The 62,185-nt window shown below is 45.7% G+C and overlaps 1 protein-coding gene across 8 annotated transcripts; it reads left to right on the forward strand.

The window, feature by feature from the left end:
* The first annotated feature begins 29,218 nt into the window (after window positions 1–29,218).
* SNX16 (sorting nexin 16) lies at window positions 29,219–53,075 on the forward strand. Of its 8 annotated transcripts, none has more exons than XM_084865052.1 (8): window positions 29,708–29,858; window positions 31,143–31,614; window positions 36,341–36,427; window positions 39,419–39,567; window positions 44,871–44,940; window positions 49,597–49,733; window positions 50,240–50,353; window positions 51,228–53,075. In XM_084865052.1, exons 2-8 carry the CDS (start codon window positions 31,243–31,245, stop codon window positions 51,322–51,324), a joined length of 1,026 nt encoding a protein of 341 aa, XP_084721178.1. In that variant the 5' UTR covers window positions 29,708–29,858; window positions 31,143–31,242; the 3' UTR covers window positions 51,325–53,075. The 8 variants fall into 8 exon arrangements, with proteins under 8 accessions (XP_084721174.1, XP_084721178.1, XP_084721172.1 ...); XM_084865046.1 differs by having other exon boundaries at window positions 29,747–29,858; window positions 51,186–53,075; XM_084865045.1 differs by having other exon boundaries at window positions 29,747–29,858; window positions 49,597–49,690; window positions 51,186–53,075.
* Window positions 53,076–62,185: the final 9,110 nt, after the last annotated feature.

The following is a 62,185-nucleotide window of genomic DNA, read 5'->3' on the forward strand; positions in this document are numbered from 1 at the left end:
ACCCACTACCGGGGATGTGCCCACAACCAACGTACATGCCCCTGACCGGAATTGAACCTGAGACCTTTCAGTCCACAGACCGACGCTCTACCACTGAGCCAAACTGGTTTCGGCCCACATGAGGATTCTTTAATCTGCTGAGCTACAGATTCCCTAGCTCAATCGATATTGGTAGGCATATATCCACACAGCCACTTTAGAGAGTAATTTACTAGTATCTATCAAAATTTTAAACAACCACCACCAAAACAGCATAACCTTTTCCCCAGTATCTCTCAAGAATCCACCCTATAAAAATTCTTGCTATGCACAGTTAAACTTATAGTTCATGGTGGCCACATGACGGTAGTGAGCTACTAGTTACAAGCGAGCAGAGGAGAGCTACAGGAGGGAGCAGAGCAGCAAACTATGAGGCGGACGGGGGTGGGGGAGAGATCGAGATGGGGAGAGCTACAGGAGGGTGGGGCAGCAGGTGGAGAGCTACTGGAGGATGGCAGCGAGCTATAATACTGGCGAGCTACTGGAGCACAGATTTGTGTACAGAGCTACTAGTATAATATATATTGTGTTAAGTAGAAAGTTTCTAATTTTAATCTATTTACTTGTATGTCATTGCAGCATTATCTATAATTTCAGTAACAAGGAAAGAATATGACCAATCTAATGCCCATGTATAGGGAATTACTTCAATATAATTCAGTGAACCCACACGAATTTTATTTAGTGATATGTGATAAATCCACATGTACTTACATGAAAATATCTCTAAGAGTAAAAGCAAAATAGAATATTACAAATAGCATGATGTTAGAAGTTAAAATTAAAATAGACATATTTGGATGGAAGATAGAAGATAGATAGATGATAGATAGATAGATAGATAGACAGATAGATGATGTGACATATGGAGAAAGACACCTTCAACCATCCAATGCTGTGTTTATTTTTACCTTATGACCCGATTTATCTTATTCCGACAAAACCAGCCAGTACCACAGGTCAGGACCAAGAAGGAAATGTCCCCACATCCTCCACACAATCTGTCAGAGACCAGGACTGCACCCTCCACCCCCATACTCATCATGGCTCCTCTAGCATTGACCATTTAGAGCACTTTCACTTGATTGAATGCCTAACCTGGTCCTCACACACCTGTAAACCGAGTACCCCAGAGCCGTTCAATGATAACAAAGTTATACAATTCTGTTACTCCCTGCTAGTGTGAACCATATTTATTCATGTGACGGAACTGATTGAAGACTTACTGTAAGTTAGCTTCTCATAACAGGTATTATCCGGGTAGAAAGACTAATTGAAATAGACAAAATTCTGCCCTAATAAAGCAAGCAACCATAGTGTATGCTCTGGGAGGGGTGGTGAGTTATTTGTGCATAAATAACATAGTTTCAGGTAAAAAGTGAATAGGAGACAGTAGAAAGGTGAAAACAGGTGCAAACCATTGTCTCAATGATCTGCCATCTTGAAACCTGGGGTTTTCTGTAAGATTCAAAACTCTTTGCTTAGTTACTCACAATAGTTCTTTCAAGACCTTACTGATCCTAAACATCCTACTGTGCAAGGGGATCCCCGGCCAAGCCTCAAAATGCTGGAGACAGGCCACTCTGACCATCTGTGGAGATGCTCCACTCCCTAGCTGTTTAACCTCCCTGAGCCTCTGTGTGGTAAACTGTTTTTCCAAAGGCATCAAAGTAGCTTCTCTCTCCACTCTCCTTCGAAATCCATCCGCCAAGCCCTTAGGAAGTGCAGGCAGCGTCAGCACCATGACGGCAACCACTGTGCTTGTGAGAGGGGAGCCTCCGAGGAGGCAGGCCCAGCCTTCCGGCCTTCCAGCCCAGGCCGGGAGCCGAGGCCGTCGTCGGGGAGAGACGAAACAGCCCTTCTGAATCTCTGGCCCTTAAGAAAATAAATGGTTGTTTTGATGTAAAACTATAGGAACTGGAACACTCAACTGCCTCATCTGGAGGAAAAAATAAGAACAGTATTTGGAAGGTTGTTTTGGAAGTGTCCGCACCCTGCAGATACTAACTAGAAATTACTGCTACCACGTTAGCCCCCCTCAGACTCTCCTCTGCTCCATCCCACACCATCCTGCCCCCTGTCCTCTTCTCTCCTCTCTTTTCCTCTCCTCCTCTCCCTCTCACCGTCCCCTGGTAGAAAAGCCAAGCCCCATTCTGAAACTTCCCCACAGCAGATATTCCAGAACTAATGAAGCCTTTGGTGTGGGAGCGAGGTACCTTTTGGCAAGCACTTTGTACATCCCTAGTCCTTTCTGTGAACTTCATTCTGAAGGAGGAATTGACAGAAAAGAAGGGACTGAATGGACTAGCCAAGCAAGAGTGGATAAGGCAGACAAACCTCCTCTGTGATGAACCTGCTTTCTAGTTCTTCTGTTGTCTCTGAGGGCAATATGTACTTGTATCATACCCCCCAACACACACACACACACACACACACACACACACACACACGCAAAAATTCACTATTCTCTATACTTCCAGGACTTGTAAGCCTATTTTTCCACAGGTAGGGAGAAGTATTCTGGCATTATTTCTGGTATCCAGTAATTTGCTTGCTTCCATTCTTTCATTTGTAACATGTTTCTTTGTTTTCCCATTTTGGCTGCTTCCCTGTGTTTATTTCTATGTATTAGGTAGAGCTGCTCAGATATCTGCTACTTGGTATTCAGAGCATCAACTTAAACATTTCATTTTTTCTGGTCACTCATTCATTCGTTTGTGTATAGACCTGTACATGCCACGTGCTAGGTAGATACTATCAATAATAACTCAATGATACATTCTACACAATCTCTACATTTAAATAATTACGCTTTAAAGATAGAAGAACACATGAAAGTTCTTCTGTTTTCTTTGATTTATTTCTTCTTCTAAAACATCCTTACTATTTTGCTTACATAAAACTGTTTTAGTTTAAGTAGTCAAATTTTAAAACAAAAAATTACATTGTACCTTAATTCATCTTTCATTTATATTCTTCTCTAGTAACTTACATTATCTTGTCTTATCATCAATTTCAGCAACAGTAAATATGGCACCCAGCACAACAGTTCAAGTCTATCTATTTTGCCTTCTCCTCAGTCAATGAATAAAATTAAATAATCATGGTATTGACATATGGGTATGGGTATTACAGTGCACAGATTGCTGTTCACATAAGCTTAATAAATACTCGCTAAACAGGCAATAAAACAACAGCAATCAAGGCTCAACTACAACAAGACTGTGCACACAGCCCACACAGGGGTGCACCTAGAGTTCCCAGCTCAGGTGACTGGGGAGGCTGATCCCCTGGGTCCTACAGGACACCTACTACACAAGGCCACTCTACCACTTCCAGGAGACATAGCAGCTCTACCTAATACATAGGAACAAACACAGGGAAGCAGCCAAAATGGGAAAACAAAGAAACATGTTACAAATGAAAGAAATGGAAGCAAGCAAATTACTGGATACCACGGTAATGAGGTTACTCCAGGATCTTTATGAGAGCTTCAAGGGACTTAGTGAGACTTTCAAGGATCTTAGTGAGAATGTCAAGGACATGAAAAAGACCAGCCAAAAATTAAGCATACACTGGCTGAAATAAAGAATAATTTACAGGGACTCAACAGCAGAGTAGAGGATTCTGAGACTCAAATCAATTATTTGGAATATAAGGAAGCAAAAACCACCCAATCAGAAAAGCAAAAGAAAAAAGAATTCAAAAATATGAAGACAGTATAAGGAATCTCTGAGACAACTTCAAGCATACCAACATTCACAATATGGAGTTGCCAGAAAAAGGAGAGAGAGAATAGGATATTGAAAACCTATTTGAAGAAATAATGACAGAAAACTTCCCCTACCTGGTGAAAGAAATAGACTTACAAGTTCAGGAAGTACAGAGAGTCCCAAACAGGAGGAACTTAAAGAGGCCCACACCAAGACACATCATAATTAAAATGCCAAGGGTTAAAGACAAAAAGAGAATTTTACAAGCTGCAAGAGAAAAGCAGTTAGTTACCTACAAAGGAGCATCATGTGACTATTAGCTGATTTCTCAACAGAAACTCTGCCGGCCAGAAGGGAGTGGCAAAAAAGATTTAGAGTGATGAATAGCAAGGACCTACAACCAAGATTACTCTACCCAGCCAAGTTCTCATTTAGAATTGAGGGTCAGATAAAGAGCTTCAAAGACAAGAAAAAGCTAAAGGAGTTTATCACCATCAAACCAGTATTACATGAAATGTTGAATAGTATTCTTTAAGAGGAAGGAGAAGAAGAGGGGAAATTTTTTTTAAATATGAACAATAAAATGGCAATATACATAGCTATCAGCAATTGAATCTAAAAATCAAAACAAATGAGCAAGAAACCTAATGAACAAAATAAACTGAATAAAACAAAATCAGAGGCATGGAAGCATGGAACGGGCTGAGGAATCTCAGAGGGAAAGATGGGTGAGAAGAGATTAACCAAAGATCTTATATGCATATATGCATTACACATGGACACAGACAACAGGGTGGGGAACTGGGTGGATGGGGGTAAAGGGTGGAGGGGGGTAAAAGAGGGACACCTGAGTAGTCTCAACAGTTTGTATTTTAATGTGATTCGGGTAAAAACAGACTTAGTGCAAATGAAAAGTATCAGATGAGCTTTCCACAAGTTCCAGGCCTGCTCCCTGGGGAGTCAAGTGGCTCCTCAGGTTCAAATCCCCATTGATCTTGAATGAGCGACACCCCTTCCTACCAGGCTCCCGCTGCCCAAGACAGCACTGAAAACTCACTGCTGCTTAGGAAGGTGCTCCCAATTCCCAGCCCAGGAGCTAAGTGTACACCACCCGCCAAGGGCCTAGCAGACCGACCCCGTTTGTCCTAGTCCCTACTTACTCAGGTCCTCACTGAAGTCTAGCCCCCTGTCACCACCTCATAATCAAACTGCTTTTTACATCCTCTAATCTAAAGTCTAATGTGACCCAAACCCATCATTTCTCCTGCTATGGAAGCCCCAGGTCTGCACATGCCCAGCTCCCTCTCCCTCTTCCGGCCTCACCGCAATGGTCATTTTCTCGAAGGTCCTCTCAGACAGGCTGGGCAGTAGGGCTGACAGCACTCCATTCGCAGCACTGCCTCAGGTGGCAGCTGTAATTCGCTCTTTGTTTACTTGTTTATTATATATCTTCCCCAATTAGACAGTACGTTCCGTAAGAGCCAGGGAAAATACTAATGTCGCTCACCATCTGGCTGCACACCTGGCACTGCTCGGTTAATATGCTGGATGGAATAGAAACAAATAAATATGTAAGCAGGTGCGCGCTGTGTGAGCAGAGAGTGCTGCTGCACACCTATCACCACCTCCTCCTGCAGGTCAGCGCCACCCCGTCACTGGCTGATGGAAACTGCTTTTCCCCGGTCCCGCAGCTTCTCCTGAGTCTGCTTTGTACAGGCTAGTGAAAGCCATTTATAACATGGGATTTGAAAAAAATAATTTAAAACTCCTGTGCCCGAGAAGAAAAAGGCAGACCTACTTTCCCGTTTCTCCCATTAAAACCCGAGCCTGTCCGTGAAACAGACGGAGAGGCTCTGAAAGTGGGAAGAAGGCCAGCCAGGGACACAGAGACCCCCGGGGCCCTGAGGGGCCCACAGTCTTTTTCTTTTCGGCTCACGTGCCCCAGTTTTGCAGCTGAAGAACCGGCAACCCGGTGGTGCCAAGAGATGCAAAAGGAGCCAAATCAAAAGCCATACACCCGTGGAGGTGTCAGGGGGAGACACACGTGGAAATGGGAACGGAAGCAGGAGACGGGGAGAGGGGTTCACGGGGAAGACCGAGCATGCCCTCCTTCCCAACACACCCCTCTTCTCCATGAGAACTAGATCCCAGATCTGCCGGCCATCCCACACCAGCCCCAACCCATCACCACCTGTCTGGACCACGCCCCCACGGGAATGAAGGTTATAGGAAGCGGCAGGAGCCAGGAGAGTTAGATGCTGAGTTCGCTTCTAGGCTCCCAGTAAGCACTCAAAGCGCCCGGGGAGAAGGGGAGAGAAATGGGGCTCTCCCTGGATGGGAGGTTAAGATCTCAGCAGACTTTACGAGGGCTCATTGAGACTTAAAAACGTACCACCACCTTCAGCGAGACGGAGAGGCGTTATGAAAACATAGGGGTCAACTGGGAGGAGGAGAATTCAGCTACTTGCTAATCTGCAAGGAAGAAAAGCAAGAGAAACAACCTCAAAGCTGTCAGCGTGATGAAAAATCTCCACCTTTGCTCTACCACTGTTTGTCTGTGGATTCATTCTTCCATTACCTGTGAACAAAGAATCCGGGTTCCAGCCAAAAATCCTGTTTCACTGTGAGGATTGTTATCAAAAGAAAAAATGAAGACAGAGATTTGAGGGACAGATGAAGACTGACAGTCTTGCGGATCCCTGTGTGTGACAAACCATTACAGGGTTGTGCTGGTTTTAAATAAGAAGTGATGAGGGGAGAACTTGGCTCTCGGCGGAGCTTGAAGATGGCGACCGAACAGTCGGACTTGTTCTGACTCTGGTCCCAGAACAGATAAAAGTAACATCTGAGTCGCTCAGGGAGGGTTGATTGGCAGCTGAGGGGCAGCAGAGGTTTCAAGGAAGCTAGGCAGCGATCCGCTGGACAGGATTTCCAGCCGGTGGCCAGCACTGCCACAGCGGCGGCCGCGGCGGCCGCGGCAGCGGAGGCAGAGGCAGCGGCGGCGGCGCTGTGAGAAAGGAGTGGCTTCTCTGAGGCCTGGAAAGCCCACAGCGGAGAGGTCCATCCAGTAGCTGAGACGCCCGAGTTGGCGCTGGCGCGTGGATTCAAAGGAGTTCTTCAGTCACCCACGGAAAGGTCAGAATTTGCGGGGAAAGCCTGAGAGATCGCGGTCCCGCGGTGCTGGCAGCCACAGTAGCCGGGGAGTTCCGGCCCTGCCTCCATGCAGCGCCCGCAAAGCTGAGCCCTAAGAAGGCTGCAGCGACATCTAGTGCTGGGTTTGGCATAAGCTTCCCCAGAAGCGGGAATTTTTTTTTTTTTTTTTTTTAAAAAGCCAGGGGACACGGGACAGAGTGTTAAGAATCGCGGCTGTCCCGCCAAGGGCGGAACATCTGGACACCTCGGCGCCTGATCCCCTTCACCCCTTAGCTTCAGAATACTAGGGAAGATCAGCCTAGTTGGGCATATCCGGGGAATTTGCAGGGAGAAAGTGCCTCCCTGGAAACAAGGGATCGGAGCCAGAAGAGATAGTCTGGGAGCCAGCTGGCACCCTGCCAGCTAGAGCCATAGAGAAAGAAGGCCGGAGCAACCAAAAAGACTGGGAGGTCAAACCGGAAACACTGACACCTAAGAGCTGAATTACAAACTGCCCTTCTTTTTTTTTTTCTTTTTTTTTTCTCTTTTTTTTTTTCCTTTCTTTTCTTTTGTCTTTTAATTAATCAAAAATAAATGGACACAAATATCTAAGATATAGTCTACTAAAAATTAAGGATTACCTTACAAAACTGAGGTGCAGTGGAAAGCTGGGAACTGCAAGACTGTCTGGTCCGAGAATCAGAAGTGCCAAATACATTAACTGAGGAAGTGAGTGACCAGTACTGGTCATTTTTATGCTAATTTTGCTATACTTTATTTTATTTTCATTTTTTACATCTTTTATTTAATTTTCATTTTTCATATCTTTTACTTAAGAAACAATTTTTTTTCTTTTTTCCTTACTTGATTTTACCTTTTCAATTACTACATTTTTCAATCTCTATCACTATTACTACTGCTATTTTGCAATTTTTTTAAAAAAAAAATTTATTTATTTTTTTTTTCTTTCTTTCTCTTCTTTTTTTTCTCTCTCTAGTACCATTTTATTTTTTCTTTATTTTACCTTGGGAGTAACCTTCATTCTATTTTAATCTCTACTATAGCATCATTCAACCCTATCTCAACTCAACCTTTACACTATCACTCTCTTACTAAACTTTACCCTTTAGTCTACAGTTTATCCTATCCCTTTCCGGCTTTAGTTTTTCCTCTATTCTCTCTCTATACCCCCTGCTAAAGCTCTCACTATACTTATAGACCTAAGTTCCAACCCCTGATCCAAGTGTATAAATACCAATCTCTGCACTATATTAACTAGTTAAAAAAAAAAAAAAAATCCATTCTCCCCTCTATCCTTTTCGCATTGTATGTGTGAAGGTTGATTATTGTGAATTTTTATGCCTTTTAGTGAAATTGTTATGCTTATTCCTGTATTGTTATTGTTGCTTTGTATTTTTTTTTTAAATCCTCTGTTTTTGTTTGTTTATTTTACTTCTGTATATCATAGCCTTACTTAATAATAGTGGATATTGTAGTTTGTATTAATCTCCAAGTATTGTTACTGGCATTGGCTGGGTCCAGAGGTTTTTCTATGGCAATTTTCTCCACATATATATAGTTTGTTTCCCATTTCTCTTTTAGTTTGCTTCTTCTCTCTCTTTCTCTCTCTCTCTCTCTCCCTCTTCTTTTTTTCCCTGTTTTCCAACTTCATTTTGTCATTACTTTTTTCTTCTTCTTCTTTTTCTATCTCTTTATCCCTCTTTTTTTTTAATTTACTTAATTTTTTTTTAATTTTAATTTTATTTTTTTTTAATTTTTCTTTATTTTATTTTTACCTTTATTCCTTCTCTCCTATCCCCTAAGTTGCCTTTCTCTAGTGGTCACCTTTATTAGAGGTTATTAATATTGTAAATACATTCCTGTTAAGTGCCGCTTGTGTTGTACCTGGTAGTGTTGTATTTTGTACCTCAAAATCAACGCAGGAGAAGGAATACCACATAACCAGACATCCTGAAAAGAGAGGCCATGGGGAGACAAAAACATAGTCCGCACTTGAAAGAAAAGCAGGCATCACCAGAAAAGGAAGTAAACGAGCCAGAGGTAAGCAGCCTGCCAGAGCAAGAATTCAGAGTAATGATCATAGCATGGCTAAAAAGAATGGAAGAGAAATTTGACAAAAGCCAAGAAGAAATGAGAAAGAACCATGAGGAAATGAAGGAGAGCCATGAGGAACTGAAGAAGAACCAAGAAGAAATGAAAAGTGACATCGCTACCATGAAGAACTCAATAGAAAGCATCAAGAGTAGACTAGATGAAGCAGAGGACCGCATCAGTGAGCTAGAAGATAAGATGGAAAAAAATACCCAAGTAGAGCAACTTCTAGAAAAAAAGATTAAAAAGCAGGAGGAGAGCCTACGGGAGCTTTGGGACAAAACAAAACAAAATAATATTCGAATAATAGGGGTTCCAGAAGGAAAGGAAACTGAGGTAGACATGGAAAAAGTATTTCAAGAAATAATGACAGAAAACTTTCCTGAAATAGAAAAGAAAAAACCCACACAAATCCAAGATGCCCGCAGAGTCCCAAGCAAAATGAATCCCAGAAGACAGACTCCAAGGCACATTATAATTAAATTGGCAAACAACAACGACAAAGTAAGAATCTTAAAAGCAGCCAGAGAGAGACAGAAAGTTACATACAAAGGAACCCCCATCAGACTAGCAACTGATTTCTCAACAGAAACTTATCAGGCCAGAAGGGAATGGGATGAAATATACAAAGTCATGCAAAGGAAGGGTCTGAATCCAAGAATACTGTACCCAGCAAGGCTATCAATCAAAATTGAAGGGGAAATCAGGAGCTTCACAGACAAAAAAAGACTGAAGGAATTTATCTCCACCAAACCAGCAATGCAAGAAATGCTAAAGGGTCTACTGTAAAAATAAAGAAATAAGAAGTGAAGAAGGAACACGGGTATAGAATAAAAATGGCGTCAAATGAGTACCTATCAATAATAACCTTAAATGTAAATGGATTAAATGCTCCAATCAAAAGACATAGGGTAACAGATTGGATAAGAAAACAAGACCCATACATCTGTTGTCTACAAGAAACCCACCTCAGAAAAAGAGATGCACACAGACTGAGGGTGAAGGGATGGAAAAAAGTTTTCCAGGCAAATGGAAATGAAAAAAAAGCTGGGGTAGCAATACTTATATCTGACAAATTAGATCTCAGAGTGAAGGACATAACAAGAGATAATGAAGGCCACTTCATAATACTAAAGGGAACAATCCAACAAGAAGAAATAACCCTGGTAAATATATATGCACCCAATACAGGAGCAACCAAATACATTAAAAAACTGCTAGAGGACATTAAGGGAGAGATTAATAGCAATACAATCATAGTAGGAGATTTTAATACCCCACTGTCACCCTTCGACAAATCATCTAAACAAAAAATCAGCAAAGAAATATCAATCCTAAATGACTCACTAGACCAGATGGAATTAATTGACATCTTCAGGACACTCCACCCCAAAGCCACAGAATATACATTCTTCTCAAGTGCACATGGGACATTCTCAAAGATAGACCACATTTTGGAACATAGGCAAAGTCTCTTCAAATTCAAGAAGATAGAAATCATATCAAGTATCTTCTCAGACCATAATGGCATAAAACTGGAAATTAACTACAATAAAAATAATCCAAAGAAATCAAACACATGGAGACTAAACAGCTTGCTATTAAACAAGGACTGGGTTACCAGAGAAATCAAGGAAGAAATTAAAAACATCCTGGAAACAAATGACAATGAAAGCACAACAATCCAAAATCTTTGGGACACAGCAAAAGCAGTTTTGAGAGGGAAGTTCATATCCTTACAAGCCTATTGCAAAAAACTAGAAAAAATAGTAACAGATGATCTAACTCTACAACTCAAAGAGTTAGAAAAGGAGCAACAAGAAAAACCCAGTGTAAGCAGAAGGAAGGAAATAACAAAAATCAGAGCAGAGATAAACGACATAGAGACCAAAAAAACAATACATAAGATCAACAAAACCAAGAGCTGGTTCTTTGAAAGAATAAACAAGATAGATGGACCTCTAGCCAGGCTAACCAAGAAACAAAGAGAGAGGACCCAAATAAACAAAATCAGAAATGAAAGAGGTGAAATAACAACAGACCCCACCGAAATACAACGGATTGTTACAAAATACTACGAACAACTCTATTCCAACAAACTGAACAACCTGGAGGAAATGGACATATTCCTAGAAAAATACAAACTTCCAAAACTCAATCAGGAAGAATCTAAAAATCTCAATAGACCAGTGACTTGGGAAGAAATTGAAACAGTCATCAAAAAGCTTCCAGCAAACAAAAGCCCAGGGCCAGATGGCTTCACAGGAGAGTTTTACCAAACATTCAAGGAAGAACTAAAACCTATCCTCCTCAGACTATTCCAAAAAATTCAAGAGGAAGGAACACTTCCAAACTCCTTCTATGAAGCCAGCATCACCCTAATACCAAAACCCGATAAAGACAACTCAATGAAAGAGAATTACAGGCCAATATCCCTCATGAACATAGATGCCAAAATCCTCAACAAAATTCTAGCAAATCGGCTCCAGCAGAGCATCACAAAGATCATACACCATGACCAAGTAGGATTTATACCAGGAATGCAAGGTTGGTACAATATCCGCAAATCAATAAACGTGATACATCACATAAACAAGTTGAAAGATAAAAATCATATAGTCATATCAATTGATGCAGAAAAAGCATTTGATAAAATCCAACACCCTTTCCTGATAAAAACTCTTAACAAGGTGGGAGTACAAGGATCATACCTCAACGTAATAAAAGCTATATATGATAAACCCACAGCAAACATCATACTCAATGGGCAAAAACTAAAACCATTCCCTCTAAGAACAGGAACAAGACAGGGATGCCCACTATCGCCACTCCTCTTTGACATAGTACTGGAAGTACTAGCCATTGCAATTAGACAAGAGGAGGAAATAAAAGGCATCCAAATTGGAAAAGAAGAAGTAAAGTTATCCTTATTTGCAGACGACATGATATTGTATATAAAAAACCCAAAAGACTCCATTAAAAAACTAATTGGCTTAATAAATGAATTTGGCAATGTAGCAGGATACAAAATTAACACCAAGAAATCTATGGCATTTCTATACACCAACAGTGAGTTTATAGAAACAGAGACTAAAAAAGCAATTCCATTTACGATCGCACCAAAAAAATTAAGATACCTAGGAATAAACTTAACTAAGGAAGTAAAGGACCTATTTGCGGAAAACTACACGACACTGAAAAAAGAAATAGAGGAAGATGTAAACAGATGGAAGAACATACCATGTTCATGGATTGGTAGAATCAACATCATCAAAATGTCCATACTTCCTAAAGCAATCTATAAGTTCAATGCACTCCCCATTAAAATACCAACGGCATATTTCACTGACCTAGAAAGAACTCTCCAAAAGTTCATTTGGAACAATAAAAGACCCCAAATAGCCACAGCAATCCTGAGAAAGAAGAGTAAAGTAGGAGGTATCTCAATACCAGACCTCAAACTGTATTACAAAGCCACTGTTCTCAAAACAGCCTGGTACTGGCACAAAAACAGACATATAGATCAATGGAATCAAATCGAGAACCCAGATATCAACCCAAATCACTATGCTCAATTAATATTTGACAAAGGAGGCACTAATATACAATGGAGTCAAGACAGTCTCTTCAATAAATGGTGTTGGGAAAATTGGACAGATACATGCAAAAGAATGAAACTAGATCACCAACTTACACCATACACAAAAATAAACTCAAAATGGATACAGGACTTAAACATCAGACGGGAAACCATAAAAATACTTGAAGCATCCACAGGCAACAAAATCTCAGACGTATGCCAAAAAAACTTCTTCACTGATACTACCCCTAGTGCAATGGAAGCTAAAGAGAAAATAAACAAATGGGACTACATCAAAATAAAAAGCTTTTTTACAGCAAAAGAAACCATCAACAAAACAACAAGAAAGCCCACTGTGTGGGAGAACATATTTGCAAATGTTACCACTGATAAAGGTTTAATCTCCAACATCTACAAACAGCTTATACAACTAAATAAAAGGAAGATGAATGATCCAATTAAAAAATGGGCAATGGACCTAAATAGAATATTTTCAAAAGAAGACAGAAGGAAGGCCAAAAAGCACATGAAAACATGCTCAAAGTCACTAATTATCCGAGAGATGCAAATCAAAACAACAATGCGGTACCATCTCACACCTGTCAGAATGGCCAACATCAACAAATCAACAAACGACAAGTGTTGGCGAGGTTGCGGAGAAAAAGGAACCCTCGCGCACTGCTGGTGGGAATGTAGACTGGTGCAACCACTGTGGAGAACAGTGTGGAGTTTCCTCAAAAAACTGAAAATGGAACTCCCATTTGACCCAGTAATCCCACTTCTAGGAATATATCCCAAGAAACTTGAAACACCTATCAGAAAGGATATATGCACCCCTATGTTCATAGCAGCACAATCTACAATAGCCAGAATTTGGAAACAGCCTAAGTGTCCGTCAGCAGATGATTGGATCCAAAAACTATGGTACATCTACACAATGGAATACTATGCTGCCATAAAAAAGAAGGATTTCTCATCATTTGCAGCATCCTGGATGGAATTGGAGAACATCATGCTGAGTGAAATAAGCCAATCAATGAAAGAGAAACACCACATGACCTCACTCATTTGTGGATAATAAAGAACATTATAAACTGGTGAACCATAAGATAGATATAGAGACAGTATATCAACAAGTAGACTGTCAAGTTACAGTGGGGACGGGAGGAAGATCTGGGGGAGATAATAGATCAACCGAAGGACTTGTATACATGCATATAAGTGCAACCAATGGACACAAAACTCTGGGGAGGGAGGGGATGTGTGGGAGGGAGGGAGGGGGTAAAAAAAAATCAATAAAATATATTAAAAAAAAAAAAAGAAAAAAAAAAAAGAAGTGATGAGGGTTCCCACATTACTTGGGAATACTGTTACTCTGCCACTTGCTCAGCAGTAAAATCTTTCTGAAATGAAAAAAAAAAAAAAAAAAAAAAGCTGTCAGCGTGATAACTGAACAGAGAAAGAAATGTAGTCTTCTTGATTGCTGATAAATGATTACAACTAATTTTATGAAAATATGTTAAGATCAAGAAAATTTAAGCTGTATTAAATATACAATAAAATGTAAGAAAATTTAATTGTAATTAAATATCAAGAAAAATTTAATTGAATATGCTTTTTCCATTTCTCTCCTTTTGTTTAACTTCTTTAATTAATTTTAGGCATTTATTGGTTGCTTCTCGTATGTAACCTGACCTGGAATTGAACCTGCAACCTGGCGTTTTAGGGCAATGCTCTAACCAACGGAGCTTCACAGCCAAGGGCTTACATCTCATTTTTAAGGTCCAAGTTAGTGCTGAACTAGATGTACTGGGAGACAAGTGGAACACTGAAGTGAGCATTTTAAATACAAAGTCATTACTATTATATATGTAATATCTTTAGCTTATTTAATTCTGGATTTTTTGAACCCTCAAAAAGCATCTTTGGATAATATTTGGCTATGTTATCATCAACCTATAAACCTCAGAAACCATCTTAAGTGATGTATGTAATATCAGTATCTTTTACTTTGCTGTCCAATGCATTTCTTGTAGAGCTGCTTCAATTTTTTCCTTTAAAAATATATACCTGGGAAATGCTAGATTTTGCCACAAGGTGGCTCTCCTAAATTAGCTATCACATACGCAGCTCTGAAGAACACAAGTTTCCATAGAGAATATTTGATAACTCTTGCATGTTCTTTTAAAGTAAATACTATTGAGATAAAGCCAGTTTGGGGGAAAAGAGGGGGGAAATCTAAGCACAATACAATATAGACAACTAAATGCTCTCTCAATATTTTGCGTGTGTGTGTGTGTGTGTGTGTGTGTGTAAAAGAAAAAGAGAGAGGGAAAGAGAGAGAGAGAGAGAGAGAGAGAGAGAGAGAGAGAGAGAGAGATGCTGCTTTAATAATTGCCTGCTTCAAAGATACTTAGGGTTCTGAGCAACTGTAACAGAATGTGGTGCTTTAAGGCACCTCCCGCCTGGAAGGCCCCCAGCCAGGTTCTCTCATCGCTTCCTGGGAAACCCAGGATCGCTCCTTTTTCACTGGCACAGGGGTATATGCCCCCATTCGATGTTGGATGCCGGGTGGGGTATAAAATCATTTGAAATCATTCACTTAAGGGATATCCTTACTAGCATTTACATAAATCCCCAAAAGTGAAGCATTCATTCATTCAACAAAAATATATATTGGCCCCGACTGTGTTCCAGGCATTGCAATGGACACCCCGGCCCAGCACAGACCCCGGGGCCAGGTTGTCTAAGTTGCCATGCTGGTTCTGCCCCTTCCTGTCTCTGTCATCTTGGACAAATACTTAACTGATTGTGCCTGGATTTCCTCTGGTGTGAAGTGGGTATAATAATATAGGTTTCATGAGGATCAAATGACACAAGATAAGTAAAAATTATAGAGGAGTGCTTGCTGTGTTTAAGTGCTTAATGTGTGTTAGCTATTATTATGAGGCTGTAGCAGATATAAATCACATCAGCAAATTCCCTGGCACTTCTCCCATCAAAATGTGAAATCTAGCCCTGGCCAGAGTGGCTCAGTTGATTGAGCACTGTCCTGTGCACCAGAAGGTTGTGGGTGTGATCCCCAGTAGGAATCGTGCAGGAGGGAACTAATTAATGTTTTAATGTTATGCTCTCACATAGATATTTCTGTGTGTGTGTGTGTGTGTGTGTGTGTGTGTGTATTAGAGGTCCAGTGCATGAATTCATGCATGGGTGGGGTCTGGCCAGCCTGGGAGGGGACATGGGCTTTGGCAGGCCTGCCTCCTGGTCAAACCCTGGTCAAGGGGACAATTTGCTTATTAGCCTTTTATTATATAGGATTAGTGGCCCAGTGCACAAAATTCATGAACGGGGGTGGAAGGGTGTCCCTCAGCCTGGCCTGCACCCTCTCCAATCTGGGACCCCTCGGGGGATGTCCAACTGCAGGTTTAGGCCCAATCTCACAGGGGTTAGACATCTGGGATCACTGGCTCCTAACCACTCACCTGGCTGCCTACCGATCTTCCCTTATCACTCTGCCTGCCGGCCTGCTCACTCCCAATTGCACATCCCTCCCCCCACTGGCCTGATCGCCCCCAACTTCCCTCCCCTGCCAGCCTCATGGCCTCCAACTGCCCTCCCTGGCTGATCTCCCTGTCTAATTAGCATATTACCCTTTATTAGTATAGATATACACCGAGTGGCTAGATTATTATGCGTTCAGAGATCATAATAACCTGGCCACTGGGTGTATATGTGTAATTGCTTTTCTTGAGCCATAAGCTTACCTTCATGAGGCATTACCAACAAGCAGGATGCAGTGACTTCCAAGGCTAGTTTTTAAAAAGCTCGTGGTCCTCTCTTTCCTAGGATGCCCACCCTTAGAGCCCAGTCACCAGCACCACTTGTAAGAAAACAAGGACCAGGATAGAGGAAAGGCCACGTGGAGATGCCTGGCCAACAGCCCCAACTAAGGTTCCAGGCACCTGAGCGGCACTGGCACACCTGAGTGTGAATGCGTCACGGTGATTCCAGGCCCCACTGCACAATGCCAGGTGCCGCTCACCTTGCAAATGCATGAACATTATTGAACATTATTGCTTTAAGTCACTAAGTTCTGTCACCATTAGTCATGCATCGATAGGTAATAAGAACACACTAACCCCTAAAAACGAAGACCTACGTTCCTCCTCCTCAGAGGAATTCAGCCCAATAGACAGGGACAGGATGATCTCCTCAGAGAACCCTGGGCCCTGGAGTCAGGCAGTCCCAAATCCCAGGCCGCTGTGTTTACTGCCAAAGTCCTCCTCGAAGTCAGCTCCTGTCTGGGAAATCCGAGAGCACTTCCCTTTAAGGCCTGCTCCATACCCGTCACTACCCTTCCTTGAGTCTTGCGTCTCTCCTATTTATTCTGACATCAGACAGGAGCTGGTTTTATAATCTGTCTTAAATGCAAAGCTGATGCTGGGTCCTTTTCCCTGTCTTCCTGTTGCCCATTCCAAATGGTAAATGTCTAAGCTCCTCAACCTTGCTTTCAAGACTCTGGTCTTCCTTCGCCTCCTCTGCTCATCCCAGACGCTATGGCTTGTTGTATTAATATTTGCTCTGTGAACTTTTTCTACTTCGTTTCTTACACTTCCTTCTGAAACCCAAACAGTTCCCAAGATTGCCTGTTTGCTCTATCTCCTTCTAATCACACAAGCCACAGAAATGTCAGGCTTGAGTCTAAAAGCTTGAAGGACAGGGTAGGTCTTAACCATGAGGGTCTCAAAGAGGTGACTCAGGAGTATGGCACAGAATTTCACAAAAAGCCACCTGAGCATCCCCTTTACACAACTCTCCTGCCCTGAAGGGTTCCCACTCTGAGCAGCGGGCATGGCTCTTTCTCCATCCCATTCTCTTACAGTCACATGGCTCCCTCTTCACTCTGCCCCGTCCCTCCCTACCAGCACCACTCCTGGTCCCAGTCTTCCACCCCAGCCCGAGAGCCAGCATGGTCTGAGACAGCCAGTCGGTTCAGGCGCCTGGACTCCTCCCATTTTCTCGGAAGGGAAGCAGCATCTGGGAACTTGCTGAGGAAGGCAGTCTCAGCTCCCTCGCAGCTGCATTCCTCATTTAAAACAAAAGGCAGCTCATTACTCGATTATGCAGAAGACCTACCAGCAAGATTGCCCTCTTCACCTTAAGGTCAAATATAAAATAACATATGTTCATGTTTTTGCCCCTACTACACCTGACTCTACCATGCTGTTTTTCACTTCCAGACCTGAGAAAATACCATCTTGCCTGTAATGCCTGCCCTCCTCCCACTTGCAATCCCCATTCCCTTCACCTTCCTACCTTCTAACCATCCTCCAAGTCTGAACTTGGATGTCCTTGCCTCCAGGGAGTCATCACTGGGTTGGCGCCCCTCCTGTGTGTAAACACCCGCTAAGCCACTCAGTTACTGTGCTTACTCTGCTGTGTTGTCATTGTCTGTTTGCTCTATCTACTTCCAGCCACACTGTGAATACCATGACAGCAGTAACCAACTCTGGCTTGATTACCACTCTATCTCTCCGTTCATTGTGTGGCGACCGTAAGTGCTCAATAAATATCTGCTGTTGGTGAAAAGAATACATGGGGTAACATGTAAAGTGACGAGCAGAAAACCCATTTAACCCACAGCTCCAAGCAAAACACCTCTCTTCCCTCAATGCTGATCGGGTACCCTGTGGAGAGATCCATCTTAGGATTTAGAACACATTCCTACCCATTGATTTGAATGCCCATCTCTACTTAGCTGCTGGCTGATGTCGGTAAGCAGAAAGTGTTTATTTTTAAATGGCCAGCACTTGGGATTATTCATCACACACACAAGATACTCAAGGAATGTGGGCGACTGAGGGAATGAGAAGACAAACATGGAAACAATTCCAATACAGAGTGATCGAGACCAAGATGAACACAATGGACAAATGGAGGCATAGAGGGAGAAATGCCAACTCAGCTTGGGAAAGCGCTGAAGGCCCACACGAAGGAGGTGAAATGTGACCTTTCTGAATGGAGTCCTTCAAAGGACAGGGAAGAAACTGTGTGGGCCAAGGAAAGCAGGCGTTTTGCATTCATGACAAGGGGGCTAAAGAGAGAGAGAAAGAACATTAGGAATGTGAGGCTGGAGCGGGAGGTGGGGGCCCGATCACAAAGGCCTTGGGTCCTGGCCACCTGGCTAGAGGGGTTGTCGCATTTTACCTCAGAAGTGACTGAGCAACACAGCGGATTCTGAGCAGGCGACTATGGTGCATGCAGAGTTCTGTTCCAGAATGACCACTCTAATAGCAAACATGGAAATGAATGCCTGGAGTCCAGGAGACTGATCTGGGGCTAACCTTCCTGGTCCAGGGCAATGCAGGTGAGTACCTGAAGGAAGGCCTGTGGTGACGATGGAAAAGTTCTGTAACATATACAACAGTTGGCAGAGACTGCTTCTGACAAGCGTGAGGGATGGAGAGAAAAATCTCAGTTTTCTGCTTTGGATGATCTGTTTGATAGGAATCCCATCACTAACCATAGCAGCGAGGGAAGGGAACACCAGGGTAGCCAGGAGACATGATGCCTTTAAAACGCTGGCGGAACATTCGAGAAGGAAGATCCAACCAGCTGTTGGGAATAAGTCTGAGACATCTGCTCTTTCCTTTCCTGTTCCACAGAGCGTGTGTCTCTTCACTTCTAGGGCTGGGGAACCTGCGGGTGGGGGTCAACCTGACCATCTCTCAGCAGGACGGCTGTCCACAGGCAGATGCTCCCCTCCACTAAGCAGCCACGGGGAAGCCGGTGCCTCTCCCTCCTCCACAATCTGCACTAGACACTGACCTCACTCTCCGCAAATGAAGACAGACCCCGATGGAAGTATAAGCTGATCTACTGGACAAGGAATTCTTCAAAACCATCCCACCTTTCATAATAAAAGCTGTCCATCTTTTCCTGTTAACTGGGACACCATCCAAGTTCTTCTGCCTCCTACCTGGGGTTTGCATATCTCCCAGCATGGCCCCCCTCTCACCAGGCCATTCACTCCTTCCAGAGAACTCTATGGATTGTTTCCCAGCATCCACGTTCCCTTCTCCCTTCCTCAGAGCACCCAGATCTGCGCTGAGATACACACTGCATCCCCCACACAGCCCGTGTACGCTGGGTCAAGCTGACGTAAAGTCTCCTACCTCGGGGGTAGACCTTGGCTGGCCTAAGCCAGCAGAGATGTTGCATTCTGCTGGCCACACTCACGGGTGGATCACTGGGCTTTTTACTTACACAGTCCATATTGAGATGGAAATTCTTTCTCCAACAAGGAAACGTATATACATGATTAGTCCTGGTGACCATGCTATACTGTACGTCTGACTAGCTTAGTACCACAGGGAACAGAGCAGAACCATTACTCCATCATATCACCCGAACCTAAAATCTGTCCTCCTGGCTTTTCACATAACTGTGCCAGCACATGTTCGTGCTGATGTTTCAGCAAGTGTGAGCCACGTTTCCTATTATTTATACCCCCAGTCAGACTTACTTCGGATCTGGCATTTCACATGGAACGAGGGAATGCGAGAAGCAGGGGCAGGGGGCATCCCAGGCCAAGGAGCTGCCATGGGACAGTGAGTCTGAGGAATGGCTGGTTAATCCGTTTGCTGCTGCGATGGGAAAGGAAGTCTTTCCTCACCAACGCTGCCCTCCCCGGAAGAATGCGCCACGCACCTCAGTGTGACCCGGTGATGCTGTGATTGTCCAGCTCCCTGGCCGGGCGCCCTCAGTAAGAACTTTGGAGAAGACTGCTGGCTCCAGCTACACGTGCACCGTGTCCTTGGAGCACAGAGGACTTAACAGCTTGTGTTTTCAGCTTTGGGATTTGGCTGCCATAGGAGACAAGTCTCATTTATCGTCCAGTTGCACATATTTATCTCTATATAAATCTTTATCTATATCCATAGACATGTACATATGCCTATATATATATCCATGCTATGTCTATATCTATACACAAGGTATATATCTGTATCTATATATGTCTGTCTATGTGTAACTCTGTACATCCATCTGCGTACATATCTGTATGTTGTGACATTGGAGTTGTTATAGCAATTAAGTGAATTAATATATGTAGGTGCTCAACGAAAATGTTTTGAATGAATGAAAAGTGCCTGCCACATTTTAGGGTCTCAATAAAGGCTAGACATTATTATCTGTATTTATTGTGTAAAGGTAGTATCAACAGAACACCCCAACAGAAGCTCACTTATCAATAAAGAAGTGTCTGACCTCAGACAAGTTCAAGTCCAGAAGCAGAGCAGACCCAGGAACATCAAAGGCTCAGTGATATCATCAAGACCCTTGACCCCTTCCCTCTGCCACCCTTGCACGGGCTCATCCCACAACGAAGCCCTTGCAGTGACAGGTGACTGCAAAGGGATCCGGGCCTCTTGTCATTTCCGTGATGAGAAGCCGGGAGTCCAGGCCTTCCCTTGCTTGGTCTTTCTGGGGACCCCTCACTTCACTCACCTCCGGGCGAGTAGCCAAAACGGACTCTGTCCAATTTAAGGAAAAGAAACACTTTTTAAAAGATACTGACTAGGTCACAGAACCTGTGGGAAGCTCGGGGACAGAGAGGCCAGGATCAAGGCCCAGAACCAAACCATAAACCAGCCTGTGGACACGACTACCAGAGCCAGACCTGACCTGCACCGCCAGCATGGCCGGCACCAGACCCGCCTCGCCGGAGGCTCACAGGCAAACGCAGGCAACGTGGAATGCTACAGTGGGCAGTGGGTTCCGGCCTCTCACCAGGATTCCGAGGGACAGGAATTCCCGAGACAGAAAGAGATTCAGAGAGCTGGCGGCCAGGAAGGGCCACTTCAGAGCGTCCCAGGAGGCCCTGCGGGCTCAGGGCCCACACAGCGTGGTGCTGGGGGGGGGGGGGGAGGGTGTTTGAACTCTGGGGGCTCAGGGCCCACACAGCATGGTGCTGGGGGGAGGAGGGACTCAATGGCAGCAGCCTGCAGGGTCTCGGGTTCGAGGAGGGAAGTGGTGTCCCTGGAAGAGCTCCAGCTGCATCTGGGTGTCAGAGTGACTCAGCGACACTGACATCTCCTCTCTGAGCGGAAGGGCTGGTGGCAGCTGTGGAGGCAGCGTGATGAGGCAGTGACTGTGGGTCCCGAAGCAACAGTGGCAGGGAGCACTAACCAGACAGGGCCCCCTCCCCCAACACAGATGTCCCTCAGGGACTCCAAGGATGTACGGGGGGGGGGAGAGGGGGGGTTACAAGAGACAGAATTCCTTAATGTGAAGTAAGAGCTAAACTAGCAAGATTTGGTATTACTATTAAAATCCAATGCCCCAGCCATATGGGTCACATATGCGATTAGAGAAACATCTGGCATCTGATTTCCTGGAATCGGAGCTCTGGGAGAAGGAAGTGGGTGCGCATTGCTAACTAGTTTCCTTTTCCTCCTACAGAGCAGAGGCCGAGTCCGGGAGAGAGGCTCTGCCTCCTGATCTCCGCAGAGCTGCTGTCCTGGGGTGCTCACATCCCAGCACTCGGGACATTCTCGGGGAGCCCCCATGTTTGCTGCACGTCCCCTCCCGGCCACTCTGATCACACTACTTTAAGAACATGACTCTAGCCCTAGCCGGTTTTGCTCAGTGGATAGAGCATCAACCTATGGACTGAAAAGTCCTGGGTTTGATTCCAGTCAAGGGCACATGCCTGGGTCGTGAGCTCCATCCCCAGTGGGGGGAATGCAGGAGGCAGCCAGTCAATGATTCTCTCTCATCATTGAAGTTTCCATCTCTCCCTCGCTCTCCCTTCCTCTCTGAAATCAATGAAAATAAAAAAAATTAAAAACAACATAACTCAACTCTACAAACATCCTCTTGTTGATAGTCTGTCTCTGCACAGACTTTCACCAGAATGTGATACCCTGGGAAGGGTGGGTTTTTGGTCATTGTTAGGAATTCCTGTGGGCTTAAAGCAGTAGCTGGCACATCGGGCAGGCACTCAGCAAGTATCTGTTGAATGTATGAAGGTGTGGCTCCTCACACAAAAGTGAACTTTGTCTCTGTTACTAAGCAGTCTCCACATAAAGTCTTCCACACCTTTTCTGCCCCAATACATACGCTTCTCTGAACGGCACCCCTTGCTGCCTCTCCAGACACACACTTCACCTGGTTAACTCCCTCCCAGTCCTGCGGTCCTGCTGTCATCGGGAAGATGGGATAAGTGAGGCATCAGAACCAACACCTGGGGGGGTGAGGGGAGGGGCGCGGATATGCAGCAGGGCAGTGGGCCCCTGTTCTCTGTACTTTTTCAAGAAACACATTCATGTTGCTGCTCAGATTTTGAAATTTACTATAATTTTCAGTTCAAAGAAAAAAAGAGAGAGAAGCTGAGGATGGAACAGGCACAGGACAGGACAGCATCAGCTCTTCAAAACAAATTCTTTTAGGAGCCAAACTAGGATGCATAACTTATCCTGCAGGTAGGTAAGAGTCGAAGAGAAAGGAAAAACAAATGGAACCCTTTGGCTAGCTACGTAGTGTTAAAAGGGGGTGAGGAGCCCAGGAGTTCCTGGAGCTAAGGCCAAAGGCTTTGTTTCCACCTGCGCCCTGCGAGGTGGTTCTCCGAGGACTCGGGCCCGGTCCCCGGGAGGACAGAGCGCGCGGTGGAGTAGAAATCTGAGCCCGGGCTTCGCAGACCGACGGGCTGGCCTTGAGCCCCAAGCTTGCCGCCCAGATAACCTCCCGGTGAGGTTATCACAGTTCAGTGTACGCCCGCTCCACTCACAACCCAGATACAACGTGATCACAGAGGAGGGGCTCACCCCTTCCATCGGAAAGGACAACGTAATCGGCCTCTCAGAGGCTCAACGGGAAAGTATCCATAAATGCTAGCATTCGTCTCGGGGGATTACTGTGAGGATTAAATAAATCAATCCACCTAAAATCAGCAGTGCAGTTCTCTGCTCATAGTTAACTACTAGTCATTCATTCAACAAATATCTGCATACACATTGTTGCCAAAACTGGTTTGGCTCAGTGGTAGAGCATCGGTCGGTCTGCGGACTGAAAGGTCCCAGGTTCGATTCTGGTCAAGGGCATGTACGTTGGTTGCGGGCACATCCCCAGGAGGGGGTGTGCAAGAGGCAGCTGGTTGATGTTTCTCTCTCATCAACATTTCTAGCTCTCTCTCTCCCTTCCTCTCTGTAAAAAAATCAATAAAATATATATTTTATTAAAGTGCAAAATATATTTTTTTAAAGTGCAAACTACATACACATTGTTAATATTGCCTATCTTTTTAAAGCAGTTAACTTACTCAGTTGACTCAACAGATAATAACTATTGTTCATTTTGCCAGGCACCGTACTAAGCACACAACAAGCATGACCCTTTTTCTTTTTCACGATAACCCTCTGAGGAAGGACTTATTTCCCCATGTCAAAGATGAAAAGAAGCCAGATGTGATCCAAACCAAAGAGCAGAGGTAACTAAGCCTTCCCCGAGAGCTAGCAAGCTCCCGGAGAGGAGCAGGAATCCTGGGATGAAGCTACCTTTTCCCCTGAAACCTGCTGTGGGAAGGATCTCTTGCACTGCGATGCTGAAACTTGGCACGTGGACCTCCGAAGACAGAGTTCCTTCTCCATGTCCACACCAGGTGTTGGAGCAGATCCGAACTTCTGTAAGACAGACTTACCTGTACAGTAATACCAGGTTCACCGGTCTATTTAATTTCAGGAGTTTCCCTTTTTTGGCTTTTTTGTGGTCATTTTATTTTTGCTCTGCCTAATGCCTTTTATAGATCTGACCATCGCTAACCAGGCCGTGATGTTTGTTCGATTATCTGCTTCAGGCGTCAAATGATACACACAAACTCACAAAACATTAGCTCTGTAGTGGACCTTGGCAATCACCTTTCTGGTCGGGTGGTTTACAAATGACTCTGAATCAATGAAAGAACCCTTTCTCTTTAACCAGGTGGTTCACTTTGTTTGTTTCATAGAAGGAGCTCCACTTAATGTTTCTTTGACACCAAATTCACCGGAGAATGAGTGTGTGTGCATGCGTGTGTTCATATTGAACCACCAAGTTGATCCAATAAGAAAGCTTTAATGCCTCACTGTCATTCATTTATTCACTCACTTTAGGCTCAGCCCAGGCCAGAGGTCCTGCCAGCCAGCGGCGAAGACGAAAAGACTCAGTCTCTGCCTCAAGAAGAGCGAGGTCTAGTCAGGAAGGCAGACATGGGACAAGCACATAGGATAGGAGCAGGCCACGGCAGAAGCTTGTGAGGGGGCCTGTGAGGACAGGGGGAGGGGAATCAGACAAGCTTCGTGAGAGAAGGTCACTCGGAGCACAGCCTCAGATACAGGATGGGAGAAGTAGAATTCCAGGCAAAAGAACAACAAATACCAGCAGGGGAGAAAAATGAAGGGCTCAGAATGGGAAAGAACTGACGTGGCTGGACTTGGAGATTCACTGCATGTGACAGGTACTCAATAAATAGCTGGTTAATTGATGAATGAATTAATTAATCTGGAGGAAATAGACTATAAAAGTAGATAAAAGACAGTTCATGAAAGGACACAGAGGCCTACTCAAAAAAATGTAGATTTTATTCTCTAAACTAGGAGTTGAAAATGCAAATGTCCTCATGGATCCCCTAGGAAATGTTAGTAAGTAGAGTAGGCCAGGTGTAAAACAAATAGTCATTTGGGGACCATGCGGGTACCATGCAAATTACCGTCAGCACACGATGTCTAACAGGTGATCCCGGCCCTCAGACTGCACATGCAGAACGGTACTCACAGCACAGTGCGATGCCTGCCTCCACTCACAACCCAAATACAATGTGACCTCAGAGGAGGGGCTCACCTCCTTCCATCGCAGGAAATCAGGAAGGTGTTACTGAGGAGACTGGATGTGAGATGGACTTGAGGAAAGAGTAGGAGTAGTTCGTCTCTCTACTTCCAGTTCCACCTGAACATCTCTCAATCCAATCCAATCCGGTCGCCGTCTCCTGGCCCCACAACACCCCACCTCTTTCATGTCCTCTCTCAAGTCTGACTTTGTCAGGCGTGCCTCGCCTCCCTCCTTTACTTATCCCATTCATACCAACCCTTAACGCCCGATGCAGGCCCTCCTCGTACACCAAAGCCATCGCACTGCCCAGGTAGCAAGTGCTCACTGAGAAAACACCAGGGGCACGCCCTCCTGAGAGGCTGGGAGACATCAGGGCACAGCGGAGCGGACGAGCTTGGAAAGGCTGTCCTACTGGGTGTGGGGAGCAGCTCTCCAGTGTGGGCACCAAGGACGCACTCATTGGCTCCGTGACTCCAGGCGGATCTTCTCGCCTGTTTTCCTTAGTCATCTTTGCTCTAAAAGGGAGCCTTATCCCCAGGATCATTTTAGTCTCTTTGAGTTCGAAGACTATGAGTGTCATTTTGTGAAGAAATTGGATATCTTAGTTATCTTTCCCGTAGGATTTCTCCGAATGCTTTCACAAAGTTCCTTGTGTAGTAGAATGGGTGGAGAATCATGAATCAAAGTAGCCAGATTGAGACGTGTCTTCCCTGCACCATTATAGAGGCCATGTGATTCCTACCCGGACTTAGGAATTGCAGAAGTCATGGGTCCATTGCAATAACGATGGCTTTCCTGATGCCTGCTGCTACATTGGTCACCGCCCGTATCTTAAGAGTGGATCACGTGGCTCCTTCTCTGCAGTCTCACAATGTCATGGCAGCAAGAAAATGAAGCACAGGGGAAACATAGACCCAAATGGTAAGATGATGGAAACACTGTCTATGGAAATCAATATACACAAATTGAGGAATCTATGAAATGACACCAAAGTAATAATTGAACAAGTTGTTTTTTATGTGGTTTTATTCATAAATCATTGCGAAGAAATTGTTTGTATTTTATCAGCCTTTGCAACTCCTATTCAGTTTGCCTTGTTCCAACTTGCTATTTCAGTTGTATTTTTGGTTATAAGCAAAAGAACCAATTCTGGCTGGATTTAGGCAGAAAGCAAATCCACTGACAGAACGCTAGGGTATCTCAAGAACTCCGAGAAACAGTACAGGAACGGGGAAGGACCACATCTATACCAGGGACCTTTGCAGCTGGACACTGAGGAACTTCTTACCACAGAATCCCCCAGCACCTGGGCCTTCCAAGCCCGTGTCTCGCTCAGCCCACCCACTTTTAATTTCCTAGGAGAGAGCATCTTTGGACACAGCATGGGTCAAATGTCCTCCATGGACACAATCATCTATGACATATTAAAAAAAACATGTGTTAGCCCGGCTGGTGTGGCTCAGTGGTTGAGAACTATGAACCAGGAGATCATGGTTCAATTCCCAGTCATGGCACATGCCCAGGTTGTAGACTTGATCCCCAGGGTAGGACCTGTGGGAGGCAGCCAATCAATGATTCTTTCCCATCATTGATGTTTCTATCTATCTATCCCTCTCCCTTCCTCTCTGAAACCAATAAATATATATATATATATTTTTTTTAAAATGTGTGTTATAAGAGTGACATATTATGAACATGGCTTTAAGGACCAGTTCCAGAGAAGGACGTGTGGGATCTATGAAGCCACCTCAGGAGATGTCTGCCTATTGCACATACTTTCTTGTGCTGTGGTGTGATATTTTTACCCTCATTTCTTATTTATAATAGACAATAATAAATGAAAAAGATATGAAAACAAAGCCTTGGAAATTATGAGATAAAATTTATATCAAATTTTTATATCCATTCATCCTTTGATGGGCACTTAGGTTGTTTCCATATATTGTCTATTGTAAATAATGCTGCAATGATGATGGCGTACATATGTCTTTTCAAATGCATATTTTTATTTCCTTTGAACAAGCACCCAGAAGTGAGAATAATGGATCATATGTAGTTATTTTTTAAGTTTTCTGAGGAACTTCCATACTGTTTTCCACTGCAGCTGTGCCCATTTGCAAACCCACCAACAGCACAAACAAGGATTTCCTTTTGTCTATGTTCTCACCAACACTTATTATTTCTTGTCTTTTTTATAATAATCATTCCAAGTGTCCATCAAAGGATGAATGGATAAAGGAATTGTCACACACACACACACACACACACTCTCACTCAAATTACAGTAAATACTATGCAGCCATAAAAATAATGAAATCTTGCCATATGTGACAACATGGATGGACTTTGAGGGCATCATGCTAAGTGAAATAGTTGGACAGAGAAAGACAAATACCGTGTCATTTCACTTACATGTGGAATTTAAAAAACAAAACAAAATCCTAAGCTCACAGAAACAGAGAATAGATGGGTGGTTGCCAGAAGTAAGGTGTAGAGGGCGAGTGAAGTGAATGAAGGGGGCCAGAAGGTACAACTCCCAGGTATAAGGTAAGTAAGTGAGGTGTGCATTTCATACTTGAAAACTGCTAAGAGAGTAAACCTTAAACATCTTTATCACATGAAAAAATGCCTGTGACTATGTGTGGTGACGAATGTTAACCAGACTTACTGTGATCAATTCGTAATATGTACGAATTGATCAATTCGTACATATGAATATGATCAATTCCTTACGTTGTACACCTGAAATTAAGATAATGTTATATGTCAATTACACCACAATCTTTAAAACAATTTTAATTTTTTTAAAAAGACGTTCAGTTCATTTTCTGAAAGTAAAATCTAGACATTTACTAATAGCAGATATTCTGGTAGGTGAAGGACCCATATAGTATGTTTATCCTGTTTGCATCTTTTCTGTGAAGAAAGTTCTTGAACAATTTCAATGACCTTTTCTATATTGTTCTCTTCCTCCAGGGGTATCTGGACACCTTTACTTCTTGAAAGTTTCATTTTCCTTGGCTTCCTTGATTTTGGCCTACCAGGTTTTCCTCGTCATAGTTATCTTTTGCAACCACAAGTGATGGAAATGTTCTCAGGCTCATTTATCTTTTCTTTTCTCTCTACACCCTTCTTCACTTACAACTGCCACCTCAGGGCAAGACTGCCAAGCCTATCTCAAAAACTGCCTCATGTTTTATTTTATTTTTTATATTTTTAATATATTTTATTGATTTTTTTACAGAGAGGAAAGAGGGATAGAGAGTTAGGAACATCAATGAGAGAGAATCATTGATCAGCTGCCTCTTGCACACCCTCCACTGGGGATGTGCCCACAACCAAGGTACATGCCCTTGACCGGAATCAAACCCGGGACCTTTCAGTCCTCAGGCTGACGCTCTATCTACTGAGCCAAACCGGCTTCGGCACTACCTCATGTTTTAGTCTACTGTTTCTATAGAATTCTCTTTGTATGTTCCATTTACAGTGGAAGAACAATATTATCAACCCCAAACCATTGCCATGCCACAAGCCAGATGATCTTCCTATGATCATTATGTAGTAACAACTATCAATTTTTTCCAGTCTTGGAAAGACATTGCAAAGCCTTGGAAATCATTAGATGAAATTTATATCAAATTGCACACTTCTAAGGATAAACAGACCTGTAAATTGGTCCGCATTTTGGTATTTGATTATCAAAGAACAATTTTCCAGAAAAACCTTTCAGTTCTTCAGATGTGCACGCCCAACAAGCCCAGGGCTGTATCACTTGCGCTGAAATTGCTTCCAATGGTAAAACAGACAAGCACTAAAGAATTCCAGTTCTCTGCCCATGAAAACCTGTGAGTTATGTAGGACAAATAGGCTGCAGTGCAGAGCTGTGTCTTGCCACTCTTGGAATCGATTGTCATCCCTTAAAGCGCTGCTAAATCTGGAAAACCACCTCTTACCTGCCAGAACCAGCCCAAGCTGGTGCAGACTACAAGTCCCATGATGCAAAGCGGGAGCCCAGTTCCCCCCCCCCCGTCGGCCTCAGTTTCTCCCGGGAATGGTCGCCTTCTCCTTCCTTGTCGGGGAAACTAGATACCGAGCCCGAGTTTCTCTAAATGTACACAAATAAAGCAGGGCAGAGGCAAAAGAATTCTTACCACAAACTAGGGTCAAGCGAGCTGCCAGAGCCCCGGCCCAGCTCCTGTCACCGCCTCCGGGGGCGGGGCTCGTGTGACGTCGCTTCCGGGTGCGTGTCGCCCCGCCCCCCGCTCCGCGGCGCGGGCTCCGGGCGGGCGGCGGGAGCTGCAGGCTGCGGGTCACGTGAGGCCGCGCGGCGTGGGTGGGGACGGGAGCTCGGGGCCGGAGGTCGGGGTGACCGTCGCGGGAAGCGCCTGGAAGGGGCCCGCGGAGAGGCTCAGGTGGGCACGGGGCCGCGGAGTGCCCGGGCGCTGGCGCGGGGACACCTGCGCCCGTGGCGGGCGGCGGGCTCGCGGGAGGGAGGGCGCCGCGGTCCCCGGGCCCCCGCCGACTCCGCAGGGCGGCGAGGGCGCGCCCGTCGTGGGGCCCGGGACCCCGGCGGGGCGGGCTGCGCCGGCGTCCCCGCTGTCCTCACGCCCACGGCTGTCACCGGCCGGCGGCTCCGCTCGCCCCGCACCTGCCCGCGGGCTTCCGGGTGGGTCTGGGCGCCGGCGGCCGCGCGTGGGGAGCGCCCGTGCCGGCGGCGGCGCCGCGTCCTCCGGGTCCGCGGCCTCCGGGCGGGCGCCGGGCGGGCCGGGGGCGGGGAAGGCTGCGCACCGGAGGGACCGGGCACTGCTGGGTTCGGTCCTGACAGCGGCGGGGAGGCTGCCGCAGCCACGTGCTGGGCTGAAACTCGCACTTCGGCCCCTTCCCCACTTTTCTCACCGCTGCCGGTGGCCTCCGACAGGCAGACCCGCAGCTGTCACTTCACTGGTCTGCAGTTGCCACCGGCTCTCAGCTTATTTGACATCTTAGTGATTAAATAAACTTTCTTCGCGTTGTTATGAAATCATTATGAGATAAGATCAGCTAGGTCTGCTGACAGCAGACGTTAGAGTGCGCGCTGTAAAGAACTTTGTCCCCCAGCGTATGGCACAGAGAGCCTGTGGGTATCCGGGAACTCGGAAGAACATTGAAACTTTGAATCCATACGTTTCATGTTCGTTGGAGGCTTATTGGATTTAATTTGACCAAGTTTGTGGTGTTTTCTCAGATGCATTCGATCCAGGGCGTAATGACATATTACTTGAAGAGCAGTTGATATTTGTAGCATCTGAGCTTCTGGCTCACTTTATTCCTTTAGGTGGTTTTTTTTTTTTTTTTAGAATCTCACTAATTAAGTCAAAAGGTGATGTGAATAATTTTCCTTCCCTCCCTGTGCCCTGTGTAGTACTGTCTGGACTGGAAGCAGAAAATAAAGCCTCAGGCAGGTTGAAATAAACTTTGCAAAAATCTGTCCCAAAGAAATAGAGTGAGAAAAGGGGTGGGAGTAGTTCTGCTTTCTTTGCCTTGCAAATGAGAGTGCCTAGCGCTGACATTGTGCAGTTAAAAGAAGAGATTTGGGGCCTGTTTTCATTCCAATAAAGTGCCACAAAATTAACAGAAACGGATATGAACACCGTGTTTTCTTTTGGATAATGCTGCAGATTAAAACCCATCTTTCAATATGTTCTTCTCATGTTTAGATAGCAAACTCCCAAGAAGAAAATAATGGATTGCACACCAGTTGTTCTCTAAGTGCGTGGCCTCAGCAGTTTGCAGATTTGTGGCAAAGCCCCAAAGAAGATGGCAACTCCTTATGTCCCAGTGCCCATGCCCATAGGGAGTTCTGCTGCCAGCTTCGCAACCAGCAGGAACCAAAGAAGTTCCTCTTTGGGGAGCATCTCAAGCTCGAACTCCTCCAGAGGCCAGCTGGAGGACTCACACACAGGAACCATGAAACAGACCAGTGCCCCCGGTCAGGGGGACAGCACTTCCTCCGTCTGCAGCAGCCCCCTCCTCAGGACTAAGTTTACAAACGCAGACTCTTGCATTGAGTATTCCACCAGACCAAGAGAGAGTGAAGAACAGAATCCTGAAACAGCAGATTTGGAAGATAGGCCTTCGACTCCTACTATTCTGGGCTATGAGGTGATGGAAGAAAGAGCGAAATTTACTGTGAGTATCCACCTTTGCTGCACACCAGACTGACTCGCTCTATTCTACACTTGTGTTAAATCGATTGATGTTAGTATGTACTTGTCATTTCTTAAATATGAGATTCAAGTGGTTTGTACACTCTAAATTCTGTCATTGTAGGGAACTTTTGTCTTACTTGAATGAATTGGCACAAAACCAGATTTATATCTGAAACTAGCACACAGGTCAAGAAAGAAACGTAACTAGCATCCAGAACCAGCACCAAGCTCTCCTCCAGTCAGCACCCTCTCTCGTGACAGGCTACTTTAATGTTGCCTATGTCTGTACCTTACGTAAGTCAGCATTGTGTTTGTGAGACTCCTCCTTGACCTTGCATGGAATTCTAGATAGCACTTTTTTATTACTGACTAGAGGCCCGGTGCACGAAATACAGGGTTCCCTTCAGTGCAGCCTATACTCTCTCCAATCCAGGACCCCTCAGGGGATGTCCAACTGCCGGTTTAGGCCCAATCCCCAGGATAGGGGCTAACAGACATTCGGACATCCCTCTTTCAACCCAAGACTGCTGGCTCCTAATTGCTCATCTGCCTGCCTGCCTGATGCCCCAACTGCCTCCCCTGCCAGCCTGATCACCCCTAACCAGCTCTGCTTGTTGGCCTGATCTCCCCTAACTACCTCCCCCATATCCCACCAGCCTGGTCGTCCCTTATGCCCCTCCTGCTGGCCTGGTTGCCCCCAACTGCTGCCCCCTGCCGGCCTGGTCACCCCCAACTCCCCACCCCCACCCCCGCTGGCCCAGTAACCCCTTACTTGTCACCCCTCACTGCCCCCCCCCCCCCCCCCCCCGTCAGCCTGGTCCCCCAACTGCCCCCCCCCACACCTACCAGCCTGGTCACCCCCAACTGCCCCCTCCCCAGCCTGGTCGCCCTACACAGCCTGCTGTTCAGTCATTTGATTGTCCCTCACTCACCCCACTGCCAACCTGGTTGCCCCACGCAGCCTGCTTGTTCAGTAGTTTGGTCGTCCCTCACTAACGCCCCTGCCGGCCTGATCGCCCCACGCAGCCTGCTATTCAGTTGTTTGGTCGTTACTGTGACAGCATCCTGGACAATTTGCATATCCCTCTATTATTAGTACAGATACTATTCCTATATGTGAATGTTGATCCATCCTCCAGTTGCAGAGCACTTGGATAATTAGCAGTTTGAGGCTCTTGGAAATATGACTGCTATGAACCTTTTAGTACTTGTCACTCAGTAAACTCATAGATGCATTTCTGTTGGATATCAGCCACGGATTGAATTTGCTGGACCATATACCCAGCTTTAGAAGATACAGACAATGTGCCAGAAAGGTTGTACTAATTTACACTCTCGTAGGCTTACATGAGAGTTCCAGCTACTCCACACCTTCCCAACATAGCGTTTTCCATCTTTTTCATTTTGGCGATTCTAATGGGTAGAGTGATATCACATTGTGGTCTAAATTTGCAGTTCTTAATGACTAATTAAATTGAAGGTATTTTTGGCCATTTGGATATTCTCTTTTGATAAGAGTCTGTTCAAGATCTTTGTTCATTTTTCTGTGGGGAAGCCTTTTCCACTTTACTTTGTAGTTTTCTATGCATTTTGGACATAAGTTTTTTCAGAACATGTATCATATCATCTCACTCCCTGCTTTGTCTTTTCACTCCCTAATGATGCATTTGATAAATAAAGGTTCTTACTTTTAATATAGTCCAGCCTATTAACTTTTTTTTTATGTAGTCAGCACTTTTTAAAATCTGCCTACTTCCTCTGGACAATGCCCTATGTTTTCTTCTGAAAGCTTTATTGTTGGACCTTTCGTACTTAGATCTGAAAACCATCAGGAATTAAGTGTTTTCCATGCTGTGAGGCAGGGTCAGACCTTCCTTCCTCTGTGTGAGTTCCAGTGAGCAGGCTTTTACTGAGAAGACACTTTTCTCCTCTGCATTTGCATGTTGCTTCTGATACAGATCAGATGACCATAAAAGTGTGGTCTGTTTCCAGGTCACATTTCCCCGCCTTTGCGCACCACAGCCCTGATTACTAAAGCTTCCGGTAGGCCTTGCTGCCTGGCACCTCGTGCTCCAGCTGTGGTGCTCTCAGGACTGGCTGCTCTGGGCCTCAGGATTGGGTCGAACCCAGACCAACGGGCAAAACTGACATCTTACAGTACTGAGTTTGAACCTGTGAACTCAGTCCATTTACCTCGTCATTTGTTTTTTTATAATGATTATCTGTGGTGTTCAGGGCAGAGGTCTGCCATCTTTTGGTTAGATTCACGTGTAGTTGTGGGTGTTGGATATTCTCAATTGCTTTTTCTTTTTTTCTTTTTTTTCTTTTCTTTGATACTTTGTATTTTTCCGGTTATGTATGTATACAGCAACTTTGCTAATTCGCATATCAGTTGAAATAGCTTGTTCTTTCTCTTGGATTTCCTTGAGGTAGAGTTTATATTGTTGTAGCGTACCCTGAATCTCACAAAGGACGCCTCAAAAAGTCAGATTATGGAGTCATTTATTCAAAGGCCGGCGGCTACGAGGCTACGAGGGGCAACAGCGCTCCAGCTCTCACAGCCCGAAATGCTGCTTCTCTGGCTTACAGAGTAGAATGTCACAAAGGTATCAATTACAGCTTTGGGTTTGGAATGAGGAACCTGGTTTGCACAAAGCAATTACAGAAGCGAAATTGAGCAAGTTAGTTATGTATAAAGATTAATTATAGTTTTGGGTCTTGGGACCATTGAGTCAACTGAAACACATTATCTGGAGCCACTGAGGCAATTTAGAATAATTGTGGTGTCCTGGTCTTGAGACCACTGGGTCAACCGGAACGCATTATCTGTAGCCACTGAGGCAATTTAGGGTAATTGTGCTGTCCTGGTTCCCAGGTAAGTTCCCGGTACAGAAGAATGTGCTTCGATAACCAGTAAGGTCACAATCAGTGGGATATTCAAACCGCCAACCATGGAGTATTCAATCGATTGGGATAGCATACATAAGTTCAGAAAATCAAAATAACTTTTCTATTGTTGTAACAAGCAAATAAGTACAGAAGCTAAACAGCAGGGTTAAAGTTAAAACTGCAGTTTCTACCTGAGATGATTGCTACCATACCTCAATATGTGTATGCCATTTCTTGCTTCAGAAAATTCATGAAGAAACCATCTTTACAATTAAATTATCTTAAAAGTGATGATGTCTAGAGAAATCTTCATGAACCTGATGTTGTTTTTTAATTTTTTACTATATTTTTATTGATTTCAGAGAGTAAAGGAGAGGAAGAGATAAAAACATCAATGATGAGAGAGAATCATTGATCGGCTGCCCCCTGCACACCCCATGCTAAGGATCGAACCCATAACCCGGGTATGCACCCTTACTGGGAATCAAACCATGGACTCTTGGTTCATTAGGTCAATGTTCTACCACTGAGCCAAGCCAGTCGGGCCTGACCTTTTTTAGAGTGATTTTCGAAATTATAATAAACTCCATGGTTCATAATCTCTCATTGACTCATTGAGGTGATGTGTAAAAATGCAAATTTAAGGCAGTGGCATATAAAGTCTTTCAAGACCTCAAAGAGTGTGAACGGATACAAGATTAGTCCTGTCCATTTAGTCATTGATTTAACATTTTTCGAGTACCTGTTGAGTGCCAGGCATTATGACCTTTGATCCCCCTTAGGATTATCTCAGATCAGGACTTTCTGGACACTTTAAAGGGTCCTCACTTTTATATGTGGCACAGATAAATTACTTGTGTTTTACTTCATAAAGGATTCATCCGTAACCCTTAATGTTCTCCCCTTAAAAGCCGAAAGAGAAGTCAGTCTGTAAGGGGAGACTCCAGGGTGGTGTGCGGCCTGTACGGTCAGCCCTGTCGACGTGGACTGGTCACGTTCAGTGGTCAGTGGCCTCACGCTGAAGTGCAGCTTCAGAGCCGCGGTGGAGAGTGAGTGCACAGCCGACTTCAGGACATGTTACCCTTTAGGAGAGTGTCAGTCATTTGGCAGATGTTGTCGTCTTCATAGCTTAGCCCAAAATACTGTACCAGAAACTACCACCCTTTCCTCAAGATTCTGTTATAAAAAGTACTTCCTTATAATAAACTCTGAAATTATACTTATGAAAAATAGAATATAGCTTTTCTTACTGTAAGCTTTGTAAATAGTGACATGCTTCAAACAAGTTTTTCTATTCAATAGCCTAGATAATTATGCATAATTATGGAAATGTAAGCTTTTATCTAATGTGGATATATTTTAGCTTGTATTTCAGCTCTGAAGATTAAAACATCAAATTTCAAAACTTTGCCTTGAAGTGTTGAGTTTAAAATTAATTTGATTGTATAAGACAAGAGTGGCTGTGTTTCATAACTTTTTTAAGCATGAGTTATTCTTTTTATTAGTTTTAAAATATGTGGCATAAAATATATTTGGAAACTGATAAGTTCACTTATTATTAGTCAGCACCAAAAAAGGCATTTTGCTACAAATTTATCATAGTCTTATTTCTTTTAAAAAAAAAAAAAAGAAAAAGAAAAAAAAACCTTGCTTTTGGTGCCTACATCAAATATTTGTACATTTCACGTTTTAAATCATTTCTGATATTTTTTACATAGTAATTGTTAGGACCTAGATTGTCGAGTAAAAGTTTTTTAGATACTTGATTTGAATGTTTAAGTATCTTTACATGTATCTCTAACTCTCCCCCCTCGTAGGTATATAAGATACAAGTGAAGAAAAACCCAGAGGAAAGCTGGGTAGTTTTCAGAAGATACACTGACTTCTCCAGGCTTAATGATAAAGTAAGTACTTAACAAATCTAAAACCAGCTTTTCGGTTTTGAATTATTATCTGTTTCGGACAGTTTGTCTGTTATATTTGTGTTTTTTCTTTCTTGTGAATTATTTAAATGAAGACAACCTTTTGCCTAGTTCCTAAGAAAATACCATTTCATTTCACTTTAATAGCTTGAAGGCCCATCTCTACACATAACTTTCTTTTTTGAAAACAAAATCCAAAAATGTGAAAATCTTAACCTTATTAACACAAATATAATTAAGATACACCTGTTTATTACCCAGTGTGCTCTGGTGGGCTCCGCTGGCTCAGTATTAAGCTCTTGGTTCCACTGGACTCTAGCTGGAGGCGCCAGGAAAGACTCCGCTTCCAGGCTCATTCAGGCCGTGGCAGAGTTCCCTTTCTCAGTGTAAGACTGAGTCTCCGCGCCCTGGCTGCTTGTCAGCCAGAGGTGCTGCTTCGCTCCGGAGCCACTCTCAGTCCCTGTGCGGCCACCAGCTTCCCAGCCAGCAGCTGGGAGCCCAGGCCTCCTGCTGACATCTCAGACTCTCCTCGGCACCAGCACAAGGAAGCTCAACCTCAAGTGCTCCTGAGATAAGATTAGGCTCACAGATAGCGAAGCCAGTTACAGCTGCAGAATCCCTGTACTGAGAAATTGGTGCAATTTCTGGTACAGCAGCGGCACAGGGCAGAAGTCATGGTCCTTTTTGGAGACTCGCTTATAGAAACATCAATTGCCTGTTATGATGTCATGTTTGCAGGAAATGTGTTGTTTTAATATAATAAAAGATTAAAAAATAGCATTTATTCAAGTTATTTTAAGCTAATGTATAGTTTCCAAATTGTACTTTATTCAAAATAAAGTTGTTAATTACCCATAATGTATAATACACAGTACCCATAATATAAACACTTTGTGAGGAGTTAATTGTGGGACATCATCTTCCTTTAAGAATAATTTTTAAGGAGGAAAAATGCCTAAGTATGCATGTGGTCATATGGGACATTTAAATTTTAATGCTCAAACTTAATAAAAAGACTTTTTATTTCCTCTTCACGACTTTTATTATTTTCACTACCAACATTAAATAATAAAATTCCAAGACCAAAAATATCTAATTACATCTTGAAATCAAATCAAAGTTTTCAATAGTCCAGGTTGCTTTCCTGTTTTTGTCTTGTTTGTTTTATCTTCACATATTTATAGAAATATAGACAAAACATGATTTTTTATGTTTTTACTTAACATTTTATGCTGTGGATTTTTCCCTTTGGTCACTCTTTTCTTTCCTTGTGGCATTTAGTTTTACATTTAAGAACAGAAACATGAATGTACATGGTTTTATGTCGTTCACACACTTAGAGAACATAGACTACTGACTGCTATAGTGCAGCGGCACCATACTGGGCAGAGAGATGCAGCAGTGAGTATGACAAAATCATCGCAGAGCAGTCACTTGGCTTTCAACCGCAAATGTCCTTTGGACTTCCCCGGAGGCTTCTTAAAATTAGATACCACGCCACACCCAGCTAATTAAATGCAAACCTGTTAGTAGGATGTAGTCATTAATACCTTTCACAGTTCCTTGGGTGATTCCGGTGTGCAGCCAAGGTTCAGAATCACTGGCCTAGGAGAGTCCAAAATTAAATAAACCTATTTACATTGTGATAAATGGCATTCAAAAATAAGTTGGTGATTTGCGAACTTGTGGTAGGTCGTTTTTTCTAAAAATGTTCACAGCAATACTTTCAGTCCCATATGCTCCTCCAGAATCTTGCCACTGACCAGCAAGGGGTTGATCTATTATATCCCCTCCCTTGGACCTGGTGCGCTTGTGCTGCTCAACCTGTAAAGGACAGAGGCACTGATGCTGCCTGTCTAGGCCAGGTCATTCGAAGCACACAGCTTCATCCTGACTTCCTGCCTTGGGATGTTCCCCCTGAGGCCCAGCCTCTGTGCTGTGAGAAAGTCCAAGACATTCCATGTTAAGATGGTGGCTGATACCACGCAAGGTCTCAGCCCGCAGCTAGCATCATTTTCTGCACGTGCGGGCGTGACCTTCAGTTGATTCCAGCTCCTACCCTCAGCTCTTCCAGCTGAGTTCCCAGCTCTTGTGGAACGGAGATAAGCGAGCCTTAAGTGCCCACAGAGTCCATGGCCTAAGAGGTGGTTCTTTTATGGCACTGTGTTTTGAGGTGAATTGTTACACAGTTAGTTACTTGAACAGAGTATATAAAGGCAAATCTAACACAGCTTAGCAGTTTGGAAAAGTCTCTCCCTAAGAAAGTAAAATTTAAGCCAAACATGTAAAATGGATCATAAACCAAAATGTAGAAACTAAAACTATAAATGTCCAGGAGAAAACAAAAGAATATCCTTGCAACCTTCAAGTGAGCAAAGATTTCTTAGGATCTAAAAAAGCATGACCCATAAAAGACAAAAGTGGATAAATTCGATAACATTAAAATTTTAAACATATGCTCGGTGAAGGGTGTTAAAATGGGTCACAGTCTGGGAGAAAATATGTGTCATACATAGGATTAAAGGACATATATTTGGTGTATAAAAAGAACTCTTACAACTTAATAAAAATACAAATAACTAAATTTTTTTCTAAAAAGTGAAGGGTCTAAAGATAGGAATAGATAATTCACCAAAGAAGATATGCTAGTACAGATGCACATAAGCACCATTTGTCAGCAGAGCCTGCACATCAAAGCCAAGGTGAAAACCGCTACTTCACACCCTAGAATGGCCACCATTAAAAAGACAATGCACAATGCAGGTGTTGGCAAGGAGGCGGAGCAACTGGTACTCCTGTGTACACACAACTGGGAGAATCAAGAAGTTAAACAAGGAGCAGAGAGCTTTGCTGGATTCAGTTCTTTTGTTTTAAGCTTATTTCATGAACAGTTACACCTAGTCAACAGGGTAGATTTTGTAGACTTGGTATAATGAGGTTGAACAATGTATATTCTTTTTTCTTCTTTTTCAGTTAAAAGAGATGTTTCCAGGCTTTCGATTAGCACTTCCACCAAAACGCTGGTTTAAAGATAATTACAACGCCGACTTTTTAGAAGATAGAAAATTAGGATTGCAAGCATTTCTTCAAAATTTAGTGGCTCACAAGGACATTGCGCACTGGTACGTAACAAACTGAAATAAGAGGCTGTAAATGCATTTCAGCACTAGTTAAAACCAAAGGACAAGCCTAGGACCAGGCACAGGGGAACAAAGTTTATAAAATAAGTATAATTACTTGTCCACTAACAAACACTGCCTGGAATTCTCTTGCTTTTTTTCAGTAAGGACTTTATATGGTGTTTGATTTGTATTAACACTTTCACAAAGTCAGCAAAGTTAAAAATTCAGCATATCATCTATTCAGACCACTCAACTGTTAACTGGATTTTTAGTTTTTAGTATTTTAGCAATCACTTTAAGTGGCCTTCACATTTTTTGCTACTATGACACTATATAATTTTTAGAGTAATATATTCTATGTTTTTCAAAGTAATATAAAAATATGAAAATTGTGAAATTGGGTTAATTTATATAGAAGGTAAATCGGAAATATCAAAAACCATTATAAAGGGAGAGAAAGGATCTATCTGGGTTTTTGCTTCTCAACATAAAAGAAAGTGGCTTTGTGATTTAATACCAGCTGAGTATCTAATTTTGGAACTAAGATTATCAAGTAAATTAAAACTATTTTGAAAAAAAGTAGAGAGCATTTGCCAGGCAGCGATAGCATATACAGATACCTGTGTCTGTTTCTGTAACAGTTTGTCGCATAAGGATGGGAGACAAGAAAGCCATCCTGTCTCACTTGGTCTACCCTTTTTTCTCCGTTTGTTATATCACCTGGTACCCACAGCGTGCTTCTTAGTGTGTGCTGCCCGGGCGCGATGGCTGCCCGAGGCCCCTGCCCACCGCCCGCACTTTCCTCAAGAAAGGAACTGCCCGCTCAGGTCCGCATGCAGTGGCCTCCTCGACAACTGGTATCTCACAGTGACCTGAACCGAAAACAGAGTAACAGCTGACTCTAGAATTCCCCCCAAAATTCAGCAGCTGTCTACCCAAAGCCCCTTACCCCTTCGTTTATGTTTTAAATTCCACTCAACTCTGTCTGCTGTCCCCCAGCCCTCCATCAGCACCGAGTTACTGAGGAGTGGCGGTATCGCCTTGCTTACTGCGGAAGCTTCCCCTGGTCTCCCTCATCCGCTCGGCCCCTGTGCCGTTGGCAGCACCGTGATCTTGTGTAATGTGGTTTGTCTCCTGCTCCTTGCCTCCCCGCCTGTCTTTCTGACTTTGTGTTTTGTTGTCATCCTCTGTCCGTCAGCACAGTCACCTTTCTCCATTGTCCCTTAGGCCTCCCTGGAGAGGCAGTGTTTCACACTCCTGCCCATCCAGCCCTGGCCTAGACAGCTCCGTACATCCTTCAGCGCCCAGAAAAACTCCACTTCCTCAGGCCTGGCTCTCCTGCACCCGCGGTGCTCTGTGCCACACCAGGGCTTGGTGTGCTCCCTCTTGCTACAGGAGGCTCGGGGGGCTTCCGCTGGGTTCGAAATAGCATTGGGGTTTGGAGGACAGTTCTGGACTAGAAGGAATAAGGCTGAGCACCGGGGCACACATGGGCTAAGAGACCAGGTGAGATAATCAAGGTCTGAACCGCCCCCACGGGCAGCCAAACGTGAGCTCCGCACCCTCAAGCCAGCTCCCACCCTGTGACCCCAATGTCACCAGCCCTGTGCCGATACTCAGGGTGGTGGTTAATGTCAGTTTTAAAAATATCTCTTCTGACTGTGGAGAATAATGGGAAATGCTAACTGATACTTCTGTCTGAAATCCCTCAATATTTTCATGCAGTGGTCTTTGGTACCTAATCTTGTTTTGACAGAATATCTAGTATTTTTAGTACATTTTTCTACCTAATTTTTAATTGACCTCTTAATGAATTGTCAGCATTATTTTAGGGGTGTATTTTATTTTTAAAGTATAATATTTAGGATAAAGAGCACATTTAGCTATTAAATGACAGGCTTTTTTTTAAAATTGTGAGATGTAAACTGATACATACCTATGAAAGAAAAGGAAAATAAAGCACAAATAGAAGGTGAAGGTTCACTAGAAGAAGCAGTTTTTTAAGCAGTTTGAAAGCACAGTAAGACTTTTAAGAGGCTCGGAGGAAGAGTTTAAGTTAAGACACATTTGCCGGATGATAAGCCAGGCGGGAGGAGGCCACCGGTGGCTCCTCTCCAGGCCGGGAGGCAGCATTGGGCCTGATTTACCTCCGGTTCCCAGTCCGAAGGTGGTTCTAGGTTCTAGGTCAGCGGTCGCCAGCCTTTTTGGCCTCACGGACCACCGGTGGGCGACCGCTGCCCTAGGTAACAAAAGGGGCCGGCCTTGCTGAGCTTGTCCCCTTTAGTTCCAGGTGTTGGGGTCCCCTCGGTCAGGTCCCCTGTCCTGGTGCCTGGCTGACTCCATCATCAGCTCCAGCAGAAGCTCCCGTAAAGGGCTGAGCACAGGAGCAAGATTAGGGATGGAGTTGAACCTGTCCATGGAAAAAATTTCCCTCCCTCCCTCTCTCCCTCCCTCCCTCTCCTTTCCTTCCTTCCTTTCTCTCTCTAAAATATCAATAAACATATCCTCCGGTGATGTTAGGAAAAAACTTAGGGAGTCCATTGGGTTTGATCTGAGCAGAGCTCTGTGAGCCCTAGGTCGTGAGGATTTCTAGGGAAGGAGAATGAAATGGAAAACCTCCACAAACAGATTCCTACAGCCAAGTCCCTGTGGGCATCACTGCTGGTCCTGGCTGAATTGCTACTATAAAGTAAAGCTATAAAAAGAGACGTGAATCCCCTTACCACGTTTTCATTTCCTCCAGCAGCTTTCCACTCATTAGAGAAATCTGTGAACATGAAACTGTTACTAAAGGATGAGGACATCCGGGGTCTAGGCCCATGAAAAAATGATGTCTCACGTTACGTTGTCAAACACCGAAAGTATTAAAAGGCCCCTCCCCACGCTGCTCAGCACTTTGCTTTTCAATCGTAAAAGCCATTATCTCAGGGTTTCATCCAAACTTTTGACTTCTCAATCTCAAGATAATTCATTTCCTGTAGCTCATTTCTGCCTAATAGATGGTTTTCCGATAGAAATAAAGGGCAGGTGGGAAGTATAATATCTAAACCAAAAAACGAAGGTGGTCCTGTTCTCTGTGCTGTCATCACTGCAGTGTTCCAGAAACCTACCTCCCTCCCTCCCTTCCTCCCTCCCTCCCTTCCTCTCTCCCCTTTCTTTCCTTCCTTTCTTTCTCTAAACCTCCATCAACGAGGGACAGGCTGGTTGAGTGTGGTGAGAGAGGTGCCTGGCAAGGGCAGAGAATCCAAGTGAACCAAAATAGAAGAGAATTTAAAGATAGAAAAGGCACATGTTTATACTCACAAGAGATTTAAGAGCTGCCGTGCTGTGTGACCTTGAGTGGGTCATTTTCCCTCTGAACTTGGGTATCATTTGTAAAAGTGGAAATAGTGCCTGTCCTCACTGTACATGATTGTTGTGAAAATTAAATAAAATAAGGTACGTTGCCCTATGTGTACAGTGTACTTGGGAAATGTGAGGTAATGTAAATGTTAATTACTTGATTACCATCCACAGCATGTGCATACTGTATCAAATCCAGGTGTACATTTTAAATGTGTGCATTTGTAATTACACCTCAGTAAATCTGGAAAAAAATGTTGGCTTCATGAATGCAGAGACCCTGTAAGCTTTAAGTAGTCAATTATAAGTTTGTAATATGAAAAAGAGAGGAAATGTTAGTGTTATCAGTATTGCTTCGTGGAGACTGAGGCTAGAGAAACTATAACACAGTTGACATATTTTAGGGTTATCATGTGAAAGAGGACTTAGATTTATCTTAAAGGGTCCCAAGAAGCAGAACTGACTCCTGAATAGAAACTGCCAGGAGGCAAGTCACAGCTCAGGGAAGGGATAAGTCTCAGTGGTTCAAACAGAGGATGGATTAGTCCCCATTTCGGGATGTGTTTCTTGGCTGAACATGTTAAAGGGATGGAAAGCAAGCCATGGAGCTCAGAGCTCCACCACATTAAGATCCCTCCCGTCTCTGTTCTTCCCTGGGTATGGGACCTCCAGCTTCCTGTTTCCTTGACTGTGTGTCTTTGTTTTATTATATTGTCACGATTTTACAGCCCAGAACTTTGCTCCTCTTTCAGATCTTCTGGATTGCTTTCTTGACACTACTCCTCTGTATTAATTCATGTTGTTTTTCTTTGGGAAGATTTCACTAAAAATTCCATTTTTCTCTTTATGGCCATCCCTGTCATCATCAACCTATCTGGCCTGAACCGAACCCACAGTCCCCATTCCCTTTTCAGCATAGATCAGCAACTCCTTTATAAAGCGCATTAGAAATTACATTCCTGTCCTTTATGCCTTAAAAGGTAAATATCCAATTTATGTTTTAACATGCACAGAGTTGTCTCTGTCCAAAATTGCTTTTAGAGAGTGGACTATTTTTGTAAAAAGGGAGCTTTATCTCCTACACTCTTAACCTATTTCTGATAATTCCAGAGTATAAACATAACAATACCATATTTCATTATTTCAAAAGTTAATGGTAATTCAGCAATGGCATGGTCAGAACTTTTCCCTTGAACTCTTTAAGGAAAAATATTTGAAGTAAATTAATATAACAAAAAAGATTGCAATAAAGTTCTTAACTTTTTTCAGGGTAAATACTTGAGATGTTACTGTAGGTGTATCTCCTAAAAAGAAACAAGTGACATGTAACTTAGAATAGTATTTCTCCCTAACTGGGTAATGCCGTTTTAGACTGCTTCAGCTGACATTCCTTTGAAAATATACCATCTCTTATCTATTCACCACTTAGATTGGTCCCTTTAGCATTATTCCAAAGTATGTTTTATATCCTGTAGGTTTTTTTAAATATATTTTATTGATTTTTTTTACAGAGAGGAAGGGAGAGGGACAGAGAGCTAGAAACATCGATGAGAGAGAACCATCGATCAGCTGCCTCCTGCACACCCCCTACTGGGGATGTGCCCGCAACCAATGTACATGCCCTTGACCAGAATCAAACCTGGGGCCTTTCAGTCTGCAGGCCGACGCTCTATCCACTGAGCCAAACCGGTTTCAGCTATCCTGTAGTTTTTAAGTAGCATAAATTCCCCATCTCTATGTATGATCATAAGATCTTAGAAAATAGTTTGAAATCTCTGCAGCTTCTATATGTTTTATGTTTAAGTTTGATTACTTGTATGAAGCCACGTAACACAGCTAGTTTATTTTGGTATATCAGTAGCCACTTGCTTAAAACACTGTATAACTTCAAAGTCACTTGCTTTTTGCGGTCTTTGTAAACTTATTTGTACCCCGGCTAATTGTCCTTTCCCTCTGAAAAGCCTGGCGGTGAGGGAGTTCCTTTGTCTGGACGATCCACCGGGGCCATTCGATAGCCTGGAGGAAAGCAGGGTGAGTGCCGTGTTCCGTGTCCATGGAGAGAGGAGCGACAGCTCAGCACAGTAATGCGGTGTCCTGGGAGGGAACAGCAAACGGCAGATATTATAACTCACACCGGGGCGGTTTGCACAGAAAGCTTTCTGGTGTCTGAGCCAGAGGTTTATTTCAAGGAAATGCATGGGCCTGCTTCAGTGAAAACATAAAACTCATATATGTCGCATCATCAATGTACTCTATTTTTACTGTTTATACAGTACAATATCCTCTATTTTTACTGTTTCAAAAAAAATTATTTGCAAATTTGTTTTACTGTATTTAAAAGAGCTATTTGTATGTTGACTTTTCTTCCATCTGAGTAGCAAAGTCCAGAACCTACAGTGAAAATCAAAGCGAAAGCTCACTTTCAGAGGGAGAAGGTATTGTCTTCTTATCAGTTCAGCCGAGCTTGATGCTGCTCAGATTACACTAATTGACGTGGTAAAGTGGCCTATTTCTTGAAGCAAATGGCTAGATTATCCCAGCAGATTTGGTAATAATAGATTAGCTAGAATTTTTCTCTAAGTTTTCCCCCAAATGTTTAATGGTGCTTAAGTGGAACAGATTTAATTGGTAGGTTTGTAATGTTTTCAGTTAAACTGAGTCAGTTCTTTGTATTAGAGTGAATACCATGGCTGTTTAGAAACAGCTTTATTGAAGTCTTTATCCATAAAAGTTGCTATTTGCTCTTCCACTGTGAATGTACAATTTAATAATTTTAGTACGTTTTTAGAGCTCTGCCATAATGCAGTTTCAGAAACTCCCATCACCTGGAAAATCCTACAGCTGTTCAGTCAGTCTGTCCCCAGCCCTTGACAGCGCTGGTCTGCTTTCACTCGCAAATTTGCCTTTTTTGGATATTTCATATAAATATAGTCACGCTATATATATGTATGTATGTGTGCCTACATAAGATCAGTATTCAGTTATATAATTTATATTTATAGTATTTATAACATATACATTATATACAAAAACATAATATTTCCATCTAGTTTCTTTTAGCACAGTGGTTGGCAAACTCATTAGTCAAGGGAGCCAAATATCAACAGTACAGCGATTGAAATTTCTTTTGAGAGCCGAACTGCGCATGGGCCACGAAGTTTCAGTCCCACTATACGTGTGCACCTGCACATGGTATTTTGTGGAAGAGCCACACTCAAGGGGCCAAAGAGCCGCATGTGGCTCGCGAGCTGCAATTTGCCGACCACTGATTTAGCATAATGTTTTTGGGTCATCTGTGCTATAGCCTCGATCAATATTTTATTACTGAGTGGTTTTCTTGTATAATACACCACGTCTTGCTTACCCAGTCACCACAGAGGGACAGTGGGACTGTTTCCAGTTTTGCACTGTTAGGAACAGTCTTGTGAGGACCTATGCTTTCATTTCTTTTGAGTTGATTCCTAGGAGAGGAATGTTTGGTTATATGGCAAATCATGTTTAACTTTTTTAAAAAACTTGCAAAGTGTTTCCTAAAATGTCTACCATTTTACATTCCCTCCAGTAGTGTATGAAGTTCAGTTTCCTCACAAATAATTTTTCCTTCTTTTTTTCTAGGCTTTAAAAATTTGGGTGATTTTACATTTAAAATTTACATCCCAGCTCCTCTTGAAAGATCAGTAGAGCTGGCGCCACTGGGTCTCCCTTCCCATAGGCTCCAAGTGTCTCAAGATGAGCTTCTGCCCTTCTCAGCAGAGCAAGCCGCCTCCATCCTGCCCACTCCCTATTGCCTGCACGTGGCCTGTACCACGTGTGTGCGGGGAGAGGCTGCAGAGCAGGAGTGAGGCCAGCGCGTCTCTGACAAGCGCGTTGATGAAATAATACTATGTTTTTATGTTGATCACTTTTTAGTCATTCATCTTTTCTTTGGTGAATTGTCTACTTAAGCCTTTTGCCCATTTTTTTAGTTTGTCTTATTGAGTTGTAAGAGTTCTTTATTTTGGAGACAAGTCCTTTATCAGATACATCATTTATAAATATTTTCTTCCAGTCTGTATGTATCTTTTCATCTTATTGGTCTTTTGAAGTGTTAATGTTTTTTAATTTTAATGAAGTTCATTTTATTATTTTATGGCTTATGCTTTTTGTGTTGTGTCATAAGAACTCTTCGCCTAGTACAGAGTCACAAAGATTTTTTTCCTACTTTTTTTCTCAGACGTCTTATAGTTTAGGTCTCTGGCCCAGCACCACACTCTTTTTGTAAGGTGTGAGGTAAGAGGCTTGAGTTCCTATTGATATCTCATTGTGTCACTCCCTTGACTGATTTGTGCTGAAACTTTCATCAAACGTCAAATGGAAATAGAAGGACTTTTAATTTTCTTCACTGATCCAGTTCCCTGTCCTCCTGGCGACACCACAGTCCTATTACTGCCACTCTCACAGCTGCTGTTCACATCCCTCGCTTTAAGCTGTTTGTCTGTCACTCTCAAATCTGTCTGTCGCACATCGCATATGGGTGGGTATTGGTCTTTTATCCGCTCTGACATACCTGCCTTTTACATCTGCCGTTTTGCAGTTTGTTTCCTCTTTCTCATCGGTTTGGGTGTTCTTCCCCTTAGCTGCCTCATTTAATTGTGTGAAACAGATAAGTATGCCATTTTGATTCCTCTGTAGACATTTTTATGTTTTTCTTAGTTATTTCTTCATTATTTTTTAGTGTCTGCTCGAGGTATTATAGTGCTCATCTTAACGCAGTCTACCTCAGCATAGAACTTAATTCCAAGGAATTAATCACTTGGCTCCAGACTGTTCTCTGCCTTTCCCTCTGGCTGCTGCTGTTGTATATTTTATAACCTCTGCCTGACAGTACAGTCAGGGATTATTTCTTTTCACAGTCCTTTGTCTTCGGGAGGACCTAAGAGAAGACATGAGAAAGAACATTTGCACACTCTTCTGTCTTTCCTCAGACTTACTGCTTCCTTCCTGCGGTCGGTGTTACGTTTGGTGTCAGTCGGTCCTTTCAGCTCCGGGGCTTTCACGTGGTCTCTCTCGTAAGGCGGGTCTGTGGCAGCAAATCCCAGGCTTCGTTCTTCTGAGGAGGCCGTTTTGAAGCAGGGAGTGGGACAGGGCTTTCCGCGGTGTGCGGTGTCACCCTGTGCCTCTGGCGCCATGCTCCCGGTGGACGGCTGCCTGTGGCTCTGTCGGCTCTCCTCCGCCACCCGGTCACCGCGCCCCTGCTGCTCTCCGGGCCGTTTGTTTCTCTGACTTCCAGCAGCTTATTGTGACGGATTGGGGTACGGCTCTCTGTGTTCTTGGATTTGGCAGATTAATGCTCACCATCAGACCTGAAAAGCTGTTGGCCATGATTTGTTTTCCGTCCTTTCCCCACCCTTCTCATTCTGGGATTCCTTTGACGCGGCTGTTTGCACACTTCATATTGTACTTCCAAGGTGCTGCTCGTTTTCTTCAGTCATTTCTTTTCCTTGTTCTTCAAGCTGGACAGTTTCTATGTTGATCCATCTTCAAGCTCACTGATTCAATCTGACATCTCCAGGCTGCTGCTGATTTTTCATTTCAATTATTGTACTTTTCAAATCCAGAATCTACCTCGTTCTCCCTCTCTCCCTCTCCTTCTTTCCCTCTCCCCCTCTCCCTCTTCCTCTCCCTCTCTTTCTCTGTCTCCCTCTCTCCCCCCTTCCCCCCGCTCTCTGTTTTTTTTTTATTAAGGTGGTCTGTTTGTTTAGTCCATGGTTTGTTCATTTTGTGGCTTTGGTATCTCTGTGTCTGGCAGTAAGGGTTCCTGTCTTGCCGAAACCGGTTTGGCTCAGTGGTAGAGCGTCGGTCTGCGGACTGAAGGGTTCCTGGTTCGATTCCGGTCAAGGGCATGTACCTTGGTTGCAGGCACATCCCCGGAAGGGGGTGTGCAGGAGGCAGCTGGTCAATGTTTCTCTCTCTTCGACGTTTCTAGCTCTCTATCTCTCTCCCTTCCTCTCTGTAAAATATCAATAAAATATATTTTTTTAAAAAAAAAAGGTTCCTGTCTTGTTCTTTAAGTTGACTACATGCTCTTCCATAATGTTGAAGAGTGCTGCCTTCGTAGGAGTGCATCTTCCTGGAGACCTTTGCTTCCTTAGGTCTTTTTTTAAGTCCTTCAGTAAAGGTTTAAATTCTTTCTTTAAACTTCTAAGACAAGCTATAGGATTTATTCTGTTTTCATATCATAATAGATGTTTTTATTATATTCTGATTTATTGCTTTTATATTATTGATTTTTGTATATTTATTTTATATGTCACATCCTTGGTTAATAGTGCTGAGGAATTAAAATCTTCATTAGTTTGTAGATTCTTTTGGATTTACTGTTTGCTGCTACCGAACTAATACAAATGGAATCAATAGCCTCAGGTTTTTTAAATATAATTACTTAGGACGGGGCTAAAATGGACTGAGAAGACTGAAAACTCATACATACAGTGGTGTTAGTAACTTCATTCTACACTGAAGGGCTACCACGTATCTCCTCAGACGGAGAGCTAAGATAGCAGAGACCAGAAAAGGTACAGACAGGCTGTTCAGGTTGCAAGCTATTATCTTGATTGTCCATGTTCCTTGAGTTCTCATGATCTTGAAAAAGACACTATATACGTAATTAACTTTTTTTCCTGCACATGACTTTTGTTTGTTTCGAAGGCTTTCTGCGAAACTTTAGAGGACACAAACTACCGTTTTCAGAAAGAATTACTGGAAAAACAAAAAGAGGTGGAGTCGCTGAAGAAACTGCTCGGTGAGAAGCAACTTCGTATAGACACGCTAGAGAGCAGGATCAGGTGTGTTGCCATGCCTGTGCTTCCAGCAGACCCAGGCAGCTCGCAGTGCTCTGGGGTAGATGTATTTTCGGAGATGTAGGAAATTTCTAATCCCAAAGTCAAAGGCACCAGGCGTACTTCCTTGTAGATTGAGAAAATTGTCTTTGATTATTTATTTAGGAGCCTGAGCATTTGCAGGATGGGAAACAACAGGATAATAAGCCCCTCTCATTCAACAGGATAAACATTACTCATTTTAACTATGTAAATGGTCTCTTTGTTTCTAGGCATGTATGCCAGATTTTCACAGCAAACTTCCAATTTGCCTGCTCGTCACCATGTATCAGTGCTAAACTCGTTCTAAACTAAGTGTGAGCACTAATGTTTCTGTGGCCTCCCAGGCCGCAGTTCCTGAGCCGGGGGCTGTGTTAGGCCTGACGGTGTCAGGAGAGCTCAGTGCCCCCGCAGGGAGCGTCTTAGCCGGAGTGGTGGTAAGAAGGTAACGTGCGGCTGTCATTCCCTTGCAGGGCGCTGTGTTCAGACCGGGAGGAGCCGCCCTGGTCAGGCACCGAAGGCCAGTGCGTCCCGAAGGCGGCCCCTGCGCTGGGGGCTGAGCCGGAAGTCCTGGGTGGAGAGTACAGGTGCGGCACGTCAGTCTGGCAGCCCAGCCTTGGCATTGGGGGGAGTGCTCCGGGGCTCCATGGGGATCTATGGGCTCCCTGCGCACTGCGTCCTCACCTCCTGAGCGGACAGGACGGTGGGGTTCTGCTCCGTCCTACACACGAGGCTCAGGCGTCCCTCAGTTTGTTTGTTTGTTCGTTTGTTTAATATATTTTATTGATTTTTCACAGGGAGGAAGAGAGAGGGATAGAGAGCTAGAAAAATCGATAAGAGAGAAGCATCAACCAGCTGCCTCCTGCACACCCCCCACCGGGAATGTGCCTGCAACCAAGGTACATGCCCTTGACCGGAATCGAACCTGGGACCTTTCAGTCCGCAGGCCGACGTTCTATCCACTGAGCCAAACCGGTTTCGGCTTCTCTGTGCATCTTCTTATCACTGAAAATGAAGCTCTGTCTGTTGAACTGGGCTGTGCATCAGTTAATTTTTTTGTAAATCCTGATAAATTACTTAAATCTCCCACAATGTCAATCTTCTCCCATTCTCGGTGTGGGCACGGTACTCGCCAGCACGCAGTCTACACGGCGAGAATGACAAAAAATAATATTTTTTAAAGCCCATTGAATTTTTATTGCATAAAAGGCCAAGTTAATTATTAATACTTCAGTGATAATAGCTGAGCTATAATTATGACAACAAATTTGCTTGTAGGATAATTACTAATTATTATTGATAAGTGTTTGTTGAGAGAGCTAAGGAATTAAAAATGCATCTCCAGAAAGTTCTCTGGCACTGACACGTGAAAAACGTTACATTTCTGATTAATATTTCAGTGCTCTTCCATCATTAAAGGTGTAGCATGCACCCCGCTGACACTGACGCGTCTCTTCACAGAGCTGCGGACCAGCCTCTCTGCCGGCCCGGAGTGCCCGGAGCCTGCGCGGCGGAGGTGGAGGTGGCCGAGGTGGCCTACGACGCCGAGGAGGACTGACCACAGCACTGCCTCCGCTTCTGAGCTCAGCCCCTCCCAGCAGAGCGGCCGGTGTGAAAAGTAAAGAGACTGAAGCATCCACAGAAAATAGCAAGAATGCGTGTGTATAAAGTTTACATAAAGAGAAGTTACTGGGATAGGAAATATATTCACTGATGCTTTAAACTGTCTTCTATTCAATCTGTGTATTTATAGTGTGCATAAGTTATTTTGGTGTTTTGCCAGTATATCGCCCCAAACTTATGTGTGTTTAAATTACCAGTCATGTTAGTCAGATGGCAAGGAACTGCATGTTGCTATCATAGACTCCTTTGTGCCTCTGACATGATATAGTTTCCCTGACAGTTCACGTCAGTGGTGAAGAATTGTTCTAAATATTTACATGTTTACCACCTCCAAATAGATATTGCTTATTTACAATGTTACTGCTATTTAAAAGTAGGAGACTTTCTGGTACCAAAGGAAAATTATTTGAAAGAGCTGTAATTACATAAAATAGCCTTTATTTTAAATAGCCTATAATTCATTAATATCAAAATACTATACTAAGCATCCCAGGTTATTGTTATACTTGTTTATTTTCCACATAATCTTCATCTTAAATCTTTACCTGTAGATTCAGGAGTTTGCCTCTTTCAGAACACTACCTCTTTTTGCTAATCAAGGCATACTCATTTGAAAGTAGAGATTCTGAGTAAATAGGGAGCTGTTAAAAAAAAAAGACATATATATTTACACACACACATACACACACACACACTATAAAGTTCCTAACTATGTTGGCTCCTGGAATTCTTTGTTATTCCCATATGTGTACATATGTTACTATAATCTATTCTTGGCCGGTTTTCTTTTTAATATATTTAGCCAAGTGATGCACTTTATGGTAATTAAACTCTTCCGTGCCAAGTTGAAGTGGTGAATTTCTTTAGTGAGTAGAGCGAGGGCCTGCACTTTTTACAAGTCTCCTGGGGTCTGGGAGTCAGCTTCGCGGACAGTTGTCAAAAGTGCCTTGTTCATTTGTATGATAAGAAGTTACTTTATTTCTGCTGTTTTGCATATTGCTGTTAATAAGCATCGTACTCATGCTAGCATTTTGAGATCCCAGTTGGCGTATTGAACTCCATATACTTTCTGGAAACGGAGGGGAACTTGCCCGGAAATGGAGTGGCCAGCCCCATTTCTATTCACGGCTGGAAGGTGCCGTGTCTCGGTGTCTGTGCTGAGACGGGTTATTTAAAATGCCACTCGCACAGATGGACAGATCCAGCGGCCGCTGCTGGCCTTTGATCTGGAAAGGAGGCTGCGTTTTAACCAAGTTCCACATGTGTTAAAGGTCTGTGTCAGAATGCCACCGGGACCTCCGTCCCAGGCTGTCTTCCGCAGGGCGGGCCGCAGTGTGCTCTGTCCTGGGGCGGCGGACCGACACCTGCTCCCTCGTCTGAGACATTTTTCCAGGCTGAAAAGGGTTTATAGAGACCAGTCATTTAAATTAATATGATTTTCAGTCGAATGGAAATGATCTTCACTAAATTCCAGATATTATAACACTACCCATCTGTTTACAGTGACCCACACACTTGCACAATCGGGCCTTTCGGAAGATGGTTTTTAAAGTTTGGGGGGAGTGAAGGAAAACTCATTGATTAGGTCAGCCACTATCACTTTATCGAATTTACTTTTTTACTTTTGTAATGCATTTGATTCCCAGTGTGATATTGTTTAATAAATTATTTCTCAGTGCGACGGAAGCTGTGTCCATGTTGATACCCTCCCCCCGGCCTCCTCGTCCCGTTCCCCACGCCCATCTTGTGAACTGGTTGTAGTCAGCGCGGCTTTCCGATGGGACCGTGTTTTCCGGTTCACACTTTATAGCACGTCTTCCTGAAAGGGTGGAGGCACCTCAGATGCCCCAACGTTAATAAAAGACAGAACTCTTCCTGGGTAATCTTTTAACCCTGGAAAAACTCACTTGACGTACAGATAGTACCACCATGAAACGCAGCATTTTAAACGCTCATCCGTCTGCCATGCTGACACTAGCCATTTCAAGCACATTTATCTAGCGAACCGTGTTCCTCCGATAAACCATCTTCCTAATCTGCTTCAACTGCCTGCAGTATTGTAGTGAACTGGGGCCTTGGTCCAGGAAGGATTTGGATGTGTGACTTAGAAAACAGAGGGATTTGGAGATTAGGAAATAGACAAAATCAACTTGTCCTCGGGAGCTCTTCACAGAGCGTCACAGACACACTGGCTTCCCGCGGCTCCCTGGCTGCCTCACCCTCTGCGCTGTCGGCTGCCGCTGGGAAGGCAGGCTTAGCTGCCCTCCAGTGCGGTCCTCGAGGCTGAGGCTGTGTTATGCGGTCAGTCCCTGACCTCAGCTCTGCGGACACCTGAGCAATGGGCAGTGCTAACCTAAGGACTTGTCCCCTCCCTCCTGGGGCGCTGGCGGGTCTGAGCCACGAGCTCGTGACCCGAAACTTCGTGAGTCAGCCCTGTGCGCAGCTGGGAGTGCGTTTTTCTACCTTAACTCCAGTCTCCTCCCCGTGGAAGCTCTGCTACAACACACATGCTTGTGTACTGACAGAGCCCAGATTCCAGTGTTTAGACGACGTGAGGTAGGAATTTGTCACGGCCTGTCCTGGCACGCACTGCACCGCCACCGATGCCAATGCCCGCCCAGAACCCGGGCTCTGCTGAGAGGCCTTTCCGAGCAGCCTGCGGAGTGCGGGCCTGGCGTGCTGGCTCGGGCCGGCAGGCTCTTGGCCAGGGCACAGCGGCGATGAACACGAGGCTTCCACCGCGGCCTCACAGGAGAGCAGACCCTGCCACTGGCGCACTGACAGACTGCCGTCCCGCACAGCAAACCACCGAGCAGCACAGCCCCGGTAGTCAGGAGGTGGAGGTGGGGCTCCGCTGGGACAGGTGTGGCTGCCTCCGGTCCAGGGCAGCCTGCCCACTGCAGTCTAAGGTATCGGTGCTGGATGGTGCAAGGCCTTTGGTGAAGTACGGAATGTAAGCACACCTTGGGGTGACCAGGGCCATAACGGGGGGACCCCTGGAGCTAGCTGCGGGCCTGGCCTCCAGATGCTGCACAGCAACCACCACTCCGGACGAGCCCGCCCAGCAGAGGTTGCATCGCCCTGAAATGGGAAGTGGGTGGACTAAGGTACAGTGGCCTTTGAACAATGTGGGCCGGGGGCACTGAACCCCATCGGTCAGAAATTCACGAGTAACTGGAGTCTGCAGCCAGCCCTCCCCATACGTGGATCCAAACAACCAAGAACCAAAGTATTTTCACATTTGTAACCACAGATTCTCAAGGTTGGATAGAAAATACTTTGCAATCGTGGTTGGTTGAATCTGCAAATACCAAACACATGGCTAGGAGGGGCCCACTATTGACAAAATCTGGCGTGTACGTGGACTCGTGTTGCTCAAGGTTGACCGTACTTTTCTCAGCTTCTCACAACCAGAGTTGAGCCTGCGATGTCACCATGGCCAATGAGACCAAGGAAGTCTGCTGGAAGGTTCTGGAATGGCTTGCTTTTTCCCGTAGGAAGGTGAGCCTCCCCCCTCTTGCTTTGCTCTCGGTGTTGGCCAGAGCGCTGTGGGAGCCACCTGGCAAACAGGTGTGACCGGTGATGGAGGAGTGACAGAGCCCAGCCTCTTGTTAAGCCCTATAGGCTCGCGTCCTGTTGGCTGTGCCCACACACAGCTTCCTCCGGTCGGAATGCGGACTCAGGCGGGGCGGGGACGGCTTGTCCTGTGGCTGTGGTGTGTATTCTGTTAGCAAAGAAACAATTACAGAGAAATGCTTTTCTCCAAGGAGAGCAGCTCCTGGTGACATGCCAGCGGCCGCTTCCTTCGGAGCTCCTTTGGCAGCTGGACATGAAGGAGAACTAACGACCTGCTGCTCTGTGTGTGCTTCGTCTGCTCAGGCCACGGAGGCTCACCCCAGGCTCAGGGCTCACACAGCGATGCTGCTTGCACTGGGCTCTGGAGGCGGGGGACCAAGACCAGGTGCCAGCAGGCCTGGGGTCCGGGGGCCTCCCCTCGGTACAGAAGCCTCCTGTGTGCTATGGCCTCTCCCGGGCCCGTGTGCAGAGCAGGCTCCTCGGACAGCAGTCCTCTTGACTGAGGCCCACCCTTATGACCTCACTGACCCTCAATGACTTCCTTAGAGGGGGGTTCCAAATGCACGGGGGGGTTGGGCTTCACATAGGGCTTTTGGGTTAGGTGACCAGACATCCCACTTTTGGCAGAACAGTCCCAATTTTTAACAATTTGTCTCGCATCCCGCGGCATTTTAAAAAAGTCCCGATTTTAAAATCACATGGGAAGGTACGTGCCTGTCAGTGCCCAGCACACTGTGTGCACACGGGGAGGTGTGTGCCTGTCAATGCTCACCACACTATGTGCACATGGGGAGGGAAGGTGTGTGCCTGTCAGTGCCCACCACGCTCTGTGCACACGGGGAGGAGTGTGCCTGTCAGTGCCCACCATGCTCTGTGCACACGGGGAGGTGTGTGCCTGTCAGTGCCCACCAAGCTCTGTGCACACGGGGAGGGAAGGTGTGTGCCTGTCAGTGCCCACCACGCTCTGTGCACACGGGGAGGGAAGATGTGTGCCTGTCAGTGCCACCACGCTCTGTGCACACGGGGAGGGAAGGTGTGTGCCTGTCAGCGCCCACCACACTCTGTGCACATGGGGAGGTGTGTGCCTGTCAGTGCCCACCACGCTCTGTGCACACGGGGATGGAAGGTGTGTGCCTGTCAGTGCCCACCACACTCTGTGCACACGGGGAGGTGTGTGCCTGTCAGTGCCACCACGCTCTGTGCACACGGGGAGGGAAGGTGTGTGCCTGTCAGTGCCACCACGCTCTGTGCACACGGGGATGGAAGGTGTGTGCCTGTCAGTGCCACCACGCTCTGTGCACACGGGGAGGGAAGGTGTGTGCCTGTCAGTGCCCATCACGCTCTGTGCACATGGGGAGGTGTGTGCCTGTCAGTGCCCACCACGCTCTGTGCACACGGGGATGGAAGGTGTGTGCCTGTCAGTGCCCACCACACTCTGTGCACACGGGGAGGTGTGTGCCTGTCAGTGCCACCACGCTCTGTGCACACGGGGAGGGAAGGTGTGTGCCTGTCAGCGCCCACCACACTCTGTGCACACGGGGAGGTGTGTGCCTGTCAGTGCCCACCACGCTCTGTGCACACGGGGAGGGAAGGTGTGTGCCTGTCAGCGCCCACCACACTCTGTGCACACGGGGAGGTGTGTGCCTGTCAGTGCCCACCACGCTCTGTGCACACGGGGAGGGAAGGTGTGTGCCTGTCAGTGCCCACCATGCTCTGTGCACACGGGGAGGTGTGTGCCTGTCAGTGCCCACCACGCTCTGTGCACACGGGGAGGGAAGGTGTGTGCCTGTCAGTGCCCATCACGCTCTGTGCACATGGGGAGGTGTGTGCCTGTCAGTGCCCACCACGCTCTGTGCACATGGGGATGGAAGGTGTGTGCCTGTCAGTGCCCACCACGCTCTGTGCACACGGGGAGGGAAAGTGTGTGCCTGTCAGTGCCCACCACGCTCTGTGCACACGGGGAGGTGTGTGCCTGTCAGTGCCACCACGCTCTGTGCACACGGGGAGGGAAGGTGTGTGCCTGTCAGCGCCCACCACACTCTGTGCACATGGGGAGGCGTGTGCCTGTCAGTGCCCACCACGCTCTGTGCACACGGGGATGGAAGGTGTGTGCCTGTCAGTGCCACCACGCTCTGTGCACACGGGGAGGGAAGGTGTGTGCCTGTTAGCGCCCACCACACTCTGTGCACATGGGGAGGCGTGTGCCTGTCAGTGCCCACCACACTCTGTGCACACGGGGAGGTGTGTGCCTGTCAGTGTCAGCACGCTCTGTGCACACGGGGAGGGAAGGTGTGTGCCTGTCAGAGCCCATCACGCTCTGTGCACACTTGGAGGGAAGGTGTGTGCCTGTCAGTGCCACCACGCTCTGTGCACACGGGGAGGGAAGGTGTGTGCCTGTCATTGCGCACCACGCTCTGTGCACACGGGGAGGTGTGTGCCTGTCAGTGCCCAGCACGCTCTGTTCTAAGGTGATAACTGCTCAGTGCCATTTGGGATGCTGCAGCGAGGAAGGAGCCACCTGCAGACGGAACCCTCCGCAGTCCAGCCTTCTCGGTCTTGGTGAGGGGGGCCTGCGGAGTATCCCATAGAGTGCATTTCCACTGCACACCCGGTGAGCGGACACGGGGCTCCCTCTCCACCTCCTGCACCACCCCCTCCCCGTCACTCGCCAGCCACTAGCCTTTCTCAGCTCACGGAGTGTCCCCAACGCTCCCCACTCAGCCTGAGAGCCTCACCCCCTGCATGTCCTCCGATGGAAGGACAAAGCCGCCATCACCCGGAGCCGCAGCTTCCCGCCTCTGCCTCCTCCCATGACTCCTGTCTCCTGCGGGCGGCCTCAGACCGTGTGTGAACTCACCGTAAATACAAGTTACACCGAGAGTCCCAGTGAAACGCCAGTGCACGTGCAGGAGACACGCAGGCATGTTATGTAAGACACCAAAAGAGGGAAGGCAAGGAAGCTGGTCTACTGGACATCAAATTCCCTTAAACTTGTTCTTGGAAACATTTTTTCTTTTAACTCCATCTCACGTCTCAAATATGTCAGAGGAAGAACATTGGTGCATTGTGCTGTCCAGGCATCTGAGACGGAAGCCACTTCCTAAATTCATTGTCACCGTGACAACATGTGTGCCTGCGCCTTGGTTGGTTCCTCATTCAATTACACAGAGAGCGTGACACCTAGAAATGTTTGGAAGAAACCGTTTTTTCACACGCTGCTTTTTGAAGTAGTAGATACATGTGAGAAGTTGCATTTTGAGATAGGGAAATAAGAATGTCTTTAAATGCAATCAATAAACCCCATCCATGCTGAGATTCCTGCCCACGTCCAGGAACTTTCTGGAAAAATAATGGCAACAAAGACAGCCTGGCCGAAACTGGTTTGGCTCAATGGATGGAGCACCAGCCTGTGGACTGAAGGGTCCCAGGTTCGATTCCGGTCAAGCGCATGTACCTTGGTTGGGGGCACATCCCCAGTGGGGGGTGTGCAGGAGGCAGCTGATCAAGTTTCTCTCTCATGGATGCTTCTGGCTCTCTATCCCTCTCTTTACAAAAGAGCAAAAATACACTTTTTTTTGGAGTGAGTGCTGCAGAATTTTGGTAAGAGCTGTGTGTGCCCTGGGGTGAAAGGATTGGGACCCGCTGCTCTAGCGCGTTGCTCGCTGCTGGGGTTCCGTTTGCCGGGAGTCTCCCCCTTCCCCGTTCTCTCCACCCCGCGCTGCCTCCCCGCAGCCCGCCCTGCGGACCCGGCGCCGCTCGCACCCAGGCCTGCACGCCGGTGGCCGGGCCAGGGCGTCGGGCCCCGTAAGTGCCTTCCTAAGCGGCAGTGGCTCTTCCAGGTACCACCGTCCCCACACCCCGGCCCGGAGGCAGGGCGGGTGCTCCCCGGGGGCAGGGCCGGTGCTCCCCAGAGGCAGGGCCGGTGCTCCCCAGAGGCAGGGCCGGTGCTCCCCAGAGGCAGGGCCGGTGCACAGCAGCCTGGACTGGGCAGCCTCGACGCCGCAAAAGCCAGGATCCCGAGCCGCCTGCCTCTCCGGCGCCGTGAAAGCGCGGCCTGCCCTGCTGTCTGGTTTGTAAAGAACAAGCTTCCATTTAAACATCTCCATTAATAGAATGCACGCTGGTCTGGCAGGTTTGAGGGGCGTGCACCTGTCTTCGCGGTGAGCTTAGGGCGCGCCCTGGCGGCCGCGGCGGGTGCCGCACCTGGTGCCGCTGGGCGGGAGCCCACTGGGGGGTCAGGAAAGCCGCACCCCGCACCTCGCACCCCGCACCCCGCACCCACCGGGGTGGTCCCCCGGGCACCGGGCCGCCCCCGGGCTGTCCGCCCCCAGGCTGTCCGTCAGGGGCACAGCCCAGCGGGGCGTCCTCGCTCCTCTAAGGAGGCGCCCAGCTCAGCCCCATCGCGCTCAGTGGCCTGGGCAGGCGGACAGTCATTTCCTGTGTCTTGAGGTTTCCCCTTTGCCTTCATCAGGTAGGAGCACGGAATTGGCCCTCGGCCGACCCACTGTTGTAGCTGAAAGGCTCAGTGTCGTTATCAACTAGGTTTGGGAGGTGATCAGCTTTTCAACGCACTTGTTTCCAGTATCTTACCTGTTTCACTGGAAAGCCAGGTGCACAGCGCGGCAGGGATTCTGTTCTCAGAGTGGTTCCACTTGAACTGCTCCTTGGTCTATTCCTTTACAGCAGTGTTTCCAAACTTCTCTCATGACGAGGATCACCTGGTGGCGTTGTTAAAATACAGATTCCTGAATCCCAACTAGAATTCTTGGGAACATATAGGTAAAATTGTATACTTAACCAGTGCTCTAAGACAGAGCTCTAAGACAGAGCACTAAGTTAAGTATACAATTTTACCTATATGTCCCCAAAAATTCTAGTTTAGCACTTCTTAGTTGGGATTCTGGAATCTGTATTTTATCAACTTCACCAGGTGATTCTCGTCGTGAGAAGTTTGGGAAACACTGCTTTACAGGAAGTTCTCCTCTTCCTTAACTCCTCTTCTTGTTTCAGCCAGTTTTCTAAAAGTGGTGGGTTTAATAACTTTGTGTCACCTTTTTTGAAAAAATAAAATGCTTCCCCTTTCCTCCATATCTTCCTTTTTTAAGAAACGTTTTATTGTTGAAAGTATTACCTGTGTCCCCCTTTTCCCTCACTGACCCTCGGAGCCCACCCCAGCCTCAGGCACCTTCCCTCCCAGGGAGCTGGGGTGTCTGAGGGAGGAGGCCCTGCCCGGGGACTTAGGGTGGCTGCTCCCTGGCTGATGGGAACGGACACTCCTCACTGTGGGCACAGGGCACAGCAGCTGGAGCCCCTCCCGATGGCCCTGCTCCCCACCCCACCCCCACCCCGCCTCAGCTGGCAGTTCCCACCGGGCAGATAGGCAGCCTCACTCTCCTCTTGGCAGCTGCAATGTGCTGACTCCAAAGACTGTTCGATTTAACCCTCCTGTGGGCCCTTACACACATATTTAAATGCTTGTTTTACAAATGGAGACAATGAGGGTCAGCAAGTGAAACGATGGTCTGAGGTCAGGGATGTGGAAGCTGGACAGGACCTTCCGAACCCCCAGGAAAGGACTTACCCCGCCTGCTGGGAGGTGGCCGGGGAGCCTCGCCCAGGGCCAGGCCTCTGCAGGGCAGCCACCTCCGTGCGGTCCCCAGGGGCACACCTCCACCAGCCGTCCCCTCAGAGTCTCCTGGGGTGGCTGAGCTCAGCCTCTCCTTTCCGCCCGTGGCCGGTGCCCAGAGCACTCCTCCAGGAGCCTCCGCCCGGCTCCCAGCCTCAGCCTCCCTGGGAGCCCAGGCGACAGCCCCGCAGCCGGTGACAGGACACCGGGACCAAGGATCGGAGTCCGCAGCTGTGGCCTTGCCCCCTAGACCACCAACTCCGGCGAGGATGGTTCTGATCACTCCTTCACCACTTCACCCTCCACAGCCTTACAACCCAGTCCGCTGCCCAAAGGCTCAGCTCATTATATTCTGAAGTCCATGATTCTACCGCCCAGAAATGATACTTTAAACATTCAGTACACGGACATATTCTGATCCTGGACTTTATTTTCTCTACCAATACTTTCAGAAACTTAAAATTTTACAATTATATGTTTACTCCTTAAAACCCAAGTCTGACCCAAGTCCGGTGTTACCTTCCTGAGCACCTTTAGTCATGAAAGAGCAGAGCGTTTCGGGAGCGAGGACTCGTGAGCACCCAGCGGTCCCAGGTCTAAGGGGCGCTGGGCCACGGGCCAGCTCCCTGCACAGGGCACCCTGCGAGGCGGAGCAGCAGCGCCCCAGCCTGGGCTGCGGCAGGTGCACTGGTCCTGGGCCCCCCTCCCCCATCTACAGGGGAGGCAGAGCCATAAAATAGCTCCGTCGCCGGTAAACCTTGGCTGTACAATATGACCTTGAGCTCTTGGTTCTAAGAGCTACGCTCCAAAAGGGCTGACTTTTCAAATGGCGACTGAGGGGGCATTCTTCACCTCATGTGGATGTTATTGGCTTATCTGTTTGGCACAGATTTGCTTTCTCTGAAAAAAAAAAAAAAAAAACGGGGGGGGGGAGGGAGGTGGGAGAGAATATTCTTTTAAAAAAACAAACTGTAGATAAAAAAATAAGTAATAACTAAAATTGGAAAACCCTATTGATCTGCCCCAGTTTCCCAGGATGCATGCAGTTTTAGGCCCGTGTAAGCTTGCACGGTACAGACTAACATAACTAGAAATAGCAGCATCCAGAAGTAAGCCTGATTGCACTCTGTGGAGGGCTCACCCTTCACCGTCTGGCTCACTGCTGCCCTCTGGGCCACAGGCAGTGCAGTGCTCTGGAGCTGAGGCTCTGTGCTCTGGAACCACTTCCTGGGGGGGGGGGGGGGGGTGTGGCCTGTGGCACCTTGTGAAGGAAGTGCTGGGATGAGAGAGATGCAGGACGACTTAATGACGTAGGTACCGGAGGGAAGGAGGCCTGAATTCAAATTCTCAGCCTTGTTTTAGGAATTGTGTGGCTTTACAAATTATTTCATTTCTTTGAGCCACTTCCAATTTTACTATGAATACTTATTTATATTAATGAATTAGTTCTTTTGAGAGAACTAATAAAGATTGAAATTCCGTCCTTCCTTCCTTCTTTCCTTCCTTCCTTTCCATCACCACTTATCCCCCCCTTGCCCTCTTCCATCTCACCAGCCCACTCCCCTCTGCCATCACCACACAGTTGTCCATGTCC

The sequence above is a fragment of the Pipistrellus hanaki genome (genome assembly GCF_964339955.1).
Source record: "Pipistrellus hanaki genome assembly, chromosome: 17".
Taxonomy (NCBI): Eukaryota; Metazoa; Chordata; class Mammalia; order Chiroptera; family Vespertilionidae; genus Pipistrellus; species Pipistrellus hanaki.

What these genes read in the sequence shown, in the direction of transcription:
- SNX16 (XM_084865045.1), top strand. Translation starts at nt 31,243, where the DNA reads ATGGCAACTCCTTATGTCCCAGTGCCCATGCCCATAGGGAGTTCTGCT. An exon ending in ATAGCCTGGAGGAAAGCAGG is followed by an intron (nt 44,941 to 49,596) that starts GTGAGTGCCGTG and finishes TTTGTTTCGAAG; the next exon opens with GCTTTCTGCGAAACTTTAGA. An exon ending in GTCCTGGGTGGAGAGTACAG is followed by an intron (nt 50,354 to 51,185) that starts GTGCGGCACGTC and finishes CCATCATTAAAG; the next exon opens with GTGTAGCATGCACCCCGCTG.